The sequence below is a fragment of the Bubalus bubalis genome, chromosome 5, assembly GCF_019923935.1.
Source record: "Bubalus bubalis isolate 160015118507 breed Murrah chromosome 5, NDDB_SH_1, whole genome shotgun sequence".
NCBI classification, from domain to species: Eukaryota; Metazoa; Chordata; class Mammalia; order Artiodactyla; family Bovidae; genus Bubalus; species Bubalus bubalis.
The window spans coordinates 80,200,417-80,255,324 of record NC_059161.1 but is presented as its reverse complement, the minus strand read 5'-3'; the positions used below and the strand labels follow the sequence as shown (position 1 = coordinate 80,255,324).

Genomic DNA, 54,908 nt, shown 5'->3' with positions numbered 1-54,908 from the left:
GGTCTTAGGGGTGTTACATCATCTTCTGGCCAGGGGGCCTGCTAACAATTTACGACCCTCTCCTTGTGACAGCGGTCAGTCAACCAGGACACTTATTTCTCCAGGGGTGATTATTCTTAAAACAGATGCCACCCAAATAAAGTTACATTCCTAAAGGGTGAGGGTGTAGTGGGTTTTAGTTAAGGAAAGAATTTACTTAGCCTAAGGTCTAACGTGATTTATATCAAAGGTTAATACTTATTTCTTCTATATATTCATTAATGTGTGTAAGGGCAGGGGATACGGAGACTTAGCAACAAACATTGGCTCAACAAATGAAAAAACCCTTCACCAATACAATTTCTAATCAGCCCATTATACTTACACTAATAGCTTTCTAACTTTTCTAAGGAACCTGTTTTTAGAAGGTTTAAAGCATCTCGTGCCTCTCACGGTTGGGAGGCTGTGAGCAATCACATGTGGCCGGACAAGCCTGTCAGGCAGGCTAGAGAACCTTCAGAGGAGTTTGTAGGTTAAAACACTCTTGTCACGCCCAGGAGTTTTTATTAACTGGAGCTCTAGGTTAACTCCTTCTCCGAAAGAGGTGGTGGGGGACAGGCCCCCATAAAGTCAGAGGTGTAGGTGAGAGCACAAAGTAGTAAAGCTCTGGTTATGGGGGTAGATGCTCGAGGATTTCCAGGGGGACTCCTGAGGCTTGATCCCGCCTTTGCGTATGTCGAGCCTCCTTCCTCATGACCTTTGCCATGAGCGGAGTGTCTCACACCGGCCCCCAACAGTAACCAGCCTGTTGTTCCATGTCCTGTTCTAACTGTTGCTTCCTGACCTGCATATAGGTTTCTCAAGAGGCAGGTCAATATATCAAGGTAAATTGGAAGTGGTTAAACAGGAGATGGCAAGAGTGAACATCAACATTTTAGAAATCAGTGAACTAAAATGTACTGGAATGAGCGAATTCTATTCAGATGGCCATTATATCTACCTCTGTGCGCAAGAATCCCTTAGATGAAATGGATTAGCCATCATAGTCAACAAGAGTCAAAAATGCAGTACTTGGATACAATCTCAAAAATGATAGAATGATCTCTGTTCATTTTCAAGGCAAACCATTCAATATCACAGTAATTCAAGTCTATGGCCCAACCACTAATGCCAAATAAGCTGAAGTTGAATGTCTCTATGAAGACCTACAAGACCTTCTAGAACTAACACCCAAAAAAGATGTCCTTTTCATCATAGGGGACTGGAATGCAAAAGTAGAAAGTCAAAAGATGCCTAGAGTAATAGGCAAATTTGGCCTTGGAATACAAACTAAAGTAGGGCAAAGGCTATAAAACATAGTTTTGCCAAGAGAATGTGCTGCTGATAGCAAACACCCTCTTCCAACAGCACAAGAGAGGACTCTACGCATGGACATCACCAGATGGTCAATATTGAAATCAGATTGATTATATTCTTTGCAGCCAAAGATGGAGAAGCTCTATACAGGCAGCAAAAACAAGACAGGGAGCTGACTGTGGCTCAGATCATGAACTCCTTATTGCCAAATTCAGACTTCAATTGAAGAAAGAAAGGAAAACCACTAGACCATTCAGGTATGACTTAAATCAAAACCCTTATGATTATACAGTAAAAGTGAGAAATAGATTCAAGGGATTAGATCTGATAGACAGAGTACCAAAGAACTATGGAAAGAGATTCATGACATTGTACAGGAGGCAGTGATCAAGACTATCCCCAAGGGAAAAAAAAAATGCAAAATGATTGTCTGAGGAGGCCTTATAAATAGCTTAGAAAAGAAGAGAAGCTAAAGGCAAAGGAGAAAAAGATATACCCATCTGAATGCAGCGTTTCAAAGAATAGCAAGGAGAGATAAGAAAGCCTTCTTCACTGATCAATGCAAAGAAATAGAGGAAAACAATTGAATGGGAAAGACTAGAAATGTCTTCAAGAAATTAGAGATACCAAGGGAATATTTCATGCAAAGATGGGCACAATAAAGGATAGAAATGGTATGGGCCTAACAAAAGCTGAAGATATTAAGAAAAGGTGACAAGAATATGTGGAAGATCTATACAAAAAATATCTTCATGACCCAGATAACCATGATGGTGTGATCAATCACCTAGAGCCAGACATCCTGGAATGTGAATTCAAGTGGGCCGTAGGAAGCATCATTACAAACAAAGCTAGTGGAGGTGATGGAATTCCAGTTGAGCTATTTCAAATCTTAAAAGATGATGCTGTGAAAGTGCTGCACTCATTATGCCAGCAAATTTGGAAAACTCCGCAGAGGCCACAGGACTGGAAAATGTCAGTTTTCATTCCAATCCCAAAGAAAGGCAATGCCAAAGAATGTTCAAACTACTGCACAATTGCACTCATCTCACACTCTAGCAGAGTAATGCTCAAAATTCTCCAAGTCAGGCTTCAGCAGTATGTGAACCATGAACTTGCAGATGTTCAAGCTGGATTTAGAAAAAGCAGAGGAACCGGAGATCAAGTTGCCAACATTCTATGGATTATCGAAAAAGCAAGAGAGTTCCAGAAACACATCTACTTCTGCTCTATTGACTATGCCAAACCTTTGACTGTGTGGATAACATCAAACTATGGAAAATTATTAAATAGATGGGAATTCCAGACCACCTGACCTATCTCCTGAGAAACCTGTATACAGGTCAATAATCAACAGTTAGAACCGGATGTGGAACAACAGACGGGTTCCAAATTGGGAAACGAGTACACCAAGGCTGTATATTGTCACCCTGCTTGTTTAACTTATATGCAGAGCACATCGTGAGAAATGCCAGGCTGGATAAAGCACAAGCTGGAATCAAGATTGCCGGGAGAAAATAACCTCAGATACACTGATGATACCACCCTTATGGCAGAAAGCGAAGAAGAACTAAAGAGCCTCTTGATGAAAGTGAAAGAGGAGAGTGAAAAGGGTGGCTTAAAACTCAACATTCAGAAAACTAAGATCATAGCATCCGGTCCCATCACTTCTTGGCAAATAGATGGGAAAACAATGTAAACAGTGTCAGACTTTATTTTGGGGGGCTCCAAAATCACTACAGATGGTGATTGCAGCCATGAAATTAAGACACTTGCGCCTCAGAAGAAAAGTTAATGACCAACCTAGATAGCATATTAAAAAGCAGAGACATTACTTTGCCAACAATATCCATCTAGTTAAGCTATGGTTTTTCCAGTAGTCATGTATGGATGTGAGAGTTGGACTATAAAGAAAGCTGAGCACCAAAGAATTGATGCTTTTGAACTATGGAGTTGGAGAAGACTCTTGAGAGTTTCCTGGACTGCAAGGAGATCCAACCAGTCAATCCTAAAGGAAATCAGTCCTGAATATTCATTGGAAGGGCTGATGCTAAAGCTGAAACTCCAATATTTTGGCCACCTGATGCAAAGAACTAATTCACTAGAAAAGACCTTGATGCTGGGAAAGATTGAAGGCTGAAGGAGAAGGGGGCAACAGAGGATGAGATGGTTGGATGGCATCACCGGCTCGATGGATATGAGTTTGAGCAAGCTCTGGGAGTTGATGTTGGACAGGGAAGCCTGGCGTGCTGCAGTCCATGGGGTCACAAAGAGTCAGACACAAATGAACAACTAAACTGAACTGCATGGAGCAACGAAGCCCACACATTTGTCCAGCATGCTGTGTGTGCATGCCCTTCTGTTCCATATTGGTCGATTTAAGTCTTTGTTCTGGTCCCAGAACTGGGTTACAATAAATCTTCAGTTTAAATACCTGTAAAATGAGGTTAATAATTGACCCAGACTCCTCTGGCAACTAGGACTTCCCCAGTGGCTCAGCAGTACAAAATCTGCCTGCAGAGCAGGATACTCAGGAGACAAGGTTGTGATCCCTGACTTGGGACTATCCCCTAAGGGAAGAAATGACAACGCACACCAGTATTCTTGCCTGGAAAATCCTATAAAGAAGAAGCCCGGCGGGCTACAATCCAAAGGGTACAGAGTCAGACATGACTGAGTGCACACATCTGGCAAAAGAGCTTAGGAGCAGTGGGCCTGGATTCTCATCCTAAAGCAGAGAGACCGTGCTGCTGCTGCTAAGTCGCTTCCGTCGTGTCCAACTCTGTGCAACCCCATAGACGGCAGCCCACCAGGCTCCCCCGTCCCTGGGATTTTACAGGCAAGAACACTGGAGTGGGTTGCCATTTCCTTCTCCAATGTGTGAAAGTGAAGTCGGTCAGTCGTGTCCGACTCTTAGCGACCCCATGGACTGCAGCCTACCAGGCTCCTCCGTCCATGGGCTTTAAGCGTACTGGAGTGGGGTGCCATTGCCTTCGTGAGCAGAGCTTTTAAGGCAGGCAAAAGCTCTTTTCTGCTGCCATCTAGTGTGCATCTTGGGAATAACACTTGAGTGAGGTTATCAGGAAGAGTCCTCTCCAAAGGTTTCTGAGCCAGTGAATAACCCGTCAGATCCAGGGCCATGCCCCAGATGCAGTCATCTGTACCCGGGATGCGGCCCACTGGAAAGTGGAGTCTTCGAGGAGAGACCTAGAGCAGAACCTGACATACCCCTCATGGACCACCTTCTTACCGGGCTCTGACCTAGGCATACCTTTTGTCACCTCCCACTCTTGGTTCTCTGCCTTCCTCAGGGTAGGTTTTGAACTAACAGAGTGCTCAGATAGCCTCTGTAAATTATCACATCTGAGGACAGTGAGGTGCAAGCCAAAGATTTATTTTTCAAGTAAAATAAGGCAGCCCAGGAAGAGTAGAACGGGGCTGCTGACAGAGGCTGCCCAAGGCTGAGAACAGAAAGCTTGAATGAGGAAAGACGCAGGAAGCCTGACTGTAGCCACGAGGGAGCGCTAGGGAGGTGGGATGTGGAATGGTCCTGGGCCCTTACCCAGGTGCTGGGGCTGAAGGGGCCTTGGAGACTCAACTCCAGGTGCAGAGTTTGCAAGAGGAGCTGAATACCAGGCTCCTCGGGCTGCTTTGCTGGAACAACCACCCCCTGTACAACTGTAGTAACTGGACCGCTCCAGAGGGTTGGGGTGAAGCCCATCAGCTTTGCCCTGGCATGAAGCGTCTTGTCCAAGGCTGGAACCATGCTCAGGTTCAGAGGGCTGGGGTGGTGCAGAAACATCAGGTTCTGGGGGGAGGTCTAAAGGCATATATGGAAGACCTGGGGAAACAGCAATGATTCAAACAAGACTCCTCCAAAAGATCTCAAACCCATAGGCCAACACACAGGCAGCATAGTCAGTAGACCATAGTCAGGCAGCAGCGCAACATGCCATAGCCTAGGGGCAGGGAAAGTCAGACACCCCTGGCAGAGAACAGCCATTCCTACAGCTGGAGCACAGCTCTACAGGAAACACCAGGGCTGCGAGTGCCACAAGTGGCCATCATATGCAGACCCAACCAAGTAACGGTGAGGGCCAGTGGGGGCCACACTGAAGGCTGAGCACAGGCTTCCTCCTTGAGAAGACAGGCTGAGCGCCCTCTGCTGGGAAGTGCTGGTCACCAACACCCTTGGCCAGCACTGGCACAACCATAAGGAGGAAGAAGAAAGTGTGAAAAGAGAACGGTTGCAACAGCTTCCTCAGCTCCTGGGGGAAGAATTTGGGAAATCACAGTACTGGGGCAGTTATTTCCTCAGAAGAAGTCAGAACCTAAGGTTCAGGGAGGTGGGGCGGGGAGGGGGGTATTCATACTTTACCCAGAATTTTGCCTCTGGCTCCTAGCCCCTTACTCACTCAACTCCAACCGCAATGTCTTGATGAGGGGATACCAACTCTGGTTACAGAAGAAGCCAGCAAAATCATCTGTGTCCAGTGTCCAAACCATGGCCCCTGCAGTGCTCTCTGTTTCAGAAAGCTGAGCTGTGCAAGGGTGAGACTGTGGTGGAGGAGCCCGGGGAAGCCTGGGCAGAAGCCCAGAGCCAGCTTTCTCATCTATGCAGGGTTCTCTTCTCCACACCCCCACAGGACCACGAGTCCTGATTCCTGCTAGGAATGATTCATTCTGGAATCTTATGCATAATATAAGCTCAGTGGGGGTGGGCATGAGGGTAGGGGTGTGAGGAATATATGGGTTTGTGGCCTTCCTTAGACTGGAAGCCTTAACATCTCAGCCTTTTCTGTTTGGGGTGCTGTCTGCTGATTGTAAGGAGTTCAGTTACCATAGGGAATGACTAAGCTTCCCCAAAGACCTGAATCCATTTCATCTTCACGTATTTTTCCATCCCGAGGGCCTTCTTTCCCCCACCAGTTCTCTGGGGCTTCTTTAGGGGATGGCTGCGTGTCCCTTCCGAGTAGGCTTTCCTGGCCCCAGCCCCGTTAGGAGGCCAAGGCTTACCTCTAGTGTGGTGCTGGGGTTAGAAGGTAGGGGAAGTCTGGCCCCAGTCTCCCTCCCTTTTGACACCAGTCCCCACTCAGGGCTTCAACTTGCTCTCAGAGGCCGTCTTCCTCTTTCCCCTCCACCATGTCCTTCTCTTGCACTTTCCTCCCCAGGAGGCCCAGCTTCCCTGTTTAAGACTTCCACAAAAGCTCTTCCACCACAATCCATCCTCTCGTTTTCCCCAGCCAGGATCATGCTGCCTCCTCAGTTCCTCCAAGGCATTTTGTCTACACCTCCAGAAGAACCTGCCTCTGTCTGCCCTTCATAACTGACATGAGACAGGAAGATGAGCAAATGCATGTCCCTCTACAGAAACCGATGACCTCACTGAGGAGAAAGATGTGGAGACAAGTTAATTACTCAAGTTTTGGGCCACCAACTTTGGACAGCAGTGGAGAGGGTGTCATGTAAGTAAATCAAAGGGTCTATAATTTGAACATGCACCAAATATTGTCAATGGATTGAATAAAATGACATGTCTTAAGGAGTTTCAAAAGGGAGGGGTTATGTGTATACCTATGGCTGATTCAGACTTTCCTGGTGGCTCAGGTGGTAAAGCGTCTGTCTACAATGTGGGAGACCTGGGTTCATTCCCTGAGTTGGGAAGATTCCCTGGAGAAGGAAACAGCACCCCACTCCAGTACTCTTGCCTAGAAAATCCCATGGACGGAGGAGCCTGGTGTCCATGGGGTCTCAAAGAGTCGTACACGACTAAGCGACTTCACTTCACTTATGGCTGATTCATGTTGAGCTTTGACAGAAAACACCAAAATTCTGTAAAGCAATTATCCTTCAATAAAAAATAAATTAATTTTTAAAATGATATGCCTTACTGTATGTATTTTTCCTCTTATATGACTGTATAATTTGTATTTAATAATGTGAGAGTATTTTCAGAGTGACACTCAGTGTAGAGCAGTTTTTTTCATTGTGTCTTTTCTTACCAAGTGATAAGGGTACAAAGTGTTATCACATGGAGTTCTGTGAGATGCTGGGGTATTTCTTCCTGAAGAGATATCTCTTCTTGAAGAAATAAAAGGATATTTCTTCTGGTAGAGATTCTTAATACTGTCATTGTTTTCGACAGGCCTTGGGCACAGAACCATCTTCTCCTAGAAGGGCTGAGTCTCACCTTAGTTTTGAAGCTCTCCACATCACCAAAACCTACCCACTATGCCCCGAAAGACATAGGGCACCTTCTGGTCCTTGATTCTGTGCTCAGCAACACCCTTCCCAGAGAAGACCTGTAGGAGAAGAAGGCAGAGCTGGAAAGGCGATGAGAGGCACTGCATGCATTGTCTCCTTGTCATGAGGAGACTCAGTTCAGTTCAGTTACTCAGTTGTGTCCTACTCTTTGCGACCCCATGAATCATAGCACGCCAGGCCTCCCTGTCCATCACCAACTCCCGGAGTTGACTCAAACTCATGTCCATCGAGTCGGTGATGCCATCCAGCCATCTCATCCTCCGTCGTCCCCTTCTCCTCCTGCCCCCAATCCCTTCCAGCATCAGAGTCTTTTCCAATGAGTCAACTCTTCACATGAGGTGGCCAAAGTATTGGAGTTTCAGCTTCAGCATCAGTCCTTCCAATGAACACCCAGGACTGATCTCCTTTAGGATGGAATGGTTGGATCTTCTTGCAGTCCAAGAGGCTCTCAAGAGTTTTCTCCAACACCACAGTTCAAAAGCATTAATTCTTCGGTGCTCAGCTTTCTTCACAGTCCAAATCTCACATCCACACATGACCACTGGAAAAGCCATAGACTTGACTAGATGGACCTTTGTTGGCAAAGTAATGTCTCTGCTTTTGAATATGCTATCTAGGTTGGTCATAACTTTCCTTCCAAGGAGTAAGCATCTTTTAATTTCATGGCTGCAATCACCATCTGCAGTGATTTTGGAGCCCAAAAAAATAAAGTCTGACACTGTTTCCCCATCTATTTTCCAAGAAGTGATGGGACCAGATGCCATGATCTTAGTTTTCTGAATGTTGAGTTTTAAGCCAACTTTTTCACTCTCCTCTTTCACTTTCATCAGGAGGCTTTTTAGTTCCTCTTCATTTTCTGCCATAAGGGTGGTGTCATCTGCATATCTGAGGTTATTGATATTTCTCCCAGCAATCTTGATTCCAGCTTGTGCTTCTTGCAGCCCAGTGTTTCTCATGATGTACTCTGTATAGAAGTTAGATAAGCAGGGTGACAATATGCAGCCTTGACGAACTCCTTTTCCTATTTGGAACCAGTCTGTTGTTCCATGTCCAGTTCTAACTGTCAGTTTCTGACCTGCATATAAGTTTCTCAAGAGGCAGGTCAGGTGCTCTGGTATTCCCATCTCTTTCAGAATTTTCCACAGTTTACTGTCTATACAGTCAAAGGTTTTGGCATAGTCAATAAAGCAGAAACAGATGTTTTTCTGGAACTCTCTTGCTTTTTCAATGATCCAGCCAATGTTGGCAATTTGATCTCTGGTTCCTCTGGCTGCCTAAAACCAGCTTGAACATCTGGAAGTTCATGGTTCACATATTGCTGAAGCCTGGCTTGGAGAATTTTGAGCAATACTTTACTAGCATGTGAGATGAGTGCAATTGTGCGGTAGTTTGAGCATTCTTTGGCATTGCCTTTCTTTGGGATTGGAATGAAAACTGACCTTTTCCAGTCCTGTGGCCAATGCTGAGTTTTCCAAATTTGCTGGCATATTGAGTGCAGCACTTTCACAGCATCATCTTTCGGGATTTGAAATAGCTCCACTGGAATTCCATCACCTCCACTAGCTTTGTTTGTAGTGATGCTTTCTAAGACCCACTTGACTTCACATTCCAGGATGTGTGGCTCTAGGTGAGTGATCAACATCGTGATTATATGAGTCATGAAGATCTTTTTTATACAGTTATTCTGTGTATTCTTGCCATCTCTTCTTAATATCTTCTGCTTCTGTTAGGTCCATACCATTTCTGTCCTTTATCGAGCCCATCTTTGCACGAAATGTTCCCTTGGTATCTCTAATTTTCTTGAGGCAATCTCTAGTCTTTCCCATTCTGTTTTTTTCCTCTATTTCCTTTCATTGATTGCTGAGGGAGACTTTCTTATCTCTCCTTGTTATTCTTTGGAACTCTGCATTCAGATGCTTGTATCTTTCCTTTGCTCCTTTGCTTTTCACTTCTCTTCTTTTCACAGCTATTTGTAAGAGCTCCCCAGACAGCCATTTTGCTTTTTTACATTTCTTTTCCAAGGGGATGGTCTTGATCCCTGTCTCCTGTACAATGTCATGAACCTCCGTCCATAGTTCATCAGGCACTCTGTCTATCAGATCTAGGCCCTTAAATCTATTTCTTACTTCCACTATATAATCATAAGGGATTCGATTTAGGTCACACCTGAATGGTCTAGTGGTTTTCCTTACTTTCTTAAATTTAAGTCTGAATTTGGCAATAAGGAGTTCATGATCTGAGCCACAGTCAGCTCCTGGTCTTGTTTTTGCTGACTGTATAGAGCTTCTCCATCTTTGGCTGCAAAGAATATAATCAATCTGATTTCAGTGTTGACCATCTGGTGATTACCATGTGTAGAGTCTTCTCTTCTGTTTTTGGAAGAGGGTGTTTGCTATGACCAGTGCATTTTCTTGGCAAAACTCTACTAGCCTTTGCCCTGCTTCATTCCATACTCCAAGGCCAAATTTGCCTGTTACTCCAGGTGTTGCTTGACTTCCCACTTTTGCATTCCAGTCCCCTTTAATGAAAAGGACATCTTTTGGGGGTGTAAGTTCTAAAAGGTCTTGTAGGTCTTCATAGAACCGTTCAACTTCAGCTTCTTCAGTGTTACTGGTTGGGGACATAGGCTTGGATTACTGTGATATGGAATGGTTTGCCTTGGAAACGAACAGAGATCATTCTGCATTTTTGAGATTGCATGCAAGTACTGCATTTCAGACTCTTTTGTTGACCATGATGGCGACTCCATTTTTTCTAAGAGATTCCTGCCCACTGCTGCTGCAGTCGCTTCAGTCATGTCCAACTCTGTGCGACCCCATGGACTGCAGCCTACCAGGCTCCTTCATCCATGGGATTTTCCAGGCAACAGTACTGGAGTGGGGTGCCATTGCCTTCTCTGTTCCTGCCCACAGTAGTAGATATAATGGTCATCTGAGTTAATTTCACCCATTCTAGTCCATTTTAGTTCGCTGATTCCTAGAATGCCGACGTTCACTCTTAGCATCTCCTGTTTGACCACTTCCAATTTGCCTTGATTCATGGACCTAGCATTCCAGGTTCCTATGCAATAATGCTCTTTACAGCATCGGACCTTGCTTCTACCACCAGTCACATCCACAACTGAGTATTGTTTTTGCTTTGGCTCCATCCTTTCATTCTTTCTGGAGTTATTTCTCCACTGATCTCCAGTAGTATATTGGGCACTTACCGACCTGGGGAGTTCCTCTTTCAGTAACCTATCATTTTGCCTTTTCATACTGTTCATGGGGTTCTCAAGGCAAGAATACTGAAGTGGTTTGCCATTCCCTTCTCCAGCAGACCACATTCTGTCAGACCTCTCCACCATGACCCGCCCATCTTGGGTGGCCCTACACGGCATGGCCCAGTTTCATTGAGTTAGACAAGGCTGTGGTCCATGTGATTAGATTGGCTAGTTTTCTATGATTATGGTTTCAGTGTGTCTGCCCTCTGATGCCCTCTCGCAACACCTACCATCTTACTTGGGTTTCTCTTGCCTTGGATGTGGGGTATCTCTTCACGAATGCTCCAGCAAAGCGCAGTCGCTCCTCCTTACCTTGGACGAGGTCGCCCGTCTGACCTTGAACGTGGAGTAGCTCCTCTCAGCCCTCCTGCACCCTCGCAGCTGCCACTCCTTCGACGTGGGGTAGCTCCTCTCAGCCGCTCCTGCACCATTGCAGCCTGGCACTCTTGGCCCCATGAGGAGACTAGAGACTAAAAATTCATGTCTGAGAAGCCTGGAGAACCGAGGAAGTTCTAGACTGAGTGATATAGAACTGTGGATTTAGTGAGGCACCTGGGCTTAAGGATAAAACCAAAATGACATACATGGGATGAAATTTATCAGACCAGAATTCACTATGCCTGGCATCCTCGTTCAGAAGTTAAGGGAGAAGGAGCCCCTGCTCTGCACAGTACTCAGGGTGGTTCTGGGTTTTCTTACTTCATAGTAAGCTAGCAGTCTTTGGTTCCCCTCCGTCTTTGGTGAGGGGGCCAGGAATTCCATGCGCCATGGCTTGAGCCCTCACTGTGGTGTCCAACAAGGAGGCCAGGGTAAAGGATCGTCCATAGGCGGGCATAGCCACCATTGTGTGGCAGAGTCCTGGTAGTAGATGAGGAGTGTCAGGGTTCATTTTCTTTGCCTTCAAACTGGGTCTGCTCATCCAAGGCTGGTGGCTCCAGAGGAGTTTCATGGATCTTTACTGGGGCTCCAACCCTGCCCCCATCTTCTTTAGATCCTATCTTAGACCCTCAACCCAGTGAGAGAAGCTACATGGACCTATAGCCAAGGGCTTGGGCTCTGGAGTCTGATGGTCATTGACTGAGTAAATATTTATTGAAGGCTTGCTGTGTGCCAGGTACTGTCCTAGATGCTTGGGATAACTCAGTGAGCAAAGATCCTTGCCTTACTCAGCAACTTATTTGACTGCTAAGCCTCAGCCTTCCTATCTATAAAATGGAAGTAATAAAAGTATGTGTCTCTAAGAACATTGTGAAAATCAAAAGATATAATGCATGTATAAGATCTAAGACAATGCAATAAAGGGGAGCTGTGATTATGATCATTACAATCACTGCTGTTTCACTTTCAGTACAAGAGCAGAGAATTTTATTTATCTCTGTATCCCCAGTGCCTAGAACAACACTTGACACTGAGATGCACGAATAGAACAAATGAGCACAGGGCTTCTTCACCACCTCTGCACAAGACCTTCTCCCATCGTGTACTGCTTGACATAACACCCCCAGGCTTACAACATGAGGAGGTACACTATACAGCCCTGTAAAATAAACAAATAATGAAGACTCTTCCTTGCCAGGATGACGGGCTCATTTTCTCCAAGAAGCCATTCTGCTTTAGTCCAGATTTCCTAATTACTCTAGCAACCACTTAGCACTTAGGTTATTTTCACTGTACTGAATGACGTGTATTTCTTGTTGATGGTCTGTAAGATTTACCTTTTTGATCAAATTAGAGCTTTCTGAAAGCAGAGATCAGAGCACCCTGCTAAGCTCTGTGGCATTTTTATCCAGATTTGGAAAATTCACCGCTCTGATCAGAAGCAGTCTGACAGGGCACACAGTATGCAGAGTAGAAGGCCTCTTTGTAGGAGGAGAAAGGCCTCCATTCCCCCAGATTGATCCAGAGCACACAGTTTGGAGGGCACCATGCCAGTGGGGGTTCTAGCCCCTCACCTCTCAACTGAAGGGCTTTGTGTGTCTCCCCACATGCCCGGGCTGGCTTCCCCTGGGACCCATAGTTTTCCAGATGGGAGTGGAGGGTTGGGCTGTGTGAGATCTAGACACCTGGCCCCAGTGCCTAAAGAAGTATACTTTATTTGTGAAAGAGTCACAGAAGTCCTAAACGTTCCACCTAGCTGACACACAAAGATGTGGGCTCCTCAGAATTAACAAATATTTTAACTTAGGACACTTTGTTGTTCTTGTTTATGCTAAGGAGAAATGATATGGCCAGTCTTGACTTTTAAAACATAGAATGGGCTTATAAAACCATCTAGCCTACTCAGTGAGGAAGAGCTGGGCAGGAAACCCCCCCACCCACCCCAGTCTGGATTCAGGTCTGCCCTTTCCAGGGACTGGGGTGGGGTAGGGGTGGCTCTTCCCTGAGTGATGTCCCCTGAGTTGCTATCAACTTGGGAAAGCTCTTGCCTCTGAAAGCACTTTCCAGAATGTCAGTTAGTGACAAGGAGCAAAAGTTATCCATTATTGTGAAGGAAATGGGATTGAGGGTATATGAAGGGACCAGGAACCATTTGGACTGGAAACTTGAGCTCAAAGACAGCCTCCCAAATAGTCACGGGTTTATATGATACTGTTAGATTGGTTTATTGTGTCTAATATAAGCCAAGATGCTACATATTCTGTCACATCAAGAAGAATGAAATACCTAGGAATAAATCTACCCAAGGAGACAAAAGACCTGTACTCAGAAAGCATGAAAGCTGGCTCCTGCATGGAACACTAAAAACCAACTTTTATTATCTACAAGAAGTGCCTATCATAACATTGAAGGTTAGTGAAGACTTTAAAGGAAAACATGACAGTCTGGTTGAAAAGGTAAAAGATTTTTTGAGCACTTATGATCTTGCTAAAGGCTACACGCAGCCAAATGATTCCACCTTCTTCAGCTTTGTATCTGCATAGGTCCATTTTCATATGACTCTCTTCTAAATCCAAGTTTTTAACTACTTTTGTTCCAAAAATAATTTTTTATATGAATCCTATACAAAAGTTAAGGTCCGCCTAGTCAAGGGTATGGTTTTTCCAGTGGTCATGTATGGATGTGAAAGTTGGACTGTGAAGAAGGCTGAGTGCTGAAGAACTGATGCTTTTGAACTGTGGTGTTGGAGAAGACTCTTGAGAGTCCCTTGGACTGCAAGGAGATCCAATCAGTCCATCCTAAAGGAGATCAGTCCTGGGTGTTCATATGAAGGCCTGATGCTGAAGCTGAAACTCCAATACTTGGGCCACCTCATGCGGAGAGTTGACTCATTGGAAAAGACCCTGATGTTGGGAGGGATTGGGGCCAGGAGGAGAAGGGTATGACAGAGGATGACATGGCTGGATGGCATCACCAACTCGATGGACATGAGTTTGGGTAAACTCCGGGAGTTGGTGATGGACAGGGAGGCCTGGCGTTCTGCGATTCATGGGGTCGCAAAGAGTCAGACACGACTGAGCAACTGAACTGAACTGATACAAAAGTTTATAACTAGCTTCTCTCTCTCTCTCTCTCTCTCTCTCTCTCTCTCTCTCTCTCGGATTTAAAGAAACAAAGACATTTAAGTATCCCTTACAAGAAGGAGTCTGGGGGTAGGTGGTTCCAGAATCATTATAGTAGTTAAACTACATCATAAAGGATCCAGCCTCCTTCTGTCTTTCCTCTATTATCCTCATCAGATGGTCGACTCTTTCTTTTTTCCTGGTGCTTCTCATCTCACTAACCAGTTTCTTAGCTGGAAACTTTAATGCTACATAGCAAATGGTAATACGTCCTGTGTAAGTAAATTAGTGTATCTATTAAAAATTGAAACATGGAATTTAAGGAATCCCTTGTGACTCAGCTGGTAAAGAAACCAGCTGCAATGCGGGAGACCTGGGTTCGATCCCTGGGATAGGAAGATCCCCTGGAGAAGGGAAAGGCTACCCACTCCAGTATGCTGGTCTAGAGAATTCCGTGGACTGTATAGTTCACGGGGTTGCAAAGAGTCAGAGTTGACTGAATGAATTTCAGTCACTGAAAACTATAAGATGCTGATGAAAGAAATCAAAGAAGACACAAACAGATGGAAAGATACATCGTGTTCATGGATTGGAAGAATTAATATAGTCAAAATGACTATATTACTCAAAGCAAACTATAGATTCAATGCAATCTCTATCAAATTACCAACATCATTTTTCACAGAACTAGAACAAAAAAAATCTCAAAATTTGTAAGGAGAAAAAAAACCCCCAAATACCCAAAGCAATCTTGAGAAGGAAAAGTGGAGCTGGAGGAATCAAGCTCCTGACCTCAGACTGTACTACAAAGCTACAGTCATCAAAATAATACAGTGCTGGTGAAAAAATAGAAATATAGATGAATGGAACAGGATAGAAAACCCGAAATAAACCTACACATTTATGATCAATTAATCTATGACAACGGAGGCAAGATTACAATATTGGAAAGATCCCTTCAACAAAGGCACTGGGAAAACTGGACAGCCACGTGTAAAAAAATGAAATTAGATCTTTCTTTAACTCATTTACAAAAATAAGCTCAAAATGGATTAAAGACCTAAATGTGAGACCAGACACTAAAGATCTCCTAGAGGAAAACATAGGCAGAACACTATCTGACATAAATCACAGCAACATCTTTTTCAATCCATCTCCTAGAACAATGGAAATAAAAACAAAAATAAGCAAATGGGACCTACTTAAACTCAAAAGTTTTTCTTTTGAAAACTTACTCAAGTTTTCAAAAGAAAACAATAAACAAAATGAAAAGACAACCCACTGATTGGGAGAAAACATTTGCAAATAATTTGACTGATAAGGGATTAGTCTCCAAAATTTATAAACAGCTTATAAGGCTTAACAGCATCAAAGCAAACAATCCACTCAAAAAATGTGTAAAAGACCTAAACAGATATTTCTTAAAAAAAAAAAAATACATATGGTCAATATGCACATGAAAAGATGTTCAACATCATTAACTATTCAGTTCAGTTCAGTTCAGTCACTCAGTCGTGTCCGACTTTTTGTGACCCCATGAATCGCAGCACGCCAGGCCTCCCTGTCCATCACCAACTCCCAGAGTTCACCCAAACCCACGTCCATCGAGTCGGTGATGCCATCCAGCCATCTCATCCTCTGTCGTCCCCTTTTCCTCCTGCCCTCAATCCCTCTCAGCATCACAGTCTTTTCCAGTGAGTCAACTCTTCCCATGAGGTGGCCAAAGTACTGGAGTTTCAGCTTTAGCATCATTCCTTCCAAAGAACACCCAGGACTGATCTCCTTTAGAATTATTAGAGAAATTAAACTCAAAAATACAATGAGATATCATCTCACATTAGCCAGAATGGTTATCTTCAAAAAATCCACAAAAAGTGCTGGAGAGGATGTGGAGAGAAGGGAACCCTCCTACACTGTTGGTGGGAATGTAAATTGGTACAGCTACTATAGAGAACAATATGGTGGTCCTTGAATACCCAAAAGTATAGCTGTCCAACTCTTTGGAACCCCAAGGACGGTAGTCTACCAGTCTATGAAATTCTCCAGGCAAGAACACTGGAGGGGGTAGCCATTCACTTCTCCAGAGAGCTACCATATGACCCTGCAATCCCACCCCTGGGCATATATCCAGAGAAAAACATGATTTGAAAAGGTACATGCATCCCAATGTTCATTGCAGCACTGTTTACAACAGCCAAGATGTGGAAGCAATCTAAATGTCCATCAACAGATGAATGGCTAAAGAGGATATGGTGTGTGGGTGTGTGTGTGTGTGTGTGTGTGTGTGTATGTGTGTGTGTGTGTGAGACAGAGAGAGGGAGAATGAAATGATGCCATTGGCAGCCACATGGATGGACATAGAAAGCTCATACTGAGTGCAGTACATCAGACAGAGAAATATCATATGACATCCCTTATATGTAGAACCTAAAAAGAAATGATACAAATGAACCTACTACAAAACAGAAAGAGACTCACTTAGAAAATGAGACATGGTTGCTGGGGGAAAGGATAGTTAGGGAGTTTGGGGTGAACATGTACACACTGTTATATTTTAAATGGATAACCAACAAGTTCCATATAGCACATGGAACTCTGCTCAATGTTATGTGGCATTGGATAGGAAGGGAGGTTTGGGGGAGAATGGATGGATACATGTATATGTTGTGGCTGAGTCCCTGTACTGTTCACCTGAAATTATCACAATATTGTTAATCAGCTATTGGTCTTCAGTCACTCAGTCATGTTTGACTGTTTGCAACCCAATGAACTGCAGCACAACAGACTTCCCTATTCTTTACTATTTCTGGGAGTTTACTCAATCTCATGCCCATTGAATTGGTGATGCCATCCAACCATCTCCTCTTCTATCATCCCCTTCTCCTCCTGCCTTCAATCTTTCCCAGCATCAGGGCCTGTTCCAATGAGTCAGCTCTTTGCATCAGGTTGTCAAAGTGTTGGAGTTCCAGCTTCAGCATCAGTCCTTCCGGTGAATGTTCAGGGTTGATTTCCTTTAGGATTGACTGGTTTAATCTCCTTGCAGTAGAAGGGACTCTCAAGGGTCTTTTTCAGCACCACAGTTAGAAAGCATCAATTCTTTGGCACGCAGACGTTTTTATGGTCCAACTCACATCTGTACATGACTACTATAAAAATCATAGCTTTGGCTATACAAACTTTTGTTGGTGAAGTGATGTCCTGCCTTTTAATACTCTGTCTAGATTTGTCATAGCTTTCCTTCCAAGGAGCAAGCGTCTTTTAATTTCATGGCTGCATTGATTTTGGAATAAAAAAAAGGGGGGCTGTTACTGTTTCCATTGTTTCCCCATCTATTTGCCATGAAGTAATGGGACTAGATGCCATGACCTTATTTTTTGAATGTTGAGTTTTAAGCCTGCTTTTTCACTCTCCTCTTTCACCTTCATCAAGAAGCCCCTTAGTGCCTCTTCACTTTCTGCCATAAGAGTGGTAACATTGCATATCAGAGGTTATTGATATTTATCCCGGCAATCTTTATTCCATCGTGAGCTTCATCCAGACCAGCATTCACATGATGTACTCTACATATAAGTTAAATAAGGAGGGTGACAATAAATAGCTTTGATACTCCTTTCCAAATTTTGAACCAGTCCATTGTTCCATGTCTAGTTCTAACTGTTACTTCTTGACCTGCATATATATTTCTCAAGAGGCAGGTAAGGTGGTCTGATATTCCCATCTCTTTAAGAATTTTCCATAGTTTGGTGTGATCCACACAGTCAAAAGCTTTAGCAATGAAGCAGAAGTAGATATTTTTCTGGAATTCCCTTGCTTTCTCTATGATCCAATGAATGTTGGCAATTTGATCTCTGATTCCTCTGCCTTTTCTAAATCTAGTGTGTATATCTGAAAGTTCTTTGTTCACAACCTGTTGAAGCTTAGCTTGAAGGATTTTGAGCATCACTTTGCTAGCATGTGAAATGAGTGCAATTGTGTGGTAGTTTGAACATTCTTTGGCATTACCCTTCTTTGTGGTTGGAATGAAAACTGACCTTTTCCAGTCCTCTGACCACTGCTGAGTTTTCCAAATTTCTAATGGCATATTGAGTGCAACACTTTAATAGCATCATCTTTTAAGATTTGAAATAGCTCAGCTGGAATTCTATCACCTCCACTAGCTTTGTTTGTAGTAATGCTTCCTAAGGTCCACTTGACTTCACACTCCAGCATGTCTGAATGTAGATGAGTGATGATACCATTGTGGTTATCCCAGTCATTAAAACTTTTTTGTATAGTTCCTCTGTGTATTCTTGCCTCCTCTTCTTAATATCTTCTGCTTCTGATAGGTCCATACTGTTTCTATCCTTTATTGTGCCCTTCTTTGCATGAAATATCTCTTGGTATCTCTAATTTTTCTTGACGAGATCTCTAGCCTTTACCATTCTATTGTTTTCCTCTATTTCTTTGCACTCTTCACTTAAAGCCTTCTTATCTCTCCTTGCTATTATTTGGAACTCTGCATTCAGATGTGCATCTTCCTTTTCTCCTTTGCCTTTAGCTTCTCTTCTTTTCTCAGCTATTTGTAAGGCCTCCTTAGACAACCATTTTCCTTTTTGTATTTCTTTTTCTTGGGGATGGTTTTGGTCACTGCCTCCTGTACAGTGTTAAGAACCTCTGTCAATAGTTCTTCAGGCAATCTGTCAGATCTAACCTCTTGACTCTATTTATCACTTCCATTGTATAAGCATAAAAGATTTGATTGAGGTGATACCTGAATGGCTTAGTGGTTTTCCCTACTTTCTTCAACTTAACTCTGAATTTTGCAATAAGGAGCTGATGATCTGAACCACAGTCAGCTTCAAGTCTTGTTTTTGCTGACTGCATAGAGCTTCTTTACCTTTGGCTGCAAAGAATATAATCATCTAATTTTGATATTGACATCTGGTGATGTCCATGTGTAGAGTTCTCTCTTGTGTTGTTGGAAGAGGGTGTTTGCTATGACCAGTATGTTCTCTTGCCAAAACTCTGTTAGCCTTTGCCTTGCTTCATTCTGTACTCCAAGGCCAAACTTGACTGTTACTCCAGGTATCTCTTGACTTCCCACTTTTGCATTCCAGCCCCCTATTATGAAAAGGACATCTTTTTGGGGTATTGGTTCTAGAAGGTCTTGTAGGTCTTCATAGAATTGTTAAACTTCAGCTTCTTTGGCATTAGTGTTGGGGTATCGGATTGAATTACAGATGTTCAATTCCAGATATTCAAGCTGGATATAGAAAAGGCAGAGGAATCAGAGATCAAATTGCCAACATCCACTGGATCATCGAAAAAGCAAGAAAGTTCAAAAAAAACATCTATTTCTGCTTTGTTGACTATGCCAAAGCCTTTGACTGTGTGGATCACAACAAACTGTGAATAACTCTTAATGAGATTGGAATACCAGACCACCTTACCTGCCTCTTCAGAAATCTGTATGCAGGTCAGGAAGCAACAGTTAGAACTGGACATGGAACAACAGACTGTTCCAAACTGGGAAAGGAGTAAACCAAGGCTGTATATTGTCACCCTGCTTATTTAACTTAAATGCAGAGTACATCATGAGAAACGCTGGGCTGGAAAAAGCACATGCTGGAATCAAGATTGCCGGGAGAAATATCAATAACCTCAGATATGCAGATGACACCACCCTTATGGCAGAAAGCGAAGGAGAACTAAAAGGCCTCTTGATGAAAATGAAAGAGGAGAGTGAAAAAGCTGGCTTAAAACTCAACATTCAAAAACTAAGATCATGGCATCCAGTCCCACCACTTCATGGGAAATAGATGGGGAAACAGTGGAAACAGTGTTAGACTTTATTTTTGGGGGGTCCAAAATCATTGCAGATGGTGATTGCAGCCATGAAATTAAAAGACGCTTACTCCTTGGAAGGAAAGTTATGACCAACCTAGACAGCATATTAAAAAGCAGAGATGTTACTTTGCCATTGAAGGTCTGTCCAGTCAAAGCTATGGTTTTTCCAATAGTCATGTATGGATGTGAGAGTTGGACTATAAAGAAAGCTGAGCATTGAAGAATTGATGCTTTTGAACTGTGGTCTTGGAGAAGACTCGTGAGAGTCCCTTGGACTACAAGGAGATCAAACAGGTCAATCCTTAAGGAAATCAGTCCTGAATATTCATTGGAAGGACTGATGCTGAAGCTCCAATAATCTGGCCACCTGATGCAAAGAACTGACTCATTTGAAAAGACCCTGATTCTGGGAAAGATTGAAGGCAGGAGGAGAAGGGGGCAACAGAGGATGAGATGACTGGATGGCATCAGCAATGCAATGGACATGAGTTTGAGTAAGCTCTGGAAGTTGGTGATGGACAGGAATGCATGGCATGCTGCAGTCCATGGGGTCACAAAGAGTAGACATGACCGAGTGACTGAACTGAACTGAACTGACTGTGATATTGAATGGTTTGCCTTGGAAATGAACTAAGATCATTCTGTCGTTTCTGAGATTTCACCCAAGTACTGCATTTCTGACTCTTTTGTTGACTATGAGGGCTACTCCATTTCTTCTAAGGGATTCTTGCCTACAGTCGTAGATATATTCATTATCTGAATTAAATTTTCCCATTCCCATCCATTTTAGTTCACTGATTCCTAAAATATTGATGTTCACTCTTGTTCCTGCTTGACCACATCCAATTTACCTTGATTCATGGACCTAGCATTCCAGGTCTCTATGCAATATTGGTATTTACAGCATTTGACTTTGCTTTCACCACTGGACATATCCACAACTGGGAGTCATTTCCTCTTTGGCTCAGCCTCTTCATTGCTTCTGGAGCTATTTCTCTGCTCCCCTCCAGTAGCATCTTTGACACCTACTGACCTGGGCAGTTCATCTTTTAGTGTCTTATCTCTTTGCCTTTTTATACTGTTCATGGGGTTCTCAAGGAAAGAATTCCGAAGCAGTTTGCCATTCTCTCCTCCTGTAGACCACAGCTTGTCAGAACTCTCCACCATGACTCATCTGTCTTGGGTGACCCTACATGTCATGGCTCATGGTTTCATAAAGTTACACAAAGCTATGATCCGTGTGATCATTTTGGTTAGTTTTCTGTGATTTTGGTTTTCATTTTGTCTCCCCTCTGATGGATGAGGATAAGAGGCTTATGCAAGCTCCCTGATGGAAGGGGCTAGTTGTGGGGAAAACTGGGTCTTGCTCTGGCAGGCAAGGCCATGCCCAGTACATCTTTAATCCAATTTTCTGCTGATGAGTGAGGTTATGTTCCCTTGCTGTAGTTTGGCCTGAGGCCAAACTATGGTAGGGGCCATTGTGACCTTCTCCAAAAGGACTTATGCCAGTTCACCATGCCTCCCAAGACTGCGGCCTCTGTGTCCCTGACCCTGCGGCAGCCCACCGTTGACCTACGCCTCCACCAGAGACTCCCAAACACTTGCAGGCAAGTCTGGCTCAGCCTCTTTTGGGGTTACTGCTCCTTTATCCTGTGTCCTGGTGCACACAAGGTTTTGTTTGTGCCCCTCCGAGTCTTGTTTCCCCAGTCCTGTGGAAGTTTCTCCTCAGCAGTGACATGCACCAGGAAAATAAAGCAAACAAACAAGCATGAAACAGACAAATCCTGTCTTCTCCATGTCTTGCTTGGTATCCTGCTTTTCCCTTCCATTAGGTTTCTTAAGGCTGGAAAGGGGCCACTGGAAAGGGCCTGTGCAGGGCGTCTTCTATCACTTCACACCTTGAGTCTGTCCATGATGCCACACGCTCCCTGCCTCTTACAGAGGGAGCTGTCATGCCCTGTAGTCTTCTCCCAAGAGCCATGGAAGTCATAGGCCATCAGGCTGCAGAAATCCGGGTTCCTGCATGAGGCATGGGAAGAGCGGGTAAGGGGCTAGTGAGTAGGGTGGAGCTCTCTCTCTTGCTCGCTCCTTCCTTCCCCACACGTGTGTGGCCTGGGGAGAGACCAGCCGCACACTGGGTGGTGGGGGTGGGCTCTCTCTGGCTCTGGGAGACACGAGACCCAGGTGGCACTCCCCAGTCACTGCATTATACAGGCCATTCTCATTCTTGGCAGCTCGCGCCTTTAGCATGCTCCCCCATCTGTCCCCTCAGCACCCTCAGGACAGAGTCCATTCAGGATTCCTTATGCTATTTTGAAGGGAAATCTAGTTCAGCATTTCTCAAACTTTAGTTGTACAAATAAATTACCTGAGAATCTCATTAAGGTAAAGGTTCTGATTCTATAGGTTTGGGGTGGGAAGGAGCTAGACAACTCATTCTCCTAGAGATGCTAAGGGCTTCCCTCTTTCCCCTCCCAGGAGTATTTCAAAACTGAATTCTTAAGGGAAGGTCCAGGGCTCCAAAGACAGGGACTCCAGAGGGGTGAAGTAGCAGATATAGTAAGCAAATCCTTTCTGGGTCTGCTGGTGGTACAGGTGAGTCCCCACTCTGAGGGAGGCTTAGCTTGCCCTTGGTCTCTCTCCCCTGCAGAGAACACAGAGTCCACGCCATCTGCCTGAGACTCACAGAGCAATTTTGTCCACCTCATTCATATCCAGCTTCTTTGTAGGGTCATCCTGCTGGGATGGCTGAGCTTAGCAGAAGGCATGCCTTTCTTGAGGTCTGGGCTTCCTGCTGAAAGGCATTGACCAGGTCCTGCAAGAGTAGCTCAGAGTAAACACACAGGCAGGGACCATGTAGCGCAGTGAACCCCAAGCAAATTTTCCCATGCAGGGGTCTGAAAACTGACCACAGGTCGATACTTTGTAGATAAATGAAGCAGCTGAGCCTGGGGCAGAGCAGCACCTATGTGTCCCCCTGACCAACTAGATCTCTCCTACCTCACCCAATCATACCTGCACCAGGGCAGTGAAGTGCTGAAGCAGGGCTCCCTCAGCTTCCTGGGTACTCCCAGTCAAGGTCAAGGCCATCAAAGTCATATTTGTGCAGAAACCTGATGGCTGAGTTGACAAAGGTCTGTCAGTTGTTGACTGTAGGTACCATGTCTGTCCTGAATATTCATTGGAAGGACTGATGCTGAAACTGAAACTCCCATACTTTGGCCACCTGATGCGAAGAACTGACTCATTTGAAAAGACCCTGATGCTGGGAAAGACTGAAGGCAGGAGGAGAAGGGGACAACAGAGGATGAGATGGTTGGATGGCATCACCAACTCAATGGACATGAGTTTGGGTGGACTCTGGGAGTTGGTGATGAACAGGGAGGCCTGGCGTGCTGCAGTCCATGGGATCACAAAGAGTCGGACACGACTGAGCAGCTGAACTGAACTGAACTGAAGTGAACCAAGTCCGTGAACCTGTGGGGTGATGAAGGGCAGTGTGGGCCTGTCTTATATGGTACAGTGGGTCATGCTTCTTCAGAGTCATGAGAGAAACTTCTCAGGATATTGGCACTCGGCTATCTAGGCCAGGACAGTGTTGGAGGCATGCTTCAGAAGCTGCTGGCTATTTGCTGGGGCGTATGGGCCTGGCTCGGAGAAGGCAATGGCACCCCACTCCAGTACTCTTGCCTGGAAAATCCATGGACAGAGGAGCCTGGTAGGCTGCAGTCCATGGGGTCGCTAAGAGTCAGACATGACTGAGTGACTTCACTTTCACTTTTCTCTTTCATGCATTGGAGAAGGAAATGGCAACCCACTCCGGTATTCTTGCCTGGAGAATCCCAGGCACAGCGGAGCCTGGTGGGCTGCCGTCTATGGGGTCGCACAGAGTCGGACACGACTGAAGCGACTTAGCATAGCATTAGCATTATGGGCCTGGCTAAGGGAAAGGGACAATGTAGAAGTGAGCTCCGCCTCCAAATATTGACATCAACATTGACTCACTAAGAGCTCTGCTTCCCAAAATTTCCTCCAGAAGCCTACTGCCACTTCCCTGCCCAGAGATTTGTCCTACTCTGAATCAGAGCTGGCTGTCAACCTAGCATGGAGGTTGGAAAAAGAAGAGGAGTCAGTTTCTAAGATGAAGAGGAAGAGAAGCCCAGCAGGTTAGTGAGGATCTGGGTAATCTTGAGAGCCTGCTGGTCTAGTTCCTTGGCAGGGTGACATGGTCACTTTTCTTCTAACTCACATTTGTAGAGTGCTTCGTGGCTATTGTTATTACTGTTACTAATCCAGAGCTCTTTAAAAGTCCCAAGGTGCCCCAGGAACTACACCACTACATCCTACTTTCTCAAGAAGTCCCTGGACTTCTTGGGGGTCTTGAGGTTTTAAAGACTATTTCTATCTTTATTTTTTTTAATTTATTAATTTGATTTATCTAATAGCATCAGTTTTTAAGTGGGGTTTGTGTGCCCTAGAACTCCAGGCTAAGAACTCTGAATTTCAATGAAAAATCTATATAACTAGTGTTTTGGGAAGGGGAATCATAAAATTCATCAGGTTTTTAAAAGGGGTTATGATCCAAAAATATTAGAAAGACTGGCTTAAAATTTAGGGGACCATGTACTCATGACTTTCTAGGAAAACTCTGATTCCAAATATACCATTCCACTATCTCCATAAATAATCAAAAATATCTTGGAAATGTCAATATTCTGCTATCCCAGCTCGATCTCACAGACTGTCTTTGACACCCAGAAAGGGAACAAAAATTCCCAGATATCCTGTTTCAGAGCTCAGAAAGTATAGACATTAAATGTTGTCTGGGATTAGTTGAGACTCTCCCTCTACCCATTTCATGGAGGAAACGGCTGAGGCCTGAGACGAGGTCAGAATTTCTGGGCTGCATTTAAAGCAAGACAATATATAATGGCCTGGAGCTAAGCCCACTCCACTGCCTCCCAGTGAGGTAGCGAGAACTCAGAAGGAAGCTCAGCTCTCAGAGTCCACTCTTCCCTCTCACTCCCCAGGAATCAACATGGCTGATTCCCTGACGGGGGTCTCTCTGGCCAGTTCCCCATCAGGGACCCTGCCATGTAGGTGCCCACAACAACTCACTTCTGAATGCCAAAGCTCCAGCCCCCAGTGGCCAACAGCGTCTTCATCTTGGAATTACTGGGGAAGACAAGAGAAGGGCCAGGATTGATCCAGCCAGGTCCTGGGACTCATTTCACTAACAAGGAAGCAAGGAGACTTGCAGGGCTGATGGGGTGAGATTCAGTTTAATTCAGTTCAGTCGCTCAGTCGTGTCTGACTCTTTGCAACCCCATGAATCACAGCATGCCAGGCGAGGTTGGGGACATCTAAATCCCTATGCTCAGAATCGGTACCAGGGAAGCTCTAGATTGGGAAACAAAAGACATATTCCGGCCTTTAAGGACCTCTTCTCTGGCTGGGGAGCTGTACACTCAATGAACTCAGAAAGCAAGAGATCAGGGCAGATCTTCAGACAGGCTTTATTAAGGTAGTAATAACACTTGAGCTGAAGGATAGATAGATTTTAGGAGAAATAAGGGCCCTCATTCCCAGCAGAGGAAAAGTTTCACAATCCAGATTCCATGTAGACCTAAACTGGAAGGGCCCTAAAGAAGTCTTTATCTACACTCGCCTCTTCCATATAAGAACAAGAAGCTCAGAGAAGAGATGAGATTTGCCCAAATCCACATAGCAGGTCTGTAGCTAGATTGAAGTGCTGGGGAAGGTTTCTGGCTTTGAGAGGAGGCACCTGCTTTCTCCACCTCCCACCCCCACTCCCTCCACTGCAGCTCACATCTTCTACAAGCCATGGAATTCCTTGTAGAGTGTCTCTTCATCCCATTCTATGGAGCTGAGTTGGTGACTGTCCATGCCAGCAAAGGCACGGATGAGGTGGGTGCGCAGACTGGGGTCCACATCCCTGGGTAAGAAGCAAGCAGCCCCCTCTCTGTACTGGACCCAGTTAGTGAAGTAGCAGGCCAGTTTTGCAGCAGAGCCTGGCCAGTCGGGGCAAAGAAAAGAAATGGCAATCAGAAAGGCCTGCTGTGGACTGGCACCTTCTGCCTGGAGGCAGAACCTACATCATGCCAGAGTGTGTTAAACATGGCCCTTTGTCAACTGAAGGCGGAGGCAGGACTTTTAAAAGACAGCTTGGAACACTTTAGAATGTTAGTTAAAACACAAATACATAAGGTCACAGAGAGGAGGCCCCAGGCGCAGGCTGAATTTATGTTTCTTTGGTCTTACTTTAAAGAGGTTTGCATTTACTATTATCCCCATGGGGTTGCAAGGAGTAGAACGTGACTGAGCACCTTTCAGTTTCACTTGCAGGACACCTGTTTATTAATATTACTGACAGAAAGTGAAAGCGTTAGTCACTCGGTCATGTCCAACTCTTTGCAACCCCATGAACTGTAGCCCTCCAGGCTCCTCTGTCCATGGGACTCTCTAGGCAAGAACACTGGAGTGGGTTGCCATTTCCTTCTCCAATGCATGAAAGTGAAAAGTGAAAGTGAAGTCGCTCAGTCTGGCGACCCCATGGGCTGCAGCCTACCAGGCTCCTCTGTCCATGGGATTTTCTTTCTAGGCAAGAGTACTAGAGTGTGCTAGATTCCCTATATATGCATTAATATACCATATTTGGTTTTCTCTTTCTGACTTTAGGCTCAAGGTTCATCCACCTCATTAGAACTGACTCAAATGCCTTCCTTTTATGGCTGAGTAATATTCCATTGTGTATATGTACCACAGCTTCTTTATCCATCATCTGTCAATGGACATCTAGGTGCTTCCACGTTGTAGCTGTTGTGAATAGTGCTGCAATGAGCAATGAACATGTGTCTCTTTCAATTTTGGCTTCCTCAGGGTATATGCCCAGGAGTGGGATTGTTGGGCCATATGGTGGTTTTATTCGTAGTTTTTTAAGGAATTTCCATACCGTCTTCCATAGTGGCTGTATCAATTTACATCTAAACAACCATGCAAGAGTGTTCTCTTTTCTCCACACCCTCTCCAGCATTTATTGTTTGTAGACTTCGGATGATGGCCATCTGACCAGTGTGAGGTGATACCTCATTGCAGTTTTAATTTGTGTTTCTCTAATAATGAGTGATGTTGAGCATCTTCTTCTGTAGGTGTTAGGAAGAGTTCATGTGTTTGTTAGCCTTCTGTATGTCTTCTTTGGAGAAATGTCTGTTTAGGTCTTTTTCCCCACTTTTTGATTGGGTTGTTTGTTTTTATGATATTGAGTTGTATGAGCTACTTTTATACTTTGGAAATTAATCTTTGTCAGTAGTTTTATTTGCTATTATTTTCTCCCATTCTGAGGGCTGTCTTTTCACCTTGCTTATAGTCTCCTTTGCTGTAAAAAAGCTTTTAAGTTTAATCAGGTCCCACTTGTTTACTTTTTTGTTTTTATTTCCATTACTCTAGGAGGTGGGTCATAAAGGATCTTGCTTTGATTTATGTCATCGAGTGTTCTGCCTATGTGTTCCTCTAAGAGTTTTATAGTTTCTGGCCTAACATTTATGTCGTTAACCCACTTTGAGTTTATCTTTCTGTAGGTGTTAGGAAGGGTTCTAATTTCATTCTTTTACAGGTAGCTGTCCAGTTTTCACAGCACCATTTATTGAAGAGGCTGTCTTTGCTCCATTGTACATTCTTGCCTCCTTTGTCAAAAGGTACCCATAGGTGCATGGGTTTATTTCTGGGCTTTCTATCTTGTTCCATTGATCTGTATTTCTGTCTCTGTGCTGGTATCATACTGTCTCGATGACTGTAGCTTTGTAGTATAACCTGAAATCAGGAAGGTTGATTCCTCCAGCTCCATTCCTCTTTCTAAAGACTACTTAGGCTATTAGGGGTCTTTTGTGTTTCCATATGAATTGTGAAATTTTTTATTCTAGTTTTGTGAAAAATGCCAATGATAATTTGATAGGGATCACATTGAATCTGTAGATTGCATTTGGTAGCATAGTCATTTTCATACCATTGATTCTTCCTGCCCAGGAACATGGAATATCTCTCCATCTGTTTATGTCATTTTGATTTCTTTCATCAGTGTCTTATAATTTTCTGTGTACAGTTCTTTCATCTCCTTAGGTAAGTTTATTCCTAGGTATTTAATTCTTTTTGTTGCTATGGTGAATGGTATTGATTCCTTAATTTCTCTTTCTGATTTTTCATTGTTAGTTATAGAAATGCAAGTGATTTCTGTGTATTGATTTTGTATCCTGTGACTGCTAAATTCACTGATTAGCTCTAGTAATTTTCTGATACTGTCTTTAGGGTTTTCTATGTATAGTACCATGTTATCTGCAAACAGTGAGAGCTTTACTTCTTCTTTTCTGATCTGGATCCCTTTAATTTCTTTTTCTTCTCTGATTGCTGTAGGACTTCCAGAACTATGTTGAATAATAGTGGTGAAAGTGGACATCCTTGTCTTGTTCCTGATCTTTGGGGGAATGTTTTCAGTTTTTAACCATTGAGAATAATGTTTGCTGTAGGTTTATCATGGATGGCCTTTACTGTGTTGAGGTAAGTCCCTTCTATGCCCATTTTCTAGAGAGTTTTAATCATAAATGTGTGCTGAATTTTGTCAAAGGCTTTTTCTGCATCTATTAAGATTGTCATATGGTTTATATCTTTCAGTTTGTTAATATGGTGTATCACATTGATTGATTTGTGTATATTGAAGAATCCTCGCATCCCTGGAATAAACCCAAATTGATCATGATGTATGAGCTTTTCATAGTGTTGCTGAATTCTGTTTGCTAAAATTTTGTTGAGGATTTTTGCATCTATGTTCATCAGTGATATTGGCCTGTAGTTTTCTTTTTTTGTGTTGTTTTTGTCTGGTTTTGGTATTGGGGTGATGGTGGCCTTGTAGAACGCGTTTTGAAGTGTTCTTTCACCTGCAATTTTTTGAAAGAGGATAGAAGGATAGGCATTTTAGAACAATAGGCATTAGCTCTTCTCTAAGTGTTTGATAGAATTCTCATGTGAAGCCATCTGGTCCTGGGCTTTTTTTTGGGGGGGAGATTTTTGATCACAGCTTCAATTTCAGTGCTTGTAATTGGGGTGTTGATAATTTATATTTCTTCCTGGTTCAGTCTTGGAAGATTGAACTTTTCTAAGAATCTGTCCATTTCTTCCAGGTTATCCTATTGTCATAGAGTTTTCATAACAGTCTCTTGTAATCCTTTGTATTTCTGCACTGTCTGTTGTAACTTCTCCTTTTTCATTTCAAATTTTGTTGATTTGATTCTTCTCTCTCTCTCTCTTTTTTTTTTTCTTGATGAGTCTAGCTAAAGGTTTGTCAGTTTTGTTTATCTCCTCAAAAACCAACTTTTACTTTTATTAATCTTTACTATTGCTTCTTTCACTTCTTTTTCATTTATTTCCACTCAGATCTTTATGATTTCTTTCCTTATACTAATTTTGGGGTTTTCTTCTTCTTCTTCCAGTTGTTTTAGGTGTAAAGTTAGGTTGTATCTTTGATGTTTTTCTTTTTTCTTGAGGTAGAATTGAATTTCTATAAACTTAGAACTGCTTTTGCTGCATCCCATAGGTTTTAAGTTGTGTTTTCATTGTCATTTGTTAGTAGAAAGTTTTGATTTCCCTTTTGATTTCTTCAGTAATCCATTGGTTATTTAGAAATCTGTTGTTTAATCTCCATGTGTCTGTGTTTCTTACAGTTTTTTTTTCTGTAATTGGTATCTAGTCTCATAGTGTTGTGGTCAGAGAAAATGCTTGATATGATTTCAATTTTCTTAAATTTACAGAGGTTTGATTTGTGACTCAAGATGTGGTCTATCCTGGAGAATGTTCCATGTGCACTTGAGAAGAAGGTGGATGCTTCTGAATTTGGATGGAATGTCCTGAAGATATCAATGAGATCCATCTCATCTAATGTATCATTTAAGACTTGTGTTTCCTTATTAATTTTCTGTTTTGATGATCTGTCCATTGGTGTGAGTGTGGTGTTAAAGTCTCTTACTATTATTGTGTTACTGTCAATTTCTCCTTTTATGTCTGTTAGTGTTTGTCTTATGTATTGAGGTACTCCTATGTTGGGTGCATAGATATTTGCAATTTTTTTGTCTTCCTTTTGGATTTATCCCTTGATCATTATGGAGTGTCCTTCCTTATCTGTTGTGATATTCTTTATTTTAGGATCTATTTTGTCTGATATGAGGATTGCTACTCCAGCTTTATTTTGTTTCCCATTTGCAAGGAATATGTTTTTCCATCCTCTCACTTTCAATCTATGTGTGTCTTGAGGTCTGAAGTGGGTTTCTTGTACACAGCATATGTATGAGTCTTGTTTTTGTATTCATTCAGCCAGTCTGTGTCTTTTGGTTGGAGCATTTAATCCATTTACATTTAAAGTAATTATTATTATATATGTTCCTATTTCCATTTTCTTAATTGTTTGGGGTTGATTTTGTAGATTTTTTTTTCTTCTCTTGTATTTCCTCACTATAGAAGTCCATTTAACATTTGTTGTAAAGCTGGTTTGATGATACTGAATTCTCTTAACTTTTGCTTGTATGAAAAGCTTTTGATTTCTCTATCAATTTTGACTGAGATCCTTGCCAGGTATACTAATCTTGGTTGTAGGTTTTTCCCTTTCAGTACTTTAAATATATCCTGCCATTCCCTTCTGGCCTGCAGAGCTTCTGCTGAAAGATCAGCTGTTAAGCATATAGGGTTTCCCTTGTATGTTACTTGTTGCCTCTCCCTTGCTGCTTTTAATCTTCTTTTTTTGCGTTTAGTCTTTGTTAGTTCAATTAGCATGTGTCTTGGCATGTTTCTCCTTGGGTTTATCCTGTATGGGACTCTGCACCTCTTGGACTTGATTCTCTATTTCCTTTTCCATGTTTGGGAAATTTTCAACTATAATCTCTTCAAAACTTTTCTCATACCCTTTGTTTTTCTCTTCTTCTTCTGGGACCCCTATAAATTGCATTTGATATTGTCCCAGAGGTATCTAAGACTATCCTCAATTCTTTTCATTCTTTTTACTTTATTCTGCTCTTCAGAATAAAGTTATTTCATTTTGGTGGAAATAAATAATTTATAATGGTGGAAGTTATTTCCACCATTTTATCTTTCAGCTTATTGATTCGTTCGTCTGCTTCAGATATCTGCTATTGATTCCTTCTACAGTGTTTTTAATTTCAGTAATTGCGTTGTCTGTCTCTGTATGTTCCTTCTTTAATTCTTCTAGGTCTTTTTTAACTGATTCTTGCATTGTCTCCATTTTGTTTTCAAAGTTTTTTGTCATCTTTACTCTCACTATTCTGACTTCTTTTTCAGGTAGTTTGCCTATTTCCTCTTCATTTATTTGGATTTCTCTGTTTCTAGGTTGTTCCTTCATTTGTGTAGTATTTCTCTGCCTTTTCATTATTTTTTTTTTAGCTTATTGTGTTTGAGGTCTCCTTTCCCCAGGATTCAAGGTTGAATTCTTTCTTCCTTTTGGTTTCTGCCCTCCTACAGTTGGTCCAGTGGTTTGTGTGAGCTTCGTATAGGGTGAGATTTGTGCTGAGATTTTTTCCTCTGATGGGCAAGGCTGAGTGAGGCAGTAATCCTGTCTGCTGATGATTGGGTTTGTATTTTTGTTTTGTTTGTTGTTTAGGTGAGATGTCCTGCACAGGGTGCTATTGGTGGTTGGGCCATGCCAGGTCTTGTATTCAAGTGGCTTCTTTTCCGTGAGTTCTCACATTTGATACTCCCGAGGGTTAGTTCTCTGGTAGTCTAGGGTCTTGGAGTCAGTGCTCCCACTCCAAAGCCTCAGGGTTTGATCTCTGGTCAGGAATGAAGATTCCACAAGTGGTTTGTTATGACATTGATATTGACATTGACATTGAAGTCACTCAGTTGTGTCCGACTCTGCGATCCCATGGACTGTAGCCTACCAGGCTCCTCTGTCCATGGAATTTTCCAGGCAAGAGTACTGGAGTGGGTTGCCATTTCCTTCTCCAGGAGATCTTCCCAACCCAGGGATCAAACCCAGGTCTCCTGCATTGTAGGCAGATGCTTTACCGTCTGAGCCACCAGGGAAGTCCCAACAAATATCCAAAATGAGAAACCAAAGATAAGCCCCACATAAATGGCAGTTACAAAATCAAGCAAATAATAAATAAAATAATGGAATATACACATATACATGTACACCCATGAGCAAAGTCAAAACAGTCCAACGAAAATAAAGTACAACAGATTGACCTAGAGAACAAAGAAAATCAAACAATATATTCACCAGTTAAGAACAAAACTAGCTAAAGCACAAACTGGAAAACAAAACTAAAGCAAGGTGCTAACTGGAGAATAAAGCAATGAAAATAAAACTAACAAATATGTTGAGAGGAAAGGAAAGAAAGATAAGGAAAAAAGAATAGATATGCAATGTTAAATAGAGGTAGATAAAGAAGATTTATATATATATATCAAAGGTTAACTGCAAGGGGAAAAGAATAATAGGAAAAGCAAACAAAAATTTAGAAAATATAATAATAGGTTTAAAAAATTAAAATTAAAAAAAGAGGAAAACTCCACAGAACTGCAAAAGCCTAATGTAGAGGCAGAGATTCATAAAATCAATAAAAATTGTTGACTGAAGAAGAAAAAAAGAAAAAAGAAAGCTCAAAAGCTTAATCAGATTTCATAGTGCCAATAAAATCGACAACTACAACAGAAAGGGAAATGAAAGAAAAAAAAAATTCAAAAGAATCTACAAAGCAAGTCAAAACACAATATTCTTATTTATTATTCCATAAATGTTTCTCTTGAGTCGCTGCTGTCAGAGTCCTTTCCCGTGCTGGGGGTCACTGTCCACCTCAGCTCCCTAGGATGCCCTCCAACACTGTGCCCATCCCTGGACCTGCTGTGGGGACAGCTCAGATTCTAATCTGGTCCTACTCCTGTGTGATCTTGCCTCCAATGCCCACAGCTATCAGAACTAGTGTGTTTTCTTTTATGGGAGCTCTCAATGGCCTTTTATATATTCCATAGACACAGAGTCTGCCTAGTTGATCATGTGGATTTAATCTGCAGCTGGTGGGAAAGTTTTGGGTCTTCTTCCTTAGTTACACTGCCCCTGGGTTTCAATTGTGCTTTTGTTTCTACCTCTGCATGTGGGTCAGACTTTCCTTGTGGCTCAGACAGTAAAGCATCTGCCTACAATGTGGGAGACCTAGGTTCGATCCCTTGGTTGGGAAGATCCTCTGGAGAAGGAAATGGCAACCCACTCCAGTACTCTTGTCTGGAAAATCCCATGGACAGAGGAGCCTGGTAGGCTACAGTCCATGGGGTCGCAAAGAGTCAGACACGACTGAGCGACTCACTTTCACTTTTCACTTTCTGCATGTGGGTAGTCCACTGGGGTTTGCTCCCGAGGCTGCACTGAGGGACTTTGGCTTGAAATTGTGAGGGCCAGGTGTGGAGGTGGTGCAGCTGCTTGGGTTGTAGGGGTTCTGGCAGCACCAGGTACTCAGATGGGCTGGCAGCTAGAGAAGCAGGAAATATAGTGCTCTAGAAGGGTATGGCAACCAGTATTGGCCAATGTGCTCCAGTATTCTTGCCTGGAGAACCCCCCTCCCTGACAGAGAACCCTGGCAGGCCACAGTCTACAGGGTCACAAAGAATGAGACACTACCAAAGTGGTCCTGCGTGCACAGACACAGGACTTCTTTTGCCTGTGGCAGCTCTGCCCCAGCGACCGTTGAATGTGAAGGTGGTGCAGCTGCTTGGCTTGTGGGGACCCTGGCGGCGCCAAGTGTTCAGGGACACAGACTGCCTCTGACACAGGAGTTATGGCCCTATCACAGTCTTTTTGCAAGCCTCTTGTAGCTGGCGATCAGAAGGCCTCTTTGGCCAGTCTTTCTCCATAACTCCACCTGTTCAGGCACTTAGAGGGCTCCCTTGCCTGGGGTCCTTCTCTGTTGTTCAGCTAGAGGGCCCCCCCTGGCTGGGGTCCTACTCTGTAGATCGGCACATCAGGCACTTAAAGGAGCACCCTGGGTGGGGTCCTACTCTGTAGTTCAGTGCGTCAGACGTTGGATGGGCCAGCCTCTTTATTGTTCAGCCGCCGATGCTGGCTGGGGAGAGAGAGGTTACGGTGCTGGCCCCACCCCCTACGTGTGACTCAGCAGCATCGCCTTGCTTCCATGGCTGCCTGGCTTTCCTTCACCACTATCTCCTCCCTCGCATCCCCTCCATCTGTCTCTCCACAGTCAACAGCAGCCCTTGCCCTGAGATTGCTCCACAATCCCCAGTCTCCAGCTCCTAGCCACTCCCCTTCCAGGAGACCTGTGTTCCTGTCCAGTGTATGTATGGCAGCTGCAAGGACTGTCTGATTCTCATTCCATTTAGGCTGCCACAGATCAGCTGTTTTACTCCCAGCCTTAAATGTTTCTCCTCTGACCCAGACAGTTGACCCGATGCAGGGATGGGACCCCTGCTTCAGTTTCCCCACCCTCCGAGGGCAGGTCCAGTCCTACTAACACTCCTGTTTTTCCCCCTGGTTCCTTCATCCTCCCGAGTTTTGCGTGGGTCTATGTATTCTTTTCCGCTGGTCAGGTCCTCCTGTCCACTCTCAGCTGGTGCTCTGAATGCATGTCTGTGTCTGGAGGTGTATTCCTGAGGTACCCGTGGAGAGAGATGTACTCCATGTCCACCTACTCCTCCACCATCTAGTTCTCCCCCTCCCCGCCCCCCATAGATCTTTCTTTATCTTGATTTCCCCATTCTTAGCCTAGAGTGCTGAGGCAGTGTATTCAGTGAAAGATCAACCTCTTTGTGAGCAGTTTTATTCAGTTCTCCTTTCCTGCTCCTGGCTTATTCGCTTCTTTCAAACTAAGAAAACCTAGAAGAGTCTGGAATAACTATTGATATAATCCAGTTTCTGAAATTAACATGTTTCTGGATCACCCAGATGACTTTGACCTGAGCTGCTGTATGTAAGAGCTAGATGACTTATGCCTGTGATACGGCACTTTTGAATTCCAACTCAAAGTGTGTGTGCACGCATGCACGCACATGAGTGTGCATGTGTTGGGATTGGGAGAGGTAATTTTACAAAGGTCCCCACTCTTAGTGGATTCTAGACTTCAATTCCAGCCCCGTGAAGCTATCAAAAGTAAAACTTAACCTCCCATCTGCATTTTCTTGATTGGGCAAAAGGGGCCCAGATGCAAGGCTCAATTTCAGCAGATAAATCCATGATTCTTCAGTACTTTATTAGTGTTTCCATGCTCTCAAGCAGGTATTTCATTCTTTTGATCTGTTCTAATTATTCTTAGTGAGATACTTCTGCTTCACTGATTACACTAAAGCTTTTGACTGTGTGGATCACACCAAACGGTGGAAACTTTTTCAAGAGATGGGAATACCAGACCACCTTACCTACCTCCTGAGAAATCTATATGCAGATCAAGAAGCAACAGTTGGAACCGGACATGGAACAACAGACTGGTTAAAAGTTGGGAAAGGAGTAAATCAAGGTTGTATATTGTCACCCTGCTTATTTAACTTATATACAGTTTATCATGCAAAATGCTGGGCTGGATGAAGCACAAGCTGGAATCATGATTGCTGGGAGAAATATCAACAACCTCAGATATGCAGATGACACCACCCTAATGGCAGAAAGTGAAGAGGAACTAAAGAGCCTCTTGATGAAGGTGAAAGAGGAGAGAGAAAAAGCTGGTTTAAAACTCAACATTCCAAAAACTAAGGTCATGGCATCTGGTCACATCACTTCATGGCCAATAGATAGGGAAAAAATGGAAACAGTGGCAGATTTTATTTTCTTGGGCCCCAAATCATGTGGACAGTGACTGCTGCCATGAAATTAAAAGACGCTCCTTGGAAGAAAAGCTATAACAAACCTAGACAGCATAATAAAAAGCAAAGACATCACTTTGCCAACAAAGGTCCGTCTAGTCAAAGCTACAGTTTTTCCAGTAGTCATATATGGATGTGACATATGGATGGACCATATAGAAGGCTGAGTCCCAAAGAATTGATGCTTTTGAACTGTGGTGCTGGAGAAGACTCTTGAGAGTCTCCTCTGCAAGGAGATCCAATCAGTCAATCCCAACTGGAAAGCAATCCTGCATATCCATTGGAAGGACTGATGCTGAAGTTCTAATACTCTGGCCACCTGATGCAAAGAGCCAACTCATTGGAAAAGACCCTGATGCTTGGAAAGATTGAGGGGAGGAAGAGAAAGGGGTCACAGAGAATGAGATGGTTAGATAGCATCACTGACTCAATGAACCCATGTTTGAGAAAACTCCAAAAGATGGTGAAGGACAGGTAAGCTTTGTGTGCTACAGTCCATGGGGTCGCAAAGAGTTGGACACGACTGAGCAACTGAACAACACAGGCAATTAACAATGTTGTAAAAGTTTCAGGTGGACAGCAAAGGGACTCAGCCATGCACATACATGTATCCATTCTCTCCCCATCTCCCTTTCCATTCAGGCTGCCACAGAACATTGAGTCGATTTCCCTGTGCTCTACAGTGGGACCTTATTGGTTACCCATTTTAAATAAATCAGTGTGTACATGTCAATCCCAAACTCCCTAATGATCCTTTCCCCTCCTCCTCCCCCTGGCAACCATAAGTTTGTTCTCTAAGTCTGTGAGTTTGTTTCTGTTTTGTGAATAAGTTCACTTAGGGTACTTCTTATTTTTAAAATCTCTTAAACATGTTAACATCAAGAATAAAACCATAGCTATTGACATCGCTTATGACAGATGAAAAATTGAACACACTCCCCTTGCGACCATCCACTTCTTGTCAAGGTAATTTGTGATATTAAAGTCTGAATCATAATTATGAAGTCTTTTGTATATATAATTGTAAGGATCTCATTTTTCTTGAGTTTCATATATTAATCAAAACAATTCAACTTACATAGCTTTATTAGTTTTATTGATTTAATTATTCTTTGCTTTTGCACTTTCATCTTTGGGGTTCTTCATTTGGATTCATTTCTCAGGTGGCAGTAATATCTCATAAAGATATTCTCCAGGACTGTTTTATGGAAAAATCCCCAACCCCCAGTTGAGCTCACTAATATCCGGCATCAGTTATCAATGTATTACCTTTCAGCTCCAAATGCACGCTTTATACCTGTCTGGGCTGTCTTCTCCCTGGCACATGCTATGCTTTACCAGCAGAGGGCACTGGAGAGACAGGAGGAGAACAGCCTCCTCCTGGTTCCTTTGCTTTCCCGCTGACTTATTCTCAGGACTCTGAAGTCTGGTGGAGCTTACCCCCAGCAAGTTTCAGCAGTTCACCTGCTCATGGCATCTCTACGGCTAGTTTTATGGACATCTCTTCTAGTTTCCCAGCGGCAAGTTTAGCTACATCCTTCATGGGTGGATTCCTGATGAAAGGCAGGGGTTACTGGAAAGTCCCACAAACAACATTCTCCCAAAGAGATTTCTCAGTGAGTTCTTTGGGAGCCCTAGGTGGCTTCACCATGATCAGCTGCATTTCCCTAGAACAATTTCCTGGGAATTTTGTGGACACTCAGCAGAACACTCAGCTGGCAGCCCAAGGCTGTAGTTCTTGCCCGTCAGTCTAGGATCTCTGACTATGGACCAGTTTTGTCCAAAGACAACTCAGAGAATTTCTCTGCTGTCCATGGGCCGCACCCACACCTTACCCAACAAGGGCTGAACCCCAGCCTTGAGGAACCCCTCTCCTCTTCCTTCCTTGTCTGTCCCTTCTTTGTATACTCTCATCAGCCTTAGGAGATTTTTTTAAACAATCCCTTTTATTCCCACTCTGTAGTTAATTCCCTGAAAATAGTTAATTTTTATATCAAAACTTTCCTTTTCAAATGACTATGCAATTTCTCTCTCCTAATTCAACTGTGATTGGAGCACTACCACTAGTTCAGAGGCAAGGGAAAACTGGGAAATTCCTAGACTTCTCTACTCAGAATGGAAAGAAGCAACTGAATCTTACCGCTGTTAACATCTCTAAATATTGCACCTGTGTCTGGAATCTGCACAGGGAAGGAATCCTGCAGAATTGCAGCTTGCTTGAAAGGTGCTATGTTGGGTGAGGCCACTGCAGACAAAGTTATATAAAGTGAAGTGAAGTGAGAATGCTAGTCACTCAGTCATGTCCAACTCTTTGCAACCCCATGGACTATATCCCGCTAGACTCCTCTGTCCGTGGAATTAATTCACCAGGCACGAATACCAGAGTGGATAGGCATTCCCTTCTCCAGGGGATCTTCCTGACCCAGGGATCAGACCTGAGTCCCCTGCATGCAGGCAGATTCTTTACCATTTGAGCCACGAGAGATCCTGAAGTCATACCTAACAGACAGCCAAACCAGTGGGAGAAGCTGCTGTCAGTGTTCCATAAAAACTATGTTCTTTCTGACTTCTGCCCTGTATCCACTGTTCTCCTAAGACCCCTTGGCTGGAATCTCAGTCCAGTTTCTCTCTTTGGTGTCCTTAGCTACTCTCACTGCCATTGCTCTATCCAAGATCTGGTCACCTAGCTAGGAATTCCCCCTGGAAACGCTCGCTGCTTTCCCTCCATAGGTTCCTGAGTGCCAGCTCAAACTCCACCTCCTAGAAAGCTTCCCCATTAGCTTGGCTCAGTGGTTCTCCTCATCCTGACGTTTTCTAATGTCTGTACAGATCTTAAAGCACTTTCCTAAGTCTACTCTGCCACATAACTGGGGCCAATCAACACATTTCCGATTAACCTGGGCTGCCTTGATGAAACCTGATTCAGATTAGCAGAGGAAAATAATGCACTTATTTGTATAGAAATGACATCCTCTGTTGGTAAGTATATATAATGACTGGATTTTTTCATAAGCTGTATAAGGACCCTCACTCCCCAAAGCTGAGAAAACCGAGGAAACTCAGTTGCCCCTCTCTGCTCACCTCACTCCCTCACAGGTAACATTCAATCCGCTGACCCACTCACCAGATTTCTACCCCTTCCTAACACAAAAGAGGTCCCTGATGCCGAAGTCTCTTGGATAGCAATCTGTAACATTTACTGAGTACCTGCTGTATGCCATACATAGGATTAATTTCCTTAAGTATGGTATATCATTTTATCCTCATAGAAACTTTATGAGGTAGACACTTGGGAAAGGCTCCCTGAAGCAAACTTCAGTATGTGTTAGCCATTTAGCATTTGTCCAACACCTGCCATATACCATGCCTGGGAAAGTGATCTGGCTGGGCACAATGTGCCAAAGAACAGAAATTCTCATTTCTACCCCACAAATGCAGAATCGTAATCTTTTGTATTTATAGATTCTTCATATTTGGTATCTCATTGAACGTAGCAATAATCATGAGAGAGAGTGATTATCATTTCCATTATGCAAACCAGGAGAGAAACAAGCTAGGAGACTTGCTCAAGATCAACCCTCCAGTTAAATGTGTCCTGTCTGTTTGGGAATACTACTTTCCTAGATATGTAGCCAGCTGTTGTCAGTCCTAGCTCAGACTCTCCTCCGTGACTTGCAGGCTCTGAGACTTTACCAGTAGGATATTACAGCCCTTTTAACTCAAACTCCTACTCAGCCCTGAAGCTGATAACCACTCCTCATGAGATCAAGTAAGAGAAAATATACTTCCTGACTGGAAGGGAGCCATGCCTTGCTGACCTGACATTTTAAAACCCCTGTGGCAAGAGAATGCGCCTGGGGCGTTCCTCACCTTTTCAGCAGTTTTCCTTAGCCAAGTTTCTTTAGAGGGGACCCAGTAGACCAGAGTCTGTCGGTGGAAATGGAGGGACCCAGGGCTACCTGAGTACAGCTTTCACCTGCCACAAGGGGTGGCTGTGTGGCAAGTCTTGTGGCAGAGAGCTGGAGTTTCCTGGATCTTAGGGGAGCTGTCATCTCCACCACCCTCTCAGGGTCCTGGGTTTGGTCCCAAGTTGCCTCTGTACCCGTCAAATGCCCATGAGCTGTCTTTGGAATGAATGAGTATGAAGAATCACATCAGACAAGCTCCCCTCCTCCAATTCCCACCCCCTTACAGTTCCACCTAAGAGACGATGGGGGTACAGTGGAGCACACGCAGGGCCCGAGAAGCATCAGATTGTGGTGGGCTAGTGTGGGCTTAAGATCTCATTGACTCAGGTTCAAATTCCCCACTCCATCACTTACTAAGCTAGGTAGCTCATCAGGATAAGGTACAAATGAAGGTAACAGAAAACCCACAACAACAAAGGCTTTAACAAGGTACAAGCTTATTTTCCTCTCACATAAAAGTCCTGAGAAGGAGTTCAGGACTGGTGCGAGGCCCCAGTCTCCTCCCAGACCGCTACTCTGTGCTCTCAGTGGGCACCCTTGTCCTGAACCACCCTCAGGGGTTCAGGGTGACTCCCACCTTCCGAACAGCAAAATAGAGGGCGGGACAAAGAAGGGCCGCCAACCGCTAGAGTAAGCAGCAAGGACTTGCCTTACCTTTATGTCCACCACTGTGACATCTGTGAAAAGAGAATCTTCTCACTCACCTTTCTGATACTGCTAGCAATTTTGTAAGAAAACACCAGCCCAGCCCCTCACGGGAGCCCCAGATCTGATTCTTGCCCTGGTGTGGGTGCTGAAGCCCAAGAGAGCTGAGACTTAATTCAAGGAGAGATCTCAGACATGCAAAAGCCTGTGGGAAAGCTGAGGCAGAGCCAGTGAAGAGGTCTCGCTGGGCAGGGACCAGCTCCTCTCACACATCGTTGTCAGACTCATCAAATCTCTCTAAGGCAGTGAGAGCGACCCTTAACCACATAACCCCTGACCCCCCACGTTTAGAGTATAACCCAGAGCAAGTGACAATAAATAAAAACACTTCCTTCAGTCTTCTCTTTTTTCTTTAAAATTTGTTCAAATGTTACATCAGTAAAGTACTTACATTAGGTTCCATACATATGAACCTTCAAGCTGTGAACTTTCAAAGATGTGAAACATCAGGTGTGAGTGAAATTGCAGCTTGCTCTCCATCTCCTTTCACTGCCGACCCTTCAGCTCTGCCTTTCTCACCTCCTCTCTAGCCTCCAGTCAGTAAGTCTCCTTGCCGGTTCACTTGACACCAGCCTCCATATGCCAGCTATTATACTGTACTACTGTGCTTTTCAAGATACCATACTGTAAGATTTTAAATGTTTTTATTTTTTGTATTTGTTTATGTATGTAGTATTTGTGTGAACAGTATTATAAACCTTTTATGGTACACTGCTATATAAATAATTGTGTCAGTTGAGTACCTAGGCTAACTTTGTTGGACTTACAAACAAATTGAACTTAGGAATGTGATCTCAGAAGGGAACTCATTCATATACAGGGGCTTACTGTAGTGTACTTCAAAATGTGTGTGTGCTAAGTCTGTTCAATCTTCAGGGACTCTCTGTGACCCCAGGGACTGTAGCCTGCCAGGCTCCTCTCTTCATGGGATTCTCCAAGCAAGAATACTAGACTGGGTTGCTGTGTCCTCCTCCAGGGGATCATCCCAACTCAGGAATTGAACCAGGGTCTCATGCAGCTCCTGCATTACAGGTGAATTCTTTACTGCTGAGCCACCAGGGAAGCCCATTACTTCAAAATATATTTCCCTAAATGCTGCAACTAAATTTACACTCCAGCAGTGTATACCATGTTTGTCCTTTACCTTCACTTGTCCTCAGCCCACTGTTCATGCCCTTTGGAGTCATGGCATCATCCCATATGTTCGTGTACAATCCCATGTGATATGAACTATGACAAGGATGGACAGATTTGGAAACTGAGGTTGAGAGGTTACACAGACTGCCAATAGAAAAACAAAGAATAACTGGTTGAAACGGCCCCTCTGACTCTAAATCCTTGTCCTGTAATCATCGTGTACGAAAGTAGGGGCTACCCACCAACTGGTGATGGAACCTGTTGCTAAGGGCTCTTGGCCATTCAGGGGAGTCAGCAAGGAAGGGGTCCAAGGAAGGAAGGCCTCTCCTAGATGACGAGATTGAGCTTCAGGAATTGTGGGCCATTGACTCCAGGAGTTATTACCAAATAAACCTACCAAGATGCCTGAGGCTAGAGAGATGCTTCAACTAATAGCAGGGGACCAGCTTGGGACTTGTTTGGGACTCTTTTGCATATTGCCTTGAACTCAAGGGTCGAGAGCCAGGACCAGATAGGACTGGGAAGAGGTCCTCGCCACTGTTCAGTGACCCTGAAAAAGGCAAGCTCCTTGGTGAGCTAGAGTCACTCATGAGGGCTGATTTCAGCCTGAAGTTCAGGAGTTCCTGGGGGAACTGAGGCCCATGTGGCCAAGAAAAGCAAGACATGTGCACTGTCTCTCAGTTACTAGAAGGGTACACAAATGCCTCATGTGATCCTGGAGATGCCGAGCACGGAGGAGAGTTTATAGGGAATTACGGTAAGGAGGCGATGATCTAGACCTGGCTGCCTGCTAGAGACACCAGCCTATTTCAAGCCATCTTCTGACTTCCTCTGGCCATGGGTTTGGAAGTAGCTGAGTGCAGAGAAGCCCGAGGCCGGCAGTCTGGGGGATTCCCGGTGTGCCTCCGGGCTTCGTCCTGAGCTGTGGGTGCAGCTTCTCCTATCAGCTCATGTCCAAGGCCCCAGGCAGCAGCCAGGCTGCACACTTCTGCACTCAGAGAGGTTGCTGATGCTGCAGAGGAGTCCAGAACCATTCACCTCCTTGTCCAGCCCAGAAAGGAGTTATTCTGTAGGCCCTGCAGGAGGATGGACCAGGCACAGAGACAGTCCTGGGAGGAAGTCCAGCCCCTGACCTCTGCAGCAGCTCCCCACCCACTTCCCTCCACCCCTTATCCTTCCTGCTCTCCAGGTGATCGTGGGCCCAGGACAGAAGAAAGGAGCTTCTTTCTTGCTTTCTTTCTTGCTTTTCTTTCTGGCCTTGCTTCTCTGACCAGAGGAAAGGAGCCAAGAGATTGCAATAAAGCCCTTGGGTTCTTGGACAAGAAGGCAAAACAAAACACAAAATAAAAAGCTCAGTGAGATCACTGTCCTGCCCAGAGGCAAGTCATTGCTCAAGTCAAGTCAGCCAACCTGGCCTCTATCCCTGCTGAGTCCCAGAGAGAGGCTGCCTGGCTGGGCAGTCTGATGGGGGTGGGCGGGGGAGCAGAGCCTCTGCCCTGGAGCTCCTGGCCCAGGGGAGGGATGCTGCCTTCCTCTCAGAAAACCACAGGAGGGAACAGCTTGCAGGACCATTTTCCACCAAGGATAAATCAGGCTGTTTCCAAAGGGGCCTGCGGCCAAGTAAGGCAGAGATGAATCTAAACCACAAAGCACTTAAACTCAGACAAATTGCTGAGTCCCTTCCCATGACCCAGTCAGCGGTTCTCTGGTCTTCTGACAGCCCAGGTTATCCCCTTTCAAACACTTACCGAAGGGCCACTGTGGGCCTGTCCTCCCCAAGCTGGGGGTACAGACAAGGAGCTTGCAGAGTAGGGTGGGTGCTGGGCTATTCCCATGGAGTGACAAGCTATGTAGGAGGCTTCTGCCTGGGGAGAGGTATTGGGCCTGCCTCCCAACACCTAAAAGGAAGTGATACTCACACTGAAGGGAAACCACAAGGAAGTGACGCTCACACTGAGGAGGCAGAAAAATGATCAAAATGATCTGGGTAGATGACAGAAGCAAGGCCCCGCTGAAGCTCCCGCCCCAGAGGGACCCAGGGTCAGTGCCCAGCAGACACATGCAACTGTCAGTGATAACCCATGGAAGACCACAGAGCACTTTAGCTCACTGAGTTATTTCATTTACCTTTATTCTGTGACATAGATCAGAAAATAAAGTTCAGAGAAGTGAAATAACTAACCCCAGGACACACAGCAAGAAGCTCTGATCCCACATTCCAAGCCTCAACTAGTTTTTTATTAGCCTCTGCCCCCAATTCCCAGAGACAGAACCCTGTTGAAAACATGTCTAGAACTTGTTTTTTTCAAGTTGGTTCACATATGGAGACCCGGCTCATGCCAACCAAACACACGGGAGGTGGATGGGCAAACAGAAACCCAGTATGCTCATTTACAGGCAGCGTAGGTTTGTCATTAAGGCTAGTGTTGAGAATTTGCTGAAGCCACCCATTCCTCCATGGCAATGCCCAGAAATGCAGAGCCCAAACAAACGGAGCCAGCCCATTCTGAAGGACTCACCAGTCCATCAGATCAAGTGACGGAGAAGCAGGATGTTCTGGAAGCTTGGAGAAAGGTGACTCTGGAGCAACCTGGGTTGTAATCTCATCTCTACCAGCCTCTGATTGTGCGTCCCTGGCAGGTTCCTTAATCCTCAGCTTCTTCATCTGCTAGATGGAGACAATCATAGGACAATGCAGAATTGCTGAAGTGAATTAGACTTGAAATGTATGTGACACCTTGTCCAATATGTGGGGGAACTTAATAAATGGTAACTGCTTTGCCATTATGATAGTGGTGTAGGTTTTACAAGCTTCAAGTTCAGAGACCTTGTCTATGTAACCATGGTGTAACTGGAGTATACTAATGACAAGATCTTTTTTTTTTTCTTAATTAATTTATTTTAATTGGAGGCTAATTACTTCACAATATTGTAGTGGTTATGCCATACATTGACATGAATCAGCCATAGGTGTACAAGTGTTCCCCACCCTGAACTCCCCTCCCACCTCCCTCCCCATCTCATCCCTCTGGGTCATCCCAGTGCATCAGCCCTGAGCACCCTGTCTCATGCATCGAACCTGGACTGGAGATCTGTTTCACATATGGTAATATACATGTTTCAATGCTATTCTCTCAAATCATCCCACCCTCGCCCACTCCCATAGAGTCCAAAAGACTGTTCTATACATCTGTGTCTCTTTTGCTGTCTTGCATATAGGGTCATCATTACCATCTATCTAAATTCCATATATATGTGTTAATATACTGTATTGGTGTTTTTCTTTCTGACTTACTTCACTCTGTATAATAGGCTCCAGTTTTATCCCCCTCATTAGAACTGATTCAAATGCATTCTTTTTAATAGCTGAGTAATATTCTATTGTGTATATGTACCACAGCTTTCTTATCCATTCATCTGCTGATGGACATCTAGGTTGCTTCTATGTCCTGGCTATTGTAAACAGTGCTTTGATGAACATGTCTCTTTCAATTCTGGTTTCCTTGGTGTGTAAGTCCAGCTATGGGATTGCTAGGTCGAATGGGAGTTCTATTTTCAGATTTTAAGGAATCTCCACACTGTTCTCCATAGTGGCTGTACTAGTTTGCATTCCCACCAACAGTGTAAGAGGGTTCCCTTTTCTCCGCACCCTCTCCAGAATTTATTGTTTGTAGACTTTTTGATATTAGCCATTCTGACTAGGTGAGATGGTACCTCATTGTGGTTTTGATTTGCATTTCTCTGATAATGAGTGATGATGAGCATCTTTTCATGTGTTTATTAGCCATTTGTATGTCTTCTTTGGAGAAATGTCTGTTTAGTTCTTTGGCCCATATTTTGGCTGGGCCACTTATTTTTCTGGAATTGAGCTTCATGAGCTGCTTGTATATTTTTTAGATTAATTCTTTGTCAGTTGCTTCATTTGCTATTATTTTCTCCCATTCTGAAGGCTATCTTTTCACCTTCCTTATAGTTTCCTTCGTTGTGCAAAAGCTTTTAAGTTTAACTAGGTCCCATTTGTTTATTTTTGCTTTTATTTCCAATATTCTGGGAGGTGGGTCATAGAGGATCCTGATGTGATTTATGTCAGAGAGTGTTTTGCCTGTGTTTTCTTCTAGGAGTTTTATAGCTTCCAGTCTTACGTTTAGATCTTTAATCCATTTTGAGTTTATTTTTGTGTATGGTGTTAGAAAGTGTTCTAGTTTCATTCTTTTACAAGTGCTTGACCAGTTTTCCCAACACCACCTGTTAAAGAGATTGTCTTTCCTCCATTGTATATTCTTGCCTCCTTTGTCAAAAATAAGGTGTCCACAGGTGCGTGGATTTATCTCTGGAGATCTTATAAGTGAATTGCTGTTAGAGCTCATGGGTGGAAAAGTTAACTTCACAAAAAGGAAGACAGGGGAGGTTCCTTGTGGGCATTTGGACCAGGTCTGCTCACACCCGTCCCCTCATGTGTCTCCCCCATCACTGTCTTAGATTCCACTTGTCCCCCTTCAGAGCATCCACAGTGCGATCTGAGGAAAGGGGGTGGGGAGAAGGACGCTCTGCAGGACGGTCTGCTCCCTGAGCCCTCCCGCATCACCAGGGCATTTCTAGCCTGGAGACCTGAGGGCTCTCCAGGAGTCTGGGGATTTGGGATCGGGTGGGTGGAGAAGAAGCTGAGGCAGGAAGACTGAGGCCTTTCTGAAGAGTCTTTCTTCTCCCTGACAGACCCCCCTGCCTGCCTCTACCCCCACCCCACACTCTCTGTACACAAACTCCTGAAGGAGGCAGGCAGTCTCAAAACAGGTCTTCTCAGGGACACCACCTCAGGCATAGCCTCCAAGAAAGCACACTCATATCTGCTGCCCATCTGCTGTGATTTGGAGCCAGTGGGTATGGATTAGGGGCTTCCCAGGTGGTGCCAGTGGTAAAGAACCTGCCTGCCGATGCAGGAGACATAAGACACACAGGTTTGATCCCTGGGCCAGGATGATCCCCTGAAGGAGGGCATGGCAACCCACTCCAGTATTCTTGCCTAGAGAATCCACAGACAGAGGAACCTGGTGGGCTACAGTCCACAGGGTGGCAAAGAGTCAGATAGGACTGAAGCGGCTTAGCAGCAGCCGCAAGTGTGTAGACTGTGTACAAGGGTGGCGGCGCCCGTGCTTGGGCTGCACACGTCCGACGAGCAGTGCTGCGGGGCAAGCATTCCGGAGGGGCCTGTTGGCTTCTCTTCACATTTCAGCAACTGTTATTAATGGTCTTTAAACCACAAGACTCAGAAGAGGTTTTGTGACAAGTACTAAATGTATAATGACTTATATCTTGAGCATTTAAATTAAAATTCTACTAGATTCTAGACTACATTCAACCATCTACATTCAACCATCTCCATTTCCCAATGCTGTCAGGTTTACTGCCTTTGTTTCCACAGGCTCGGTGCTCTGGCGTCGGGTACAGAGCAGTCTATACTGTGGATAGGCTCTGCACTTGAATATTTGGGTAACACATTTGCCCTACACCAGCCTCGACACGGAGGCAACTGTCTTCTAACCCAAGGTCAATGCAACCGAAGGAACTGGAATTTAAACTTAGTGTTAAAGTGAATGGCTTTATTCAGATATTAGAGTTTCACATCCTTAATTGAAAGCTTTCAGTACACTGCAGCAGCCCTTCACTGATTCTGGGAATGAAGAAAGGCAGCAAAGAAGTGAGATTAGAGGCACAGACTGCAGAGCCAGATGGCCTAGGTCCAATCTTGGGTAGAAGACCTAACCTCTCTGCCTCAGTTTCATCATCTGTAAAATGGAGACCAGATTTTTTTAATTTTAATTTTAAATCTTTATTGAAGTATAATTGGCATATAACATTTTAATTTAATTAACATTAATTAAAATTAATTTAATTTAATTAACATTTTAAGTATACAACATAATGATTTGGCATTCGCATATACTGTGAAATGATCACATCCACCACCATACACAGTTAGAAAAAAATGTTTTTCTTGGGATAAGAACACTTAAGATCTACTCTATTAGAAACTTCAAATAGGCAATACAGTATTATTAACTGTAATCACCATGCTGTACATTAGTTAATCCCCATAACTTACTAATTTGATAACATTTTGACCCCCTTCACCAATTTTGCTCACCCAAACCCTTCCAATGACAACCACCAGCCAGTTCTCTGTGTCTGTGAGCTTGGAGTTTTGTTTGTGCCTTTTTTTTTTTTTTCCAGATTCTGAGTGTAATATCACACAGTAACAAATATTTTATTCCCATTTTACAGATAAAGAGATAGGGGCTTAAACAGTAAGGGACCATATCCCTCACTCTAAAGTCATATGGAGAATAGGACTCAGCTCTCTCCCAAGATAAGCTCAGTTTCTACTGGTCCCAGACAAGCCGGAAGGCCAAGGAGGGCAGCGTGGCTGACACACACCCAGCTTAGCTGCCCAGTGAGAGATGCCAGCCCCAGTGCTCCAGTGAGCAGGTGGGTGGCCAGCCCTTCCCCACCCAGGTTCCGACCCCTGAGACAGAGCTCAGCCTTGAGAATAGCCGTCAGAAACCTGAGTTCTTTGGCCTGGAACAGAATAGAAGCACAATAAAGGACAGAAAGGGACCTAACAGAAGCTGAAGATATTAAGAAGAGGTGGCAAGAATACACAGAAGAACTATACAAAAAAGATCCTCATGACCCAGATAACCACAATGGTGTGATCACTCACCTAGAGCTAATGAGTGGAGAAGCCCATGGGGAAACAGTGAGAGACTTTTTGGGCTCCAAAATCACTGCAGATGGTGACTGCAGCCATGAAATTAAAAGAGGCTTGCTCCCTGGAAGAAAAGTTATGACCAACCTAGACAGCATATTAAAAAGCAGAGACATCACTTTGCCAACAAAGGTCTGTCTAGTCAAAACTATGGTTTTTCCAGTAGTAATGTATGGATGTGAGAGTTGGACTATAAAGGAAGATGAATGCTGACAAATTGATGCTTTGGAACTGTGGTGTTGGAGAAGACTCTTGAGACTGCAAGGAGATCCAACCAGTCAATCCTAAAGGAAATCAGTCCTGAATATTCATTGGAAGGACTGATGCTGAAGCTGAAACTCCAATACTTTGGCCACATGATGTGAAGAAATGACTCATTTGAGAAGACCCTGATGCTGGGAAAGATTGAAGGCAAGAGAAGAAGGGGATGACAGAAGATGCGATGGTTGGATGGCATCACTGACTTGATGGACATGAGTTTGAGAAAACTCTGGGAGTTGGCAATGGACAGGGAGGCCTGGCATGCTGCAGTCCATGTAATCGCAGAGTCAGACATGAGTGAAAGACTGAACTGAACTGACCAAGAGCCTACCTTCACTCTGAGAATCCCTGTGAGTCTGAGTTTTCCCTGTTTCACTCTAACTCTGGGGGGGTTTTTTGCTTTGTTTTGTTTTGCTCCAGAGCTGACAATAAGGGAGAGAAGCTGATACAAATTTCTGAGCTAGGAATATGGAAGGGGAATCGGGCTGGACTCCACTGCATATCAACGTTAATTCTGTGAACCAATTTTAGCAGGTCTGCCCTAACTGGGACCTTGAGGATTATCATGGTTGAAAATATTTGATTGCCCCATCTTCTATCTCTGTCTGTCTCTTCCCGTTTCCTGTGTCTGTCTTTGTCTTTTTCCATAGATACAAATATACATATATAATACATACTTACATACACGTGTGTGTGTGTGTGTGTGTATGTGTGTGTATATATATATATATATGTCAGTTCAGTTCAGTCACTCAGTCGTGTCCGACTCTTTGTGACCCCATGAATCGCAGCATGCCAGGCCTCCCTGTCCATCACCAACTCCCAGAGTTCACTCAGACTCACATCCATCGAGTCAGTGATGCCATCCAGCCATCTCATCCTCTGTCATCCCCTTCTCCTCCTCCCCCAATCCCTCCCAGCATCAGAGTCTTTTCCAATGAGTCAACTCTTCTCATGAGGTGGCCAAAGTACTGGAGTTTCAGCTTTAGCATCATTCCTTCCAAAGAAATCCCAGGGCTGATCTCCTTCAGAATGGACTGGTTGGATCTCCTTGAGTCCAAGGGACTCTCAAGAATCTTCTCCAACATCACAGTTCAAAAGCATCAATTCTTCAGCGCTCAGCTTTCTTCACAGTCCAACTCTCACATCCATACATGACCACAGGAAAAACCATAGCCTTGACTAGACGGACCTTTGTTGGCAAAGTAATGTCTCTGCTTTTCAATATGCTATCTATCTATATCTATATCTATCTATCTATATATATAGATATAGATAAATACATGTGCATACATGTGTATTTCTCTGTCTCTGTCTCTAAACACTGGTCTAACTTGAAGGATCACAGATGTGGATGGGACAAGAGTTTTCTCAGACATTCACTACTAGGTTGGTTCTTGAACCACTGGATGTGGGTCAGATTTTCAAACAAAGTCCCACTTCTCACCGCTAGGAGTCAGTCCACACTCACCCTGAATCTGACGGTTTCAAATTCTCTCCTTAGGCCAAACTCACATCCTTTGTACTGCAGTTTGAATACTCACTTTAGTGTGCTAGGGAAATAGTGATAAGACAGAGGTCAGAAACTGGCCTTGCCTGATGGGTAGTGAAATTTGACGCTCTATGGGACTAAGGCACACCAAGAGAAGGGAAGAAAGTAGCAGAGCAGCTCAGGGAGTGTGGCAGGCTGCTGTCATGGCCCTGTATGAATCCCAGCCCAGTGTTGGGTGCATTTATCGTCGCACACACACGTGCACGCGTGGGTGGGAAAGCACTGTTTGTTTCCCGGAAACAGGTGCCAGTTCTCACTGTTTCATCAGATTCCCCAAGTCGCGTCATCCTGAAACAGGGGAAACTGTCTTCTCCCTGGCATCCACCTGTGACATGAAGAGAGATCTTTGGAAAACAGACCTAAGCACCTCTCTTTCCTTTGGAAGACTGCAGGGATTTCCCCTTGTCCTCAGGGTAAGCTTTCCCCGGCAGGCCTGACTGCCCAGCTAACTGCTCCAGCCCCAGTCCTGCTTCCCAGGGCTCCCTGAACCTCTCCCAAATCCCTGTGTGTCCAGTCTTCTGAATGCGGCAGACTCCCTCATACCTCTCTCCTTGACATGCGGTTCCCCCAGCCCGGAAAGATTTTCCATCCCTTATTCTCCTGGCAGAGTCCTACCTGGTCTCCAAATCCAGCTCATACTGTCCCCAGGGACATAGTTACGCATTCCTCTGAGGGTTTAGGACTCTGCCCTCTTATCTCACTGTTTTGTTTCTATTCATATCTGTCTCTTCTTCCCATATGACCTCTCCAAGGTCAAGAACTCTCTCTTACTCATTTCTGCCTCCTCAACATCTGGGCCAGTGCCCGCAGCAGAGTAGATGTGCACTGGAGAGCTACTGAGTGAATGGATGGGATGTTTACAGCTGCTAAGAGCTCAGGGCCTGCTTTTGGCGGAAGGTTGGATTGAAATACCAGCTCCACCACTTGCTAGTCACAGGATTTTTCCAGTCACTTAGCCTCTCTGTCAGTTTCCTAATCTGTAAGGTTGTTGTTTTTGTTACTTAGTCACTAGGTCATGTCTGACTCTTTTGTGATTCCATTCACTGTAGCCCACCAGACTCCTCTTTTCCAGGCAAGAACACTGGAGTGGGTTGCCATTTCCTCTCCAGGGGATCCTCCAGGACCAAGGACCAAACCCACATCTCCTGGATTGGCAGGAGGATTCTTAATCACTGAGCCACCTGGGAACCCCACTTATGTGAAAATTTAATGATGTGTGTACAAGCGATTTCCTGGCATCAGTTCAGTTGCTCAGTCATGTCTGACTCTTTGCGACCCCATGGACTACAGCACACCAGGCCTCCCTGTCCATCACCAACTCCTGGAGTTTACTCAAACCCATGTCCATCGAGTCGGTGATGCCATCCAACCATCTCATCCTCTGTCGTCTCCTTCTTCTCTTGCCTTCAATCTTTCCCAGCATCAGGGTCTTCTCCAATGAGTCACTTCTTCACATCAGGTGGCCAAAGTACTGGAGTTTCAGCTTCAGCATCAGTCCTTCCAATGAATATTCAGGACTGATTTCTTTGGAATTGACTGGTTGGATCTTCTTTCAGTCCAAGGGACTCTCAAGAGTCTTCTCCAACACCATAGTTCAAAAGCATCGGTGCTTCGGTGCTCACCTTTCTTTATGGTCCAACTCTCACATTCATACATGACCACTGGAAAAACCATAGATTTGACTAGATGGCCTTTGTTGGCAAAGTAATGTCACTGCTTTTTAATATGCTGTCTAGGTTGATCATAGTTTTCCTTCCAAGAAGCAAACGTCTTTTAATTTCATGGCTGCAGTCACCATCTGCAGTGATTTTGGAGCCCAAGAAAATAAAGTCTGTTTCCATTGTTTCCCCATCTATTTGCCATGAAGTGATGGGACCAGATGCATAATCTTATTTTTTTGAATGTTGAATTTTAAACCAAATTTTAGGCTCTTCAGTTCCTCTCTTCTTTCTGTGAAGGGTGGCGTCATCTGCACATCTGAGATTATTGATATTTCTCCCGGCAATCTTGATTCCAGCTTGTGCTTTGTCCAGCCCGGCATTTCTCATGATGTACTCTGCACATAAGTTAAACAAGCAGGGTGACAATATACAGCCTTGATGTACTCTTTTCCCAATTTGGAACCAGTCTGTTGTTCCATGTCCAGGTCTAACTGTTGCTTCTTGACCTGCATACAGATTTCTCAGGAGGCAGGTGGGATGGTCTGGTATTCCTGGCATAGGCACATACTATTTTTCTCAAAACCCACATTTTTTTTTTGTTTGTTCTTCAATTTTATTTTCTTTTTAAACTTTACATAATTGTATTAGTTTTGCCAAATATCAAAATGAATCTGCCACAGGTATACATATGTTCCCCATCCTGAACCCTCCTCCCTCCTCCCTCCCCATTCCATCCCTCTGGGTCGTCCCAGTGCACCAGCCCCAAGCATCCAGTATCGTGCATCGAACCTGCATCGTTTCATACATGATATTTTACATGTTTCAATGCCATTCTCCCAAATCTTCCCACCCTCTCCCTCTCCCACAGAGTCCATAAGACTGTTTTATACATCAGTGTCTCTTTTGCTGTCTCGTACACAGGGTTATTGTTATCATCTTTCTAAATTCCATATATATGTGTTAGTATACTGTATTGGTGTTTTTCTTTCTGGCTTACTTCACTCTGTATAATAGGCTCCAGTTTCATCCACCTCATTAGAACTGATTCAAATGTATTCTTTTTAATGGCTGAGTAACACTCCATTGTGTATATGTACCACAGCTTTCTTATCCATTCATCTGCTGATGGACATCTGGGTTGCTTCCATGCCCTGGCTATTATAAACAGTGCTGCAATGAACATTGGGGTACATGTGTCATTTTGTCTATCAGCAAATCCTGCAGGATCTTCCTTTAAACTATCCAGCCACTTTTTACCTTTTGAATGCTAATAGCCCAATTCAAACTACAGTCGTTTCCCACAGACATGTTCTGGTGGCCTCCTCTCTGGTCTCTCCGCCTCCTTCCTTGTCCCACATCTATTTTCAACACAGTTGCCAGAGGCAATCCCTTAAAAACATAAATCAAATCAGATCACTCTTCTGCCACAATCCACCTTTGCTTCCCTTCCCCACTGCAGACAACAAGGTTGCTGCTACCTTTGATTCCATCTCCTCACTTTCCCCCTTGCTTTCCCAGCTTCAGCCACAATGGCCAATGTGTTATAATTCAAACCTGCTGCATACCACCCTGCCCCAGTACCTTTGCAATTGCCATTTCCTTGGCCCGGAATTCTATTTCTCCAGAAAACCTCGTGCCTCCTTTGCTTACATAAAGTCTTCATTTTCAAAAGTCACGTTCTCCAGGAGACTCTCACTGGCTATTCCATCTAAGCTTTCAACAATATTCACTGAACTTTCTGTCCCACTTCCCTCTTTATTATTAGCCTTTATCATTAATAGAAAGACATTTTTATTATTTTGTTCACCATCTGTTCGCCTAGTAGAATGTAAGCTTTAAGAAGGCAGAGGCCTGTTTTGCTCACTGCTGTACCTCCAGCATCTAGAACCATATCTGGTACAAAGTACATGCTCAGTACATACTTTGTTGAAATGAAAAGATAAAAACTTAGATTGCTATAAAATACAGGGACAGCAGTGTCTGGGCTGAGCTTGGGCCACTCCTTGCTGGCTCTAGGCAGTCAGAGGTGACTCAGGAAGCAGAACCCCAATCCTCAGACTGGATTTTCCTCTTTTTCTAGCCCAACCCAGCTCTGCCCTGCCCAGTAGAGGGCTTGGCTAGGAACTCCAAGTTCCTCCTATTCTCTAGAGAGACAGGGGCATAGTACAGGCTCCAGGAAGGAGTGGCATGTGAAGATACACTAGGACTTGAAGGCAGGGGGACACTGCTGAAGCTGCCTTTTGTTCCATTTTCTTGGGGTTCCCACAGGTAACTTTCTCAGGAAAAAAATCAGTGCTACCCTTCTTGGACTTGTTTTCCCAAAAAAGCAACGCTCCTCAGTGTGGGTCCATGACATCACATTTCTGGGCCCGGCTCCAGGCCTACTATCAGACTCTCTGTGCAAGCCAGGAGATTCTTCATACTCAAATGAGAGCCACCCATCAGAGAGTGGCCTCCTTGGGGTGGGGATTGCGGCCTTCTCACAGCCCAGCCACCTGGTCTCAAGTTTCACGCCCTCCCCTGCTTTATTTTCCTCCTTAGCACTTAACACAATGTAATCTAACATAGAATGTACACATTCCACTTACTCATCCTGTGTATTATCTGATCCTCCACCACCCCCTTGTACACACCAGGAAAGGATTTTTTGTCTGTTTTATTCGTTGCTGTATTCCCAATGCATAAACACCTGACACAGAGTAAGTGCTTTATAAGTAGTTGTCCTATGAGTAAACCCTTATCCAAAGCCCTCCATACTAAGAGCTCATTACTGAGGGAAGCTAGGGCAGAGG

The 54,908-nt window shown here is 44.1% G+C and overlaps 1 protein-coding gene across 1 annotated transcript; it reads right to left on the bottom strand.

Moving 5' to 3' along the window:
• Positions 1–4,929: 4,929 nt before the first annotated feature.
• On the bottom strand, positions 4,930–26,301 carry CHIT1 (chitinase 1; the record flags this gene model as incomplete). Its single annotated transcript, XM_006072415.4, is given in 17 exon segments — positions 4,930–5,000; positions 5,003–5,176; positions 5,751–5,849; positions 5,852–5,876; positions 7,526–7,565; positions 7,567–7,637; positions 11,561–11,587; positions 11,589–11,704; positions 13,182–13,203; positions 17,781–17,811; positions 22,084–22,206; positions 22,874–22,896; positions 22,898–23,002; positions 23,203–23,227; positions 23,229–23,357; positions 25,306–25,362; positions 26,018–26,301. Coding segments are annotated over 17 exon segments (1,422 nt in total), but the record flags the coding sequence as incomplete, so codon positions are not given.
• Positions 26,302–54,908: the final 28,607 nt, after the last annotated feature.